The sequence below is a fragment of the Pinus tabuliformis genome, chromosome 4_1 (assembly GCF_031772625.1).
Source record: "Pinus tabuliformis cultivar Carrire ecotype Pingquan chromosome 4_1, CPIR1, whole genome shotgun sequence".
In the NCBI taxonomy this organism is placed as follows: domain Eukaryota; kingdom Viridiplantae; phylum Streptophyta; class Pinopsida; order Pinales; family Pinaceae; genus Pinus; species Pinus tabuliformis.
The window spans coordinates 354279566-354351654 of NC_142303.1; the positions used below are offsets into that span (position 1 = coordinate 354279566).

At 38.5% G+C, this 72089-nt stretch overlaps 1 protein-coding gene across 2 annotated transcripts; it reads left to right on the forward strand.

Annotated features, from left to right (window-relative positions):
* The first annotated feature begins 19225 nt into the window (after positions 1–19225).
* Positions 19226–34106, forward strand: LOC149175740 (ran-binding protein 1 homolog c-like). Of its 2 annotated transcripts, XR_016258020.1 has the most exons (6): positions 19227–19647; positions 26126–26277; positions 26437–26562; positions 33250–33336; positions 33430–33522; positions 33695–34105. XR_016258020.1 is itself a non-coding variant. In XM_089419737.1 (5 exons), the coding sequence occupies exons 1-4, from the start codon at positions 19472–19474 to the stop codon at positions 33495–33497; spliced, it is 522 nt and encodes a 173-aa protein (XP_089275863.1). In that variant the 5' UTR covers positions 19226–19471; the 3' UTR covers positions 33498–33522; positions 33695–34106. The 2 variants fall into 2 exon arrangements, 1 of the variants encoding a protein (XP_089275863.1); XM_089419737.1 differs by lacking the exon at positions 33250–33336 and having other exon boundaries at positions 19226–19647; positions 33695–34106.
* Positions 34107–72089: the final 37983 nt, after the last annotated feature.

Below are 72089 nucleotides of genomic sequence, written 5' to 3' on the forward strand. Positions count from 1 at the left end.
TAAATTAGAGAATTTATTCTTCATAGAACATGAAATTAAGCACCTTTTTGAAGTGCCCCCTAATTATTATAAGTATACAGAGGTAGATGAGACCCTGATCAAGATGCAGAGACATCAAATGCCCACTGATGAGTGGTGGACGAATATGATAAAAACTTTGCTTTAAATCAAGTCTAAATTTTGGTCTAAAAGTTTTTCATAACAACAGGAAAACAGTTGAATGAGGTGGACAGTAGCTATGCACAGCTTGAGCATCACAGATGAGTTGTTCGAATACAGCAGTGCCCTGACGCAGTAGCATAAAGGCAAAGACAATTGAAATCGCCGCAAAGGAGCTCAGATGGCCCATAAACCCAAAAGTCAAGAATCTCTGACAAACAACAAACAGCTGTTGTATGTTTATTTAAGTAGCTTTTAATTTTGTAAGAAATATCTTAGAAAATTGGTAGGAGCAGTTATTGTGCAATAACTCATTGCTAAGATATTTTTGTGATATTTTGTATATATGCACCCCCGCATAGCTTATTGAGGGTGGTTGTTGCTCACTTGTTCAAGAGAACTCGGCTGTATATTCTCTGAAAGATATAATGCAAAGGAGCTGTTGGTTTCCAAAAAATCGGTTTGGCTTGGATGCGATGTGATGAAACTATTGATTGCTGTAGGATTCTTGTGTTATGGCGTGATACAATAAGTGTTTTCTAACTGTATTTGTGTTTCATTTCTTGCATAATCTGTCTGTGATGTATGGTAATTAGTCTTGGTAGAAAAGAAAAAGAATAGTTCAGGATTTGTCCACTAAGAACACCCTTAACTCAATCTTTACTACTAAATATGTTTTCTCCAGGGTTAGCTGCAACTATGGAATTCTTAAATGCTCCTATTTGCTCTAATCATATGATAAGTCTTTATTCAGTAATTCTCACTTGCTGCTGATTAGGATTTGTCCGTTATTACCTGTTGCACTGTGAAAGAACTCTTAATTGCCTTTTACTGGTGTAATTTACACTGTTTTAAATCTTGTCTAAAAATCAAAGTTTGCATCATGAATACCCATCTGGCCCTGCAGTAAACCTCTCTTTATCACAAGTATCGAATGCTATTCCTTTCTGGACTCCACATGCCCAATGGATTGAATTCTCTTTGATACTTGCATGCCCTTCTTTGAACAATAGCCTACAACCAAAATTCAAACAAAACTCTCACCTCATAACTAGCCTAAAATCTTCAAAAAACAAAGTTAAAACTAAAAGAGAGAGCCCTCTCTGATTACAGGTAGGCTAGAACATGTAATCCAAAGCTTGGTTAGTGGTTACCCTGGCCATATTCCCTCAGGAGTCAAAGGGAACAACCTGGGTGTTAACATAAATGGCGACTCCACTGGGAAACTGAATTAAACTCCTAAGCCCCTGTCTAATTCTTAATGTTGTAGATAAAGCCTGGGTGACAGCCAGACAGCCTTAGAAGCTGCCTCTGCTTTGCATTTGCAGGAGTATATAAAAGCTGCCTCAGTCAATCTTTATTCAGTCTTAAGTTCCATACAGTTGTGCTATACTTGATCAATCCTTTTCAAAGATTAATATTTCTTAGAAAATTCTCCCAAAGAAAATCATAGAAGCTGGCTCCTAAGAAAAAAACTCGCTATACAAGATCTAACCCGGATCCAGATCCATCACCTAAGTTCCAAAATCCAAACCTGATTCCAAGAATCCTTAAGAAACAAAAATCAGAAGGGACTTTATCAGATTCAAGTTCTGAAGCAGGATTTCAAACTAATATCCCAACCCCTGCTAAGGTTTCTTTACATCCTCATACCACCGTTCCACACTCTCCTAGTTCTTCATCCACTTCACAAGGTGTCCTTTCAACCCCTCCATCAACTGCACATACCCTTCTCATCCCATTTCCTCCACTCGTCCCATTCGTTCCTGTTATTCCTATTGTCCCACCAAACATGGCCAATAGATATGCTCCACTGCAGTTACCTGCCAATCCAGGGCCTATGCCTCAAGATTATCAAACCAAGATATCATATTTTGATGGTACTGGCTCTTATTCAGCCCTTCAACATACTAAGAAAATGCAGGATTATTTTGAAAATTATGAGATAGATGATGATGGGGTTAGAATGAAATTTTTTGTGCAAAGTCTAACCGGAGATGTAAGATCATGGTTCAGGTCACTCCCAGCAAACTCCATAGCTGACCCCGAAGCCCTGTACCAAACCTTTATCAACAGATGGGAGAAGAAAAAGGATCCACTCCATATTTTATCTGAATACAATGCTATCAAAAGAGGTCCTCAAGAAACTGTCCTGGACTATTGTGCTCGATTCAACAATGTGTACAATGCTATTCCCCAAAATCTGAGACCCCCACCTGATCTGGCCCTATACACCTTTCCTGATGGGTTTGATTCAGATATGGCATACCAATTGAGAGAAAGAGCTCCCCGAACTTTAGCTGAGATGCAAGACATAGCAGTTAGTGTAGAAGCCAACCTGATAGCTAGGAGAAATAGGACCAGAACTGAAAGAAAGACTACTTTCAAAGAAGAGCCTTCAGGCTGGGATCAAAAATTAGATGCAATAATCACTGGTATGCACAGATTAGGTGACAGAGTAGAATTAGTTGAGAGGAAATCATCATGGGAGGCACCACAAAATAATCCTATCAGGAATCCCAAATTTAGAAGAAATCAAAATCCTAATCTTGGCAAGGCTAGCCCTGAACCATAGATTAGACCTTCGTTCCAAGAAAACTATGCCGAAGCATCCACTTCTAATGAGCAGATAGATTATACCCACATTAATTTGATGGGCCTTAACGATGATCAGCAAGATTTTCTGAGTCAAGAAGATCATAAGGATGATGACATTAGTCAGTTCCAAACTAAATCAGGGGAATCATTTGATTTCAAACAAGGCTATGACACAGCTATTTTTGAAGTTCATAAACAATATAAATTGAGAAGTAGAACTATAAACGTGACACAGCCTGAGAAAACAAAAGATAGCCAACTGCCTAAGAAGGTTATTATCATAGAGCCAATAGACAAAACTGATTCAATTACAAATGAAGTAACAGTTGAAGAGGTAACCGAAGCATTTCCCTCAAATCAACAGACATTGGCTACACCGCCTTTACAACACAATCCAAGTAACACTTTTCAAAAGATGAGCAAAAAGGACAAACCCCAAGATCAGATTGAAAGTCAAGAAGAAACCTCTAAAAAGTCAATGGACAAAGAAAGAGTTGTTAATCAGAACACCAAGATCCAATCTGAAAAACCTTTTGACTTAGAAGCTGAAATTGGTAAATTAAAGATAGCCATTCCTCTTTCAGAGCTCGCTAAACATAACATTTACAAACATCAAATCAAGAAGTCCCTTCAACTAACCCACAATAAGGATGATGTCAATGTGTTGGATGATACCCCAGAATTGCTCTTCGGTCCAGAAGTTGATGGAAAGACAGGAGGTACTGGAATCTTACCTTTTTATGTTAGCTTGCATATTCATGATAAGATATTACACAATGCAATGTTTGATTCAGGCGCCTCTCATAACCTTATGCCTAAGTCAGTAATGGAGAGATTGAATCTAGACATCACAAGACCATATAAGGACCTATTTTCATTTGACTCCAACCAAGTTAAGTGTTTAGGCTTGATAAAAGATCTATGTGTTTCCCTTGTCTAGTACCCAAATAAAACAATTTTAATGGATGTTGTAGTCGCTGATATCCCACCTAAATATGGAATGTTGTTATCAAGATCATGGGGAGCTAAACTCCAAGGTTCCCTACAATTGGACATATCATATGCCACCATCTCAGTCTTTGGGCAACCAAAGAGGCTATACAGAGAATCACTCATGAAATACATGGTGAGCAGTGAAGAAAAACCTCAAAAATTCCCTATTTATGTAGTCCATTCTAACATGAATTCCTTCATTCTGTTCAATGATGATATAAGTCCAATATCTGATGACAAATCTGTCTTACTTGAACAAGATCTGCATATGAATGAGCAATCAAGTTCCCAAGAAATCCAGATTGGGCAATCAATTGATGAGACCGTTCTAGAAGACAAATCAGATGAAAAACAAGATCTCCAGCTTATAATTCCAAGTCATAGAGAGGCTGTTAAATCTCGCCTAAATCAAGAAATCCTTTGGTTTCTTGAGTTTAATGGATCAGTCAACAAATTAGGGGCAGGAGCTGGAGTATGGATTCATAACAAGCAAAGCAATCATGCAGAAGGTCGAGCCTATAGGCTTAATTTCAGATGTACTAATAATATGGCAGAGTATGAGGCTCTTTTGCTAGGCCTCAAATTGGTAAAATCCTTACAGGCCACAAAAGTTTCAATCCTGGGAGACTCAGACCTCATTATTCAACAAGTGAAAGGCAATTTTGTCACCAATGACAAAAGACTAAGATCATATAGGTCTGCCGCTATTGAAATACTCAAGGCCTTCACTGAATTTCAAATGACCAAAATATCTAGAACCCACAACCTTCATGCACATAGTTTAGCTACATTTGCCAGTACATGCAAATTGCCTTTTGAACCCAACCATTGTTTTACAGCTGAGATAAAACACAGACCTTCTATTCCAAACAATGTTAAAGATTGGCAAGTATTTGAGGATGACACACAGATAAATAGTTTCTTGACCTTGCAGCATGAATTTTCAGGTTTAAACATTGATGTTGATTCTGTGAAAGACACACAACCACTAAGTGAATAGGACCAAACAACTATATCGCCCAAAACAGCAAATCAAATACTTTGTCCAACAACCTTTGACAAGGTAAATATACAAGAACTCAAACAATTACATTTTGATGAAATAGTTGGTGCAGAGGCTGAAGTCATACAGCTAAAAGACAATTTTCTACCATCACGCCTGACTTCGTTGGAGGACATTTTCGACTCAAATGATGTTCCTAGGAAGCCAAAAATGCAACCCCTTAATGTTGCCATTGAAGAATGCAACATTGGAACTACTGAAAAACCCAAGATAATAAAATTGTCTGCATCTTTACCTCCCGACCAGAAGCCCAAATACATTGACCTCTTTAAAGAGTTCCAAGATGTGTTTGCATGGAGTTATGAGGATTTGAAATCCTATGACACCTCTGTTATCCAACACACCATCCCTCTCAAACCTAATCAAAAGCCATTCAAGCAAAAATTAAGAAGAATCAATCCTATGCTTCTCCCTTCAATTGAGAAAGAGGTACAAAAAATGTTTAAAGCCGGTATCATAACACCAATCAGGTTTTTAGACGGGATTTCAAATTTGGTCCCCACAAGAAAGAAAACTGGTGAGATTAGGCTTTGTGTTGATCTAAGGAATTTGAATCAAGTGTCCCTCAAAGACAATTATCCCTTACCCAAAATGGATCACATTCTCCAAAGAGTGGTGGGGGCTTCAAGAATCTCATTACTTGATGGATTTTCAGGCTTCAATCAGATCCTAGTCCACCCTGATGATCAAGATAAAATAGCATTCACAACCCCATGGGGAACTTTCAAGTATGTCAAAATGCCTTTTGGGTTGAAAAATGCAGGAGCTACATTTCAGAGAGCAATGGATATTGCTTTTGCTAAAGAGATTCGTGATTTCCTGTACTTAGATGACCTCACACCGTTTTCAAAATCTGACCAAGAACATCTGAAACACTTGAGACAAATATTCATAACATGTAGGAAATATGGAATTTCCTTAAATCTGAAGAAGTCTCTATTTGGTTTGGAAGAGGGTAAGCTACTGGGTCATATTATTTCAAAGGATGGCATTAGAATTGATCCAGACAGAATACAGGCCATCTTGCAAATGCCCCATCCAAGAACTATTAAAGAATTACAAGCCTTCTTGGGAAAGATCAACTTTTTAAGGAGATTTATCCCAAACTTAGCAGAATTGATCAGATTACTAAACAACATGCTAAAAAAGGATTCAAAAGTGAAGTGGACAGTAGAAGCAAATCAAGCTTTTGAAGGTATTAAATTGGCCCTTACCCAAACCCCAGTCTTAACAAATCCTCAATTTGACAGAGAATTTATCATTTTCTCTTTTGCTTCCCAGCATACCATTGTTGTTGTCTTATTGCAGAAAGATGATCAAGGGAATGAAAAACCTATTGCTTTCTTTAGTAGAGCCCTTAGAGATGCACCTCTGAAATATCAAATCATGGAAAAGCAAGCTTATGCTTTGGTCAAGGCCATCAAAGACTTTAGGATTTACATCCTATACTCCCATGTTATTGCTTATGTACCAAATGCCATTGTGAAAGACATATTGACTCAAGAAAGTTTAGAGGGCAGAAGAGGAAAATGGATTGCTAACATTTTAGAATTTGACATTGAAATAAGACCTACAAAATTGATAAAAGGGCAAGGTTTGGCTAAATTAATGTCTGAAGCAAAATTCCAAGCCTTGGATATTAACCAACTGGACAATGAACCGGAGCTGGCGACTCCAAAGATCAATGCAGCCTTTGAACAATCCCTGTGGTATTTTGATATCTGTTATGTATTGCAAAACCTGTGTGCTCCCCCAGGATTGTGCAGAACCAAATCTAGGTTTTTAAAAATGAAAGCTTCAAGATTTTGTGTTATAAATGGTAATTTACTATGGAAAAATCATGAAGGAATATTGCTGAATTGTTTGAATATGGATGAGACAAACAATGTTATGAAAGAATTTCATGCAGGTGATTGTGGTGGACATTTGTACTGGAAGTCCAATGTGGATAAGATATTAAGGGCAGGTTACTATTGGCCCACTCTGTTCTCTGATGTTAAAAATTTTACCACTTCATGTCACAAGTGTCAAATGTTTGAAGGAAAAAGAAAGTTACTACCACTTCCCTTAAAGCCTATTGCAACAGAAAGGCCCTTTTAGCAATGGGGCTTGGATTTCATTGGGGAAATTCATCCTTCATCTTCAGGCCAACATAAGTGGATCCTCACAGCCACAGATTATTTTACTAAATGGATTGAGGTTGTCCCATGCAGAAAAGCAAATGATTCTACTATCATACAGTTCCTGGAAACTAATATTCTCTCCAGATTTGGTTGTCCTGACAAGATTATAACAGACAATGCTGCTGCTTTCAGATCCAAGAAGATGGTGAACTTTTTCCACAAATTCCATATTACTTTGGGCCATTCTACTGCATACTACCCTCAAGGCAATGGTTTAGCTGAATCATCTAATAAAATTCTTATCAACATCATTAAGAAGATATTGGAAGAGAATAAGAAAAATTGGCATAAGAAGCTTGTAAATGCCTTATGGGCAGACAGGCTAACAACCAAAAGATCTATTGGGGTCAGCCCATATGAGTTGGCTTATGGAATGGAAGCCAAATTCCCTTCATCATTAGGGGTCCCTGTCATGAAGCTACTTCAAGAAAGTCAAGCCGAACCAAACGACATGCAAAGAAGAATCAACCAGATAATTTGTTTACAGCAAACCAGAGATCAAGTGTATAGTAGAGTTCAAGTCCTACAAGAGAAGCTGAAGAAAGCCTTTGACAGAAGAACCAAGGCTGAAGATTTTTTCGTAGGTGATAAAATGCTTAAGTGGGATTCAAGAAGATTAGACAAGGGAAAGCATGGCAAATTTGACTCCCTTTGGAGGGGACCCTTTGTAATTCAAGCAGTACAAGGAAATAACTCTTATTTCTTGAAGAATTTGGATGACACTGAAGCTGAAGAGGGCCCTGTGAATGGCTGGATGTTAAAGCATTATTTTGACTACTTTCCATGTATATAGGGTGGCCTTGCCCTGTACATTATCAGGTGTATATAGTATTTTCTTTCAGCATATAGATAGTTCAGCTTCACAAGTTTTGTAAATAAACAGGAAAAGGCTTTTTATTTCAGAAGTTCCACAATGGTGAAAGATTCCAGTTTTGAAATCCAAGGAGAAAACTTTCAACTTTTGATATGAAGTCAAGAGCCAAGGCAGTCTGACCAGATGTTCTTGGTCTTTCAAGTAGAAAAACCATCCCCAAGTGGAGCCACTGTTAGCTACCTATACCAATAGGTTTCATTTTTCATGATTGGCAGGGGAAGTGCCAAATATGCTCTACTTTGGTGATGCAAAGATATCATATTTTTGTGGAAAACACATATCTACAGTTGTTTGATACTGTCCTACTTCTGAATGGGTGATCCAACAGTCTAAGTTGGGTCATGCCATATTTCAATTTTTGTTGTAGATTAGAGAAAGAAATCTGTCCAAACTGTTCAATCTTGTCAGATCAGTAGTTATGTAGAGAATGAAGGTTCCCAACTACTTAATCTGGGGCCTTGGAAGTAATAAGGCTAGCCTTAGATAGAAAATCAAAAGGAAATGCAAAAAGAAAAGAAAAGAGCAATTGAGGGTTTGCAAGTCTAAGTGCACCCTCCCTGAAGTAATAAAAAATGCTAGGCAATAGAATGGGTAGGTAGATGGGGTTGCAAAAGCATGATTTCTTTCATATCACTGGCCTAAGCAAAGGAAACACATGGTGGCTAGTGCAGATCTTCCTATTCAGCAATTTTGTAGCAACAAAGTGAAGCATGTCTAACTTCCCATTCATTCCTTGTCAAACTTCTTTCTAACATCCCACTATCACCTTTGTTCATAAGAGAAGTCAAACTCTTTTGTTGATTCTTGTTATATAAAGAGCCACATTTCTTGTGTAAAAATCTTTTCATTTTGATCTACTCTCATAACTAAGTTTCTTCCCTAAAAATCTTAGTGTTTGCTTCCTCTCTTCCATATCTCCCATCCAATACTAACTACTAACTCCATTATTACTTAACTCCCTATGTTCCCCTTTTCCCTATTATAATATCACTATTGTACATAAAAAACCCCAAAAAGTGTATATGCCCCTTCCCCTAGGCAATATAGCCTTACGGTTCCAAAAAGTCAGAGCGCAAAGAAATTAAAGTGCTAAAGGCAAAATAGCGCTAAAGCTAAGTCTCGGGATTAAACCAAGATCCGCTTGGTTTAACAACCCTAACCCCATTTTGCAAATAAATGTCAAAAAACCCATTTTTGCCCACAAAACATTGAAAAAACCCAAAAACCCACCGATGGCTAAAGTCCCGCCCTGGCGCGCATTCCCAGAAAAAATAATTGTTTATTACCCGCTCCCCGCCGTATTGTCCTATCATGTCTACTCCCCGTCAACCGTCGGATTTGGGCCCTCCCATCCGACGGTCCTCAGCAATATCGGGCTGCCTCCGATGGCGGTACTTTAGCGCCCGAAAATGTCAGAATGATGACATAGGGCGCTGGACACGCGTCACAATTTAATTGTATCGGGCGGCCTCCTGCCAAAACCACGCCCGTACCTTAAGTGGTCCGATATTACCGCTTACCGCTTTCTGTTTACCGCCCGCCAAGTCGACCCTACGTCACCTCCACGCCATTGCCGAGTCAGCACCACATCAGCGCCCGACCCGCCATCGCTCCGAGCTGTCTGCCACGTCCCCCGTCCACGTGGACCACTCACAGACCGCCACATCATCATTCCGTACCATGACCCCACCTATGACGTCATGCTGACGTCATCCGAGAAAAGCGCGCCAAAGGCCAAATTTCCTATATTTTCGCCCAAAATCACGTTTTTTCGCATTTTCGTAAAAAAGTCTGTTATGCCTCCTGCATGAAATTTCATGACGTTCTCGCCGCCAGCCTGTAGAAATTGATTCAAAGCCGTGGCCACCCACAATTCGGCTTGAATAAGCCTCCACCCATGGCACCGTGACCAGGTATTTACCAATCCTTCCTGCACCTGGTTCAGTTTGTTCTTCACTGTAAAAAAACGCCCAGAACTGCCATTTTCCCCTGAAACTCAAGCTTCCTTGTCCTGCAAGTGACTCAATTTCTCCCAAGAGTGACCAATTGTGCCCCTTTTACACCAGAACTGCCCTGTTTTCATTGAAAATCCTTTTTACCTCAATTCGCTGCACAAAGCTGCATTTGCCTACATTCCCAAGTGAAATTCTGCTTGAAGAGCACCAAACACATGGAGACACCAGTAGCTCTAAACATTCCACCTTTAAATGCCCCACAAAGAGAGCTAGAATGGTTGCCCCTGGCTGACAGAGACTACCAAATGCACTACAACAAAACCAGCGATTAGCGTCCCTTTTTACTTCTTTTTTTGCATCTAGAGCCCATTTTTGGTGCTATTTGCATCCATTTATCAAATATGGTGCAAAACTTGACACAAAATTTGCATCAAGTTTTGCACCAAATCTTACACCAAGTTTAGCACCAGGTATTGCAATAGGTTTTGCACCACGTTTTGCACCAAATTTTATGCCAAGTTTTGTGTCATCCTTTACACCAGGTTTTGTTCCAGGTTTTGCATCAAGTTTGGCACCTAATTTTGTTTGACATACTTTTGCATCCTCATTTGCATCCACTTTTTGCACCTACACTTGCATCAACTTTTGCATCGACTTTCGCATCCTTTTTTGTATCCTTTTTTAAATCATTTTTTGCATCCATTTTTTCATCCATTTGTGCATCCCTTTTGCGCCAAGTTTTACATCGTGTTTTGTGTCTAGTTTTGCATAAAATTTTGCATCTACTTTTGTTGCATCCACTTTGCCCTCTTGTTTGGCATCCATATTTACATCCTCTTTTGCATCTATTATTGTACCCACTATTGCATCTAATATTTTTGTGCCACAATTAGCGCCTAGTTTGGCACCTCCTTTTGCACCCACTTTTGATTATAATTTTGCATCCTCATTTGCGTCTAGGTTTTCATCAACTACTACATCTATTTTTGCATCCCTTTTTGTATCCAATTTTGGACCGGGATTTGCATCGGGTTTTGTGTCTCGTTTTGCATCTACTTTTGCATCGACTTCTATTGCATCCACTTTTGCACACAATTTTGCATCCACTGTTGCACCCATTTTAAATTTCACTTTTTGCATCCCTTTTTACATCTTCATTTGCATCATACTTTGATTCTTTTTTTGCATCTATCATTACATCCACTTTTGTTATGCCACAATTTGCACCATGTTTTGCACTCACTGTTGTATCCACGTTTGCTTCCAATTTTGCATCCATGTTCATATCCTCTTTTGCATCAAATATTGCATCTATTTTTGCATCCACTTTTATGTCAGGTTTATGCATTGGGTTTTGCATCTCGTTTTTTATCTACTTTTGCATCTACTTACATTATATCCATTTTTTGCATCCAATTTTGTTTTGCCTGTTGCATCAATGTTTGCTTCCACTTTTACATCCATTTTTGCATCTTATTTTGCATATTTTTTTTCTATTGTTACATCCACTTTTGTTGCACCCTATCTTGCGCCTACCATTGCAACCACATTTGCTTCCACGTTTGCATCCCCTATTGCATCCACTTTTGTTTCATCCATTTTTGCATATACTTTTGTTTCCGTTGTTGCATCCACATTTGTTTCACCACAATTTGTGCCAAGTTTTACACCTACCATTGGACCCATGTTTGCTTCCACTTTTGCCTTCATGTTTGCATCCAAGTTTGCATTGACAACTGCATCTACTTTTGCATCCACTTTTGTGTCAGGTTTTTCATGTTGTTGTGCATCTACTTATGTTGTATCCACTTTTCATCCAATTTTACTTCTATTGTTGCCCCCATTTCTATGTTCGCTTTTGCATCCCTTTTCCAACACTCATCATATTTTCTGCATTGATGATATTCCTTATGGCATTGACAATTATGAACAATTGATGACAATGTCAATAATATTGACAATGATGAAAATGAAGATGATGGCGATGACATGAATTGTGATTATGATGATAAAGACGATAGTGGTTACAATGACAATGATGATGATGGCAATGATTATGATGATGACGATGCTAATGACGTTGGCGAATCTTCCCAATTTTAGATGTTTTCATTGTCATAATCATAAGCATTATCTTTGGTGTCATGATCATCATTTTCATCTAGGTCATCATCAAAAACAATAATGGCATGAATGATGATGATGCATGATTACAACAATGTCGATAGAAATTACATTAATGATGATGATGTGGATGATAAAAATGACAATGACGATAATAATGGTGGTGATGATGATGATCATCAATCATCTGTCAAAAATAGAGTTGTTATTTCTCTTACGTATATCAATGTGTCCTAAACAACCCTTTTCTAGCACTGATCACATTTTTTGGGTTGATGATATTTCTTACAACATCTACAATTATGAACAATTGCAAACAATGTCCATAATGATGATGATGATGGCATGAATGGTGATTATGATGATAATGTAATGATGGCAATAACAATGACAAGGATGATGGTGATGATGATGACAATGATTATGATAATGAGAATGACCTTACAATCTTATGGATTCGTGAACAATTACTAGTTTCAATACCATCTTCTGGATACGTATTACTATCATACTTTTTAAATTTTCTGTCTCTCTTGAGGTATCTTACTATAATGGTGTTGTCAACACTAGAAAGATATCTTGTTGTAATGGTGGTTCTAATGTTAGCACTAGCAAAGTTTAGTAGGGAGGATGCTACTACAAGAGGAATTCCTTCTAAGTGACTATGGCATTCAAAATGAGGCTTTATGGGCTGCTTGTTAACACATGTTCTCATGCTCATATAAAATTAATGTGAAAAGTTGCTTTAATTGGTTCCCATGCATAATTGATATTGATAATGGGGTGGTATAAAATTGTAATGGGCATATCCGTTAGTTAGTTATGATGGGTCAACAACATTGAAACCATCCAAGTGACATTTCACCTTGGAACAATCGTCGCTCGTGCGAAAACACGAAGTTTATGTAAATGAAAGTTGTGATTGTAGTGGAATTAAAACCATCGAGAAATATCAAAGAAGACGCTGCCTACCAGTTTTGAAAGACAACCAAGGCATTGAACAACTATTTGCGTTAGGATGTAGTGAGGGAATCGAAGGAAATTTGGCAGCCCTAAGTTGCCATTACTATTGCCAATCACACATTCAATAGTAACCATAAAAGGTAGCCACATATAAACAGAACCTCGAGGTGTTGACAGTCAGAATCTATTGTAATAGCTTTGACGTATATATAGTTTTGTGTTTAGATGAGAATGAAGTGGGCTTCATCCAGGGTTCGGCTCAATCCTCGTCCATTCCATGCAGTGGTGTTTAATTCGCCAAGCAAGAGAATATTACGTGAGTGTTCAGAGTTAAATCAACAGAAATCAAGGACGTGTGATTGTCAAATTATTGCTCCTCCCTTATGATTGAGCGCTTGATGCGATGGTCATTATCCTTGGGTGATACTTTTATTCCCCATTTTCTATTGAAAAAGTAGCGTTTTTCTGTTCGATTATGATAGGATTGGATGAACACCGGTTTGGGTGGATGTAGACCCATGTTTTTTTGTGGTGATCTTCAAATGTCTTGAGGATAAGAAAAAAATCCTTGACCAAGGTCCATGGTTTTGGGGATGAGTTGGTCTTCTAGTGAAGCCATGGTTTCCCAACTTCAATCCTCTCACTATGTTGCCGATGACTACTCTAGTATGGGTAAGATTCCCAGTTTTCCCATTCACTTTACCCATCTAGATCTCTTAGAAAAAGTGGGCAATTTTATTGGAAGATTCGTCAAAGTAGACAGGGAAAGACTTTTGAAAGGCATTTTCACCTATGTTTGCATATGTGTTTAGGTAGATCCCAATGAAGTTTTGCGAGATAAAATTGAGCTCAAGTGGATGGGAATTGTGTATTCCCAACCCCTGGACTATGAAAATACAACTTTTCGATATAGGAATTACCAACAAGATAGACACCTTCAAACTGTCTGTCCCTTTCCAATAGGGGCTTCCTCCTTACAGTCATCTAAGAACTCTAGCTGCAGTTGGAGGGATCTTAAGGAAAGAGAGGGATCCAAAATGTAACACCCCTCCCTTGTGTGTCAAACTTTGCAAACCTAAGCTGAGAAAAGCTAGGTATGATGTGTAATATAAAAAGTAAATACATTATTAATAAATTAATCACTTGGAAAAGTGAGACACCAAGAGATGAGATTCTTGCCAAATCACATTGGTGAATGGGAAAGGATAATTCTTTCATGGTAAAGCTTCTCGATTTAATTCTAGATAAGTTGGATGGATTGGAGATAAATATCCATTGAGAAAAACATAAAAGTTGTGCAGGAGAGAAAGGCAATCTTCTATGAGGAAAATCCTCATGGGAGAGAAAGGTGAGCTTTTATGAGGTAAGCCTACGCAAATGGATAAAAAGATCCATAAAAGCGAGACACCGCTAATGGAAACCATATCATGAAAGAAGGTATTAAATACCCATTGCATAGATCAATTGGAGGCGGTTGATCCATGGTAAGAACCTCGACTCGGTGGTGAACTGAAGAGTCATTTCTAGGTTGGGTAGCGGTGCTCTGTTTTCCAAGTATCGTTCTCTCTTTTGATCTAGTTTGACTCACTTGCGTGGATTGTTCTGTATGTTGGTTTCTTACCCTCTATGTTATAAATTCCTTAGCATATGAGAGAATTTGCTTGAGTTTTAAATGCACTGCATGTGGCATTAATGAGATGATTTTATGGATGCACATAAATGAAATTCTAATTACAGTCATAGTATGTGGATCTTATGTAGAATTGGTGTTAACCTGTCTTTTGTTAAGATAGTGAATAGTCGTGCTTGAGCCGCTATGCAAATTTGTTAACTATAGAAATGAGGTGGATTCAATCCACTTATGTGTGGTCATAAATAGTATTTCAATTGCCTTACATGTTCAACAACTGCCTTCAAATGTTGTACGACTACCTCGAAGTACCAAATAAAACAATCATGAGATGTTGGAAATATTTATCATGGATATACTACCATAGGAGTACTATCACATGGAGTCTTATGCCCAAACATTCCCTAGTCTCAACCTGTCCTTATATGTGCATGTTTAGGAGCTCTTGTCCCAGCTCGTCGGCAGGGTCTGTATTCGCCAATAAAGAGTAGAACGAGGTAAGGGCGAACTAGCTATCTCCTGAACCATTCCCTCGACCAACCAATTGTTAGGCTCACAACCCGGCTAGGCAAGGTCAAGTTTAGGAACAACCTAGCTAGGCGAAGTGAGAGAGTACCGTAGTTAAGCGTTGTAGGGTCAAAGAGAGAAGGTGAAGGGTTGGATGCCTCACCGATCAATGCGCTAAAGTAGGGGTTGGGTGCTTTGTCAAGCCCCCCCCCGCTTCTTATTCACCAGTGCCGTGTCGAGAGCAAGGAACATTCTGGCAAATTCAATATTAAGCATCAATCTGCGATGAAACAGGGGATTCCTCTATAATCGGCTATGGGCTTATCTAGAAGGGCACCTCCTGGCCTTATGACTGGCATCTACACCTCCTTCCTTCCATATGCTAAGGTCAATGGTGAAGTGGGTCTAATCTCTTGCTATGGAACTTCATGCATGGACAAGGAATCAATATCTACCTACTATGCCAAGGGGACTATTAGAAGGGTACTAAATAGGACTAAAGACTATTGGCTATTGGAATGGCTAAGTTATACTAGATCTAGATCTTTATCTCGGTAGAGAAGAGAGTAAAGAAGTGAAACGTAGAGATGTGAGTATCATATGTCTAGACGAGTATAATATGTATAGAGCTCGAAGAGAATGAAATTCTCTGAGAGCTAGCCATGGCTCAAAGAGCCTCTTTTTAGTTGTTGAATTTAATGTCGACTGCTTTCTCCTTTCCCTTATTTCCTCTCTCTTATTCTTTTTTCTTTTCTCCTTTCTCTTATTCCCCTGTCCTTTCCCCCCTCTCCCTACCCATACCCCACCCTCGCCCGGACGACCCTCAAGCGTGCCTTCCCCTATCCTCGCCCTATGATCGCTTACCGCTTATCTTTTTTCTTGAACTCGTACCTTTGATGGCTCCTCCGGAGAGCATTCCGTTCTCCTGCGATGCCGCCCCTTCCCTCTTTCAGAGTAAGATAGACTTCTTTCTTCAAACAAGTAACAGTTGTTCGAAAAAAAAGAACAACCAACAACACCCAAAGTACTCATACCGACTTTCTCTCCTACCGAATCGAAGCAAACCGTAGGTAACCGACTTTCTTTCTCTCGATACGGCAACCGAAGCGAAGCGTAGGTAACTGACTTTCTTTCTCTCCTACCGAAGGTAACTACCAAAGGTAGGCATTCATCTACCGAAGGGAGGACGACAGGTAACTGAATTTCTTTCTCTCGATACGACAACACAACTACCAAAGGTAGGCATTCTTTCCGGCATCTTTCCAACTCTTGCTCTTACCTCTCTTTCCAAAGGAAGGAAGGGGGGTGTGGGGGGAAGGAAGGATCAGCTTCCTTCCCACCGCCAATGAAGGAAGGGGGTTGTAAGGAAAATATTATTAGTGCCAAATGAAAATTTATGTTAGGGACGCTTTCACATAGTTAGTTTTGTAATTATTATAAACATCACATACATAACAACCACAAATAAAAAAAGTATGTAATATATAAGAACAAAACTAATGAAGTTGTTAGTACTAAAATGAGGCATATACTATCACATGTAATCTTAGATATACTTAGTGTGAAACACCATGACATCAATGTCTGAGCAATTTGTAAATGTGCAACAAGGGCTCAATAGGGGGCTAATATTTATTTGATAGTCACGTTCTTGGCTTTGTTGCTTCATTTGAAGGAAGGAGGACACTATTGAATTATTTCAATTACATGGTTCACACCTTCCAAGTATTAGTTAACTTGCCTAAAAAGGTTCCTAACACAAGTGATCAATGCAAATATCACCCATAGGCTACTTTTGTTCGCAAAACTTAACTCTCCCACTTTATTTTTGTAAAGACCCACTAATTCAAGTGTAGCCATGGTAGTTGATGCACAACCTCATGTGCACCAAAAAACATCCCATAACCAACCTCCTCGAACCAAGCTTACCCTTCCACTCCTAACACCAAATTGTGCAACACTTATCATAGGGTCCAAGGGGTATTGTCCTTGGTGGCCTCTCATCACTATTGATAACTAGGGTTGAAATGTCACACCCCATGCTTGTGAAACATCTACATCATTTGGCACATTGAATTCCATCCATGCGCACCAAGTTCTAATATGCATGCATGCTTATCCTATATCTGCTTATATTTAGGAATGCCAACCATGACATAACCATTACAATATCTTTCTTCTTATTCTTCTTCTTCTTATTACTATAGAAAAAAAGGACCCTTTTGTTATTCACGAGGAAGAAAAAAAGCACAAACATTGACAAAAAGATTGTAACTTCTGTCATTACAATGGGTTGCCAGAAGACAAGGCATCACGACCCAGAAGAAGAGAAAAAGAAGTTGTTGTAAAACCAGGGTTTTACAATTTTTTTTTCTTCTGCAAATTATAAGACTAACTAGAAATGACAATAGCATGCAACCAAAAATTGTAGAAAGTGTATTATACAACCACGAAGAGGGCCCTACTATGAGAAAAAGGAAGACAGTGACTAAAAATGACATTAGCCTGTAACCAAAAATTCCCGAAAGTGTATTATACAACCATGAAGAGGCCCCTATCAAGAGAAAAAGAAAGACATTGTATTTGAGGCTAATTGAAAGCTGAATGTAGACTCACTTGAAATTTATAGTAAGCTAGTTGATAACTAATAGAAAATTTGACTTAAAGCTGATCCATATTAGTATATGGGCATCGAATGAGAACTTTGAACTGGGTTGCCAACTAATTCATCATAATATATGTAACCTGTCTCCAGACAAATAATTCTTCTTTAGAGAGAATCTACAGTTGTATTTAGCTCCCTATGGATGTGATGGAAATTGATTTCCTAGAAGTGGTTCTTTAACTCCACAATTTTGCTTTTCCAGGAGGATAAACTTATAACTTCCAACTATGCTTTACTGTCATTTTTTTTTGGCTCCGTTACAATATTTGTATGTCAACAACATGGCACACTACAACCAAGAAGATGAACAATTACATCATTAAGAGTTACAAAACCATCTTGCCATTGAATAACCAACATTAATTAAACAACCATTTAACAACATAATAGCAATTACACTATCTATATATATATATATATATATATATATATATATATATATATATATATATATATATATATATATATATATATATATATATATCACATTACACGTATAAATACCGCATTTCAATAGAAGTTAGATGAATTGCGCTAGTCCCAAAGTTTTGCTTTGACTTGAAATTAAACTCTTCTTCACTTTGTGATTTTTGTGTTATCCACTAGCATAGACCCATCTTAAATATAGATATAATATGAGCGGAGAGGGATCCAATTTCTTCATTGGCAATTATTTTTTATGAGCAAACATTATTTAAATGTTTTGTATTTTTTTTTTTTTTTTTTTTTTTTTTTTAATTTATTTTGGCCGACACTAGCAAAATTTCAACTTTGATGATGGACAAACATCGCTGTAACCATACTAGGCTGTAGAGTGAGCTTGGCATATTCATATTATTTTCATCCTCAACATTGAGGATTGTGTAAAGCTCAGTGGAAGATGCCCCTTGGAATGATGGACAAACATGGCTGTAACCATACTAGGCTGTAGAGTGAGCTTGGCATATTCATATTATTTTCATCCTCAACATCGAGGATTGTGTAAAGCTCAGTGGAAGATGCCCCTTAGAATAGTTTTGATGCCCCCAAAATGACTTCCATTCTCAACCCCTCCCCATGACATTTGAACTTAAGACCTCATAACAACTAAACCCCATACAAACCAACTACCCTACAACTTATCATGGATCAACCACAACAATACTTATTATAATAATTTAAAACCAATATTTCTAATTACTTTTCCATATTTATCTCATTTACAAACCCCTCAACCCCATCCCATTATTATTACAATAAACACAATAATATATCACCGAGGAAAGAGTTCAAAATTGCGAAAACAAAAAACACACAACAACCTCTGGTGCCAACATGACAACATGAATGAAGTAGGCCTCTCATGTTGGAGATGATTTAGGGGTTATTCCATGGCCTTCTCTCCCTTTGAAACCCCCCAACCATCCCTGTAATAATTTATTATATTATCTTTAACGATGCTACTTTTACTCTCAATCTTTAACAGCTACCGGCCTTCCCTCTTCAAAACCCTTATATAGAGTGTTTTCTCTCCATCGACCTCAAAAACCCTTATATAGAGTGTTTTCTCTCCGTCGACCTCAAAAACCCTTATATAGATTGTTTTCTCTCCGTCGACCTCATTGCCCTTTGCCTTCGAAGCATTTTTGCACAGTTAAATCCTTTGTCCAAAATCCTCGGGGTTTCGCATTCGTGTCTGATATTGGGCAAGTTTCTGGCATATTTTGGATCCATCGATTTCATTCGAGCCCTCCCTCTGTGCACTATCTGGTATTGGGATGGCTGGAACTCAGAAGGATCCTGTTCTTACACGGGCAGTAGATGACGATTCGAGAGAGAATGAGGATGATGCCGGAAAGGAAGAGGACACTGGAGCTCAGGTTGCACCCATTGTTAAGCTTGAGGAGGTTACTGTCACCACGGGCGAAGAAGAGGAGGATGTCCTTCTTGACATGTAAATTTCTTAATCCATGGCTATTTCATGATTTTGTTTTCTCAGTTGAAAGTTGTTTTCATGGCCTCTTCGGTGGCCCTTTTCCTGTGCACATAAATGGGACCTTGACTATAAGGAAGATGCATTTGGGCAGTTATTTACTTCTAATTTTTCTCCTTTTTAGTAAGATCTGTTTTTATCAGGTTCTCGATGTTTTGTTCGCCTGTCGATGATGATCGGATTTGTCATTTCAATGGGGTGCTGAAGAAACTCTATGGTAGATGCATTTAGCGGGCTATGGTTTGTTTTATCGGGTAATTAGGGTTTTGCTTTTCTGTGTATTTTGTGAGTTTCTTGTTGTTTTGATGTCCCATTGATATTTTGATCAGCATTTTTTGATCTCATTATGGTCTGTAATAATTGTTTTCCTATGTTGATAGGCTGCCGATGAAGATTTTTTCGGGGATGCATTTGATGGTTTATTTGTTATCATTAGGGGTTTTGTATTTTGACGAGTCTTTTTATATTTTGTTGAACTATAGGCCATCCTTTTTTCAATTTCTTTGAAGAATCTATGATGGTTTCTCTGTTATTCTGGTTTAGTGGGGGGTGTGATGGTCATTTGTTATTGTTAAGCATACGGGGTTTCGTATTTTTTGGTTTTTGGATTAGCCATTGAATACTGAATTGGGCCTATTTGATAATCTGTCTTTTGGTTATTGGCATTAGGGTGATTTGTCTTTTTATGTTGTGAGGTGGTATGATTCAGGCATATGTCTGTTTAATTTACATCCTGTCAGGCTTTTATTTTCTTGGTTGATGAATCCTTTGTATTATGCTTTGTACTACGTCGGGATCTTTTGTGCAAGTATTATTTAGTCATTCACAAGGACATGGTAGACTGTGGAAGTGTTTTGAGATTTAAAGCTTTATTTAAATTTGGTGAGAATGGTCATCGCAACAATTACACATGGAAGGGGAAATGTTCACATTCCTACAGTTCACCGCATGCAGTTATCTAAATCAGACAAGGGAGAGTCATTGCTATAAACGAACCAATTGTTTGGTTAATCTAAAAGATGGCAATTGCAAAAGTATAGAGCATAGCAGAGAGACTAAATCTTGATGGTTTTGATCCCATTTCCTTTGCATTTTTTATGCAATTTGTGGTAGATGAGCTTGGTGAGGAAGGTGTGTTATGAAGTTGTTCTAATAGGAAGTCAGTTTCGGTATTTAATGTGTTTGAGAGTACAATGTATGTGTCATAAGTTCAGTTGTTGCCTGCATAACCAGCAGTTCCAGGTTGGTCTGCATTGTGTTTTGTTGAAGTGATTGACAGTGTCAAGTTGTGGAGCATGTTATTAGATCCATGGATTGGAACTTACTAGCTAAGCTACTCTGATCAAAATCATTGTTAGGTAACATTTGATCTCAAAGGCAAACATCATCCATTCGATTACGCTATTATTCAGATATCAAAAGCTAATTAAATACATCTTATAAATGGAGAGCTTAAGATAACAATAACATAGTTAATGTCTTGACATTTGATTGAGTGTAACTAAAACAATATCTTTGAGTTTATATCAACATGACTGTTTTTGAGAGTACAACTAAAAGTGACACAACTTGAACATAAAAAACTCTCATTTATGACACATACAGGTACCATTTAGCCAGGAATTGTTTCACTTTAGTCCAAGCAATGTAACTAGGATGCAATGCTTATTGGGGAACCAATTTCTAGTTTGATTTCTTTGTTTGCAAACATGCAGAAGGCTAGCACATTTAGTTACCTGGATGCAAAGGCATATAAACAGTATCTCTTGTCTGTTCTCATAGTTCCTGTTCTACTCCTCCATTACAGCGGTATTTTGTACAATCATATAGGTTTTACATGCCCACCACTTTCATTTAAATGAAGATATTTGTTATTACTTATTAGTAATTCCCATAGCATCATTTAATTTTTATTATCTCATCACCGACTATTGGAAATAGGTTTAAACTTTACTATATTTTATCCATATCAAAATGACGTATTCTCAAAATTCTGTCAGTGATGGAAAAGGGATACAAGCCACCCGTGATGTTCTTCTGATCCTCTTTTTAAACATGTTTTATATTCTATTTTTTATTGTATGTTACTGGAAATAGGCTCCAAATTCTACCATTACAAAAATTTAATTAGGAAAGTGGAGGTCAACAAGAAGAACAAGCGGTCTCTATAATGTCTTCATGGTTTGCATATGTGCCAATAAGGTCTGGTCGAAGCCATCCAAAGATCTCAGAACTTTGTTTATATTTCTTTTGGAGTTTTGGTTGCCTATTCACAGATTGGTATTTTGTGCAAGAAGTTGTTTTACCTGCGTGCATGTTGGAGGGTCGATCCTTTATCTAAGAGAGGGTGGGTAAGCCATTTGAAGTTTTGTATCTCAATTTTCTTGCTAGTCGATATGCAAGTTCTTTAACTTTCCTTTTAAGCTATTTACAAATTGAGGCATTTGGTTTTCTGGGAAAGAATGAGGTTGTTTTGACTATTCCCAAGCATAAAGACTGAAATTGTGGGGATAGGGGATCCCTAATTTTACTGTAAATTTGTCCTTTTGTTATTCATGTTGCCAGGAGACAGGGGAGTTCCTAACATTGCTGCAGAACTGCGGAGTATAGTTGGAAACTTGCACATACGAGCACATTTTTTCCATGCTGTAGAATTTAATGTTTATAGATGCAATGGAGGTCTAGACAAATGAGTCTCTACTTATGGAATTATTTATTTTTCACTTTACAAACATTGGAATGGAGTTGCAAGACAATGAGTCATATCTTTTTGCCAACTTGGCTAAGGTATTAAACAAAACAATGCCATGTAGATGGTTTGAGACGGAGAAGCAAAGACAAGGTTTCTTACAAAATATCTATTTCCATTATCTGTGGTTGAGCAATAAATTTCTGTTGCTGAGACAAGCAATCATGACAGCAGACAACTTAGAAACAATGGAATGAAAAGACTTCAAAGATGGTGTACAGTTACCCAGTAATGTAGACAAACCAATTCACAGTTGCTCGATAGTTTAAATTATACTCTAGTTCATGTCCATGCAATTCTATAATGCCTGCATTCTCATCAAGGCACACAGAGATTAGACTAATGGTTCTTATAGATGTAACCAACTGTAACTCAGAAAAGTGGTTATATTTCATTTGAAGAGTTCCCTAGGACACTAGGCCAGCCAATACTGAATAGAGTGGTCTAAGTGGGTGGTGCACATCCTCCAAGCTACACTGGAATGTGGCTACTTAAAATGACAAGCCAACTTTTTGGACCCTGGGGTCTGGATCTCATTATTTCAAAATAATAATGATGTTTGACCACAACTCAATTGGGTACAGATATGTAAAGTGTGAGGGATGTTGGAGTCAAAGCCAGATTTGGAATGAACTTCAGAAGGATCTCTAAGAAGAGTTATTTTCATGTGTAAATGTTAAAATAATCACATGGTGGGAAAGGCAAGGTAATATTACAGAGATAATTTTGCATGAATCCTTCTTTGGGTGATTCATGTTTGTGGAAACCATCCAGTCAAAATACAGGTTAGCTTGAAATACATTCCAAAGAGGACAAGCCCTAAACTGTTTTGGACTGATTTCCCTTCTCCTGATCCCCGCAAGTACAAGTTCATATAGACAGAGAAGGCAAAGCATTAGCATTCGGTGTAGATCATACTTGGACTTTATAGGTAATTGGTGAATCATACTTTGAACCTCAAGTAAGGCAATAGAGTATGGCCATCAACAAAATTCCCATGGAGAGGAAATTCAAATGGTCAAACACTTAATGTCCATCGCTATTGTTCATGTGGCCAGAACTCACTTGGTCCTGGCTCAGTAATATGCTGTTCCATCCTCTCATCACATCTATCATCATTCATAGAATGTGATAAACAGTGAAATAGCAAAGGCTGTAGATGTCCTCCAGGGCCTGATATGCTTGAGAGTCGAGAGCTCCTACGTTGTGTCACTTGGAATATAAGAAACAATGATTAGTAGAGGCAGAGACAACACAGCATATGATCACCAATTCTAAAGTCAAGACTAAGGCCCAATCCTTCTTCTTGTAGAGTAGATAATAAGTGCAACTATGCAAATGATTCTGTTCTGTGAGTAAAGGTATAATATGAAAATACCTTATTTTAGCAGTGTGGACCTGTTACTCATGATTTCCTTGGGACAAAATGGTGTCTTAAAGATACATTTGGGTAAGAGTTGCTAGGCATTTGTTTTCACTGAATGGTTATGCATCACTTGATGTCATTACAACTTCATTGTAGTATTTCCTCATTAATACTGTAATCATCACCATGCTTGACATATAAAAGGCTACTAGCTGCCTACCTACTACAAGGTTATCGATCTGAACACTAGGATGGGGTCTCAACATGGAGATGGGAGACAAGATGATGCTAATTAACTCCTTAGGATTTCTTATGATAGTATGAAATCAGTATGCCTTGATGGAGCTAGCAGACTTGGCTAACAGACTTGGTATGAGTCATGGAGACGATTTAGATTGCAAACATTTAGATATACTGAGACAGTCTTTACAAGAAATGTTATCAGCAATGTCCAATACATGGAAGGATTCTTTACCTCATGGATATTGTGGGCTACTTTGAGACAGCAAATGCATCCTCAGATTTGGCTGCTGTAGATACATGCAGGTCTGCACTCTTGGAAGAATTTTCGGGCATGGTACAATGTATTAAAGCCAATGATTTCAGGGTCATTGAGGTAGAAAATTATAACAGTGAGGTTGCTTGGTCTGATCCACTGTGGGTGATTGAAGTGACAGATGCAAAGGAGGAGTCCTAATTCTGCCTTTGTTAGCATCCTTCATGGTAATGAACAGAACAGAGGTTACATTGTAAAGTTTGAGTCACAGGTGACTATGTATATATATTGGGGTCTTATTTGTCAAAAGGAGGGTGGGCAGCTGACAGAGTCTTTCTGTAGGTGACTATATTCAAGGGTATTATTGATGAGATTGAGAAAGCCCATAGTGATGTGTTTAATATCCTTCTCCTGTTGTTAGATGATGAAAGGCTAAGACATCAAATATCAGGTACCAATACATTTTGTTGACACTTCTAAACACACAAGATTCTAATTAGGTAGTTTATGAATTACTGAAAAGACAAGTGATGAAGGTTGCATGACAGACTTTTCGTATCAAGACGAGGAGTATATAATACGTCAGTATCGCATCGGATTAATCATATAGTTCAGCTACAGCTGAAGCGTGTACAAGATAGCCTAAAACAAAAAAAAAAAATCAATTTTAAACTCACTCAGGATGCCTTTACCTTGCTTGGAAACTTGGCTTTGATCCCAACTTTGGTGCAAGGCCAGTGGGGAGGGTGATACAGCAGATGGTTGAGAATGAACTTGTGTTAGGTTTCCTTAGAGGAGAAACATTTATAGCCCATGCATCTGAATATGCCAACTCTGGCACCAAGTACACAGAGGGTCTCGCCATATGTGGAGGTATTTCCTGTAATATGTCACTTGTGAATGATTGCAGCTTGATCTGGGTGCTCCCTTATATGGTTGAGTACAAAATTTCAGATGAAGGTGCAGTTATGAAAAAACAGCTCAAAGGGATAAGGAAATTGATGATAAACACTTAAACATATATGTGCGCGTGTGTGTGACATGCTAGAGTGAAATGTTAATTGGACAGGTTGACCTTACATGGTATGGGGTTAATGCTGTCATAAGGAGGGCTGACCTGTGAAGTTTATTGGAGCTGGCAGTGGGCTGATTTTGCAGGGCTACATACCCACACATGTAGGATATGGGGTATTTTGTGTAGGATACATGCTGTCCTTACATTTAGGGGGGTTACTTGCACATTGAAACAGACCCTTCAGGATGATGCTTTGCAGTGTTGAAAATATCGGTATCTGCAAAATATTGGCGAGGGTCCCGAAAACATCTCTTTGGCAATATTGGCGAAAATGTTGGCAGACATAAAAAATGCATAAAATATTCATTTTTTTTTTCAGGTTTTTAAACATATAAAGCAATAACAACATGAAATAAACACATTGGCACATAAATATGAAGAAAGTAATATTTTGGTCTTCTGTCAACTGTTTTCGTTGACTTTCTATGATGTTTTGAACAGGCTGTTGATCATTTCTGGACTTTATGGGGATGTATGGGATGAGCATTCTTTTGTTATTAAATAGTTGATGATTTGTATTCTTACATGTTTGATGTTATTATTGATCTTTTTTGTGGGATCCTTTTCGGTAATGTTAAGGAATATCTCCTATGTTTTTAATAGGTCATTGGTAATTTATCTTTGAATGCATTTGATATGGTGGGATATTGCGGACGTTACTTCTAATGGATGTCATGGGCTCTTAAAATGATCCTAATGCAGTTTCATTGTTTATTAATATTCCCATTCTTTTTTATATGTTTGACCCTGCAGGAAGGCGAAGCTGTACAGGTTTGACAAGGATGGGAATCAATGGAAGGAGTGTGGTGTAGGAACAGTAAAGTTTCTTAAGCACAAGGATACTACAAAGGTTCGGATGGTCATGAGGCAATCCAAGACATTGAAAATATGTGCAAACCATTTAAGTATGTAAATTTGTTTGTTTTTTTTTTTTTTTTTGTAATTTCCCCCCTGAGATTGTAATAGCTTATCTTACGTCCAAGTTTTAAGAGGCTTTCTGTGTCGATAATTTGTGTTGATCCTTATTATCTGGATTATGTTTTTTTTTTTTTTTTGCCTTGCAGTTCATTCCCCAATGTCACTTCAGGAGCACGCAGGTAGTGATAAAACTTGGGTCTGGCATGCAACTGATTTCTCAGATGGGGAACTGAAGGAAGAACTCTTCTGCATTCGTCTTGGCTCTATAGACAGTGAGCACTGTTCTTAGACTCTTCTAATCCTTGTTATGATCTTTTCTTTCTGTCTTGTATTTTTCTTTGATAAAATCAATGTTTGAGTACCTATATTCTTGGATCATTTCTTTGAAGGGTTGATTTTGCATATGTTCTTAGGATGCTTTTGTGCAGATTATAGTGGGTTGGTAAGGGATCCCCCTCCCCAAACACCCTATCAGCATAGTTAAGACTTGAGTTTAGGGTGGCTTTAATTATCTCTGGTAATAGCAAATGATACGGAGGATTGTGCATAACCCACCCCCTTTTTGATTCCAATAAGCAGAGGTGGTCACTATGGTAATCTGATTTCAATTTGTAGTTAGAAAATGGGGTCACAACTTTCCATATTTTTTGTTTTGTTTTGTCTTTTTACATCAAACAATAGTATATTTATTAGAACCATAGTCAACTAAACAAACAGGAAACAATTTATTTGACAAGTGGAAGAAGTGATAGGCTTAGAGCAATTGAATTGTAGGCCATGCTTCTTGACAAATTGATGAACAAATGTCTCCTTACTTGAGATTTAGGTTGGCACCATGGCACCATCCTGTCCATCATTATACACTAATCTTGTCATTATCTTCTTCACTGTGAATGACTGGCCTGTTCCCTGCAAATAGATCTGGGCATAGAGGAGCCAATCCAAGAACAGTAATCTCTAGCACAAGACAATATTAATGATCTAAATACCTAATCCTGAAGCTTGAGTTTGATTTTTCTCTACTGGTTCTGAATCTCTGATTGAGAATCTCCCACTCGTCATTATCAAACCTTCTCCTTCATCATTGGCATCAGCTGCACTACTGAGGTACTTTGGTTGGTTGTCATTGGACTTGAGAGCTTGAAGTTTCAAATGATTATAGTAACAGACAGCCAGAAAAGCCAGTCCACACCCACTCAAGTTTATGACTGTAACCTTTTCATTTATTACAGACAAAGATTATGTTATGAGCAGCCAGTCCTTGACAAGACCAGCAACATTCATAGTCAAGGGTGAAGTCTTTCCTATCAGAAGAAACACTGCAAGATTAAGAGCCAAGGCACAAGCAAAAATGTCATGTAATCCAAATCAAAGGAAGAGACCCTAATTATCAGAAATGGGTATTCTACTAAGGCCCAGGGGGTGCTGAGAAAAACAAGGCAACAAGGAGCAACAAAGATGTGATGGGATTCAACTTAATCCCTTTTGATGTTCGTGGAATTTGTATGAGAACCAATTGGGTAGTCTCACATGCAACTGCACTTAACTGGAGAATCACCTCCCATGCATTCATCTTGGCCTCCCCATAAGCTGAAATAGTAATTCCAATGGATATGGCCAACATATTGGCCTCGGGCTCACCTTTATAAGCTTCTTTCTTCAGGGAAACCACAATCAAATACACAACAATGGGAATTAGAGCTTTCAGCATTTGAAATAATGATACTGAGAGGAAAACATAGGCAGAATTTGAAAACCAGAGACCCAAAGAATACACTTATCAATACTATGGGTTCAACGAGCTTGAAGACTCTTACAATAGCAACAGCCAGTGTTGAGTAGAAGCCCATGTGAATCATGGTGGGACTGATCACACTAAAGTTGTCAAGCAATGGTAACTCCAATGGATATGGCTAACATATTGGCCATGGCCTCGCCTTTAGAAGATTCTTTCTTCAGGGGGACTGCAATCGAATGCATATCAAATGGGCACAAGAGCTTTCAACATTTGAAATATCGATACTTTGAGAGACATGCACCAAGGGCTGCATCGTTTAGGATTTGTACTCAGTTTAGGTGTCATATTCAAGGGGAAGTTGTTATGCTTTCCACCACTTCATAGATTGTTAGAGTGATGAAACAAAAGAGGCTCCCTCTTGAGGCTAGATTATGTCATTCATATCAGCTGTGTTGTTGATGTCCTAGCTCAGCCAGGTCTTGCCAAAACTCTGTTGAGGTTCAAAATTTATTATAAACTGAAATGTCTTCACAAGAATTGACCTCATAAAATGCCATAATCACAAGATATGCCATACATGGCTGTGATTATGGCTCGCAAGACCCTTAGACTTTGAGCAATGAGGCTCGCAACATCACTTATGATTATGCACTCTACAATTCTGTGACCAGCTGAATGTCAAGCAATTGAACCGCGATTTAAATCCTATTTTGTCAGCAATAAGTACTATACTTTGTCTTTATTTAGTGTAGAGAACCAAGCACTTATTCTGCTCATCTATAGAAGGGACAATGGTTGTTTGCCTCTGAGGTATAAGGAAATCCTATCAGGAATACCCTAGGTGCCCTTCCTTCGGTACATCTGGTAGTTAGCTAAAAGTGGTTTTTCATGACTCCAGTTCTATTTTCAGTGGGCGGCTTGGCACCATTTTTAGAAAGGAGGTGCAAAGGAGCTGCCTAACTTAATTTGGGTGATTTTAAAATTCCTCTTTGTTAAATTTGGAAAACTTGAAGTTTGGGAAATGTTTATTTTGTATTTTTGACAAAGTTGACCCCGTTGATTAGTTTGCAACTTTACATGTGAGATGGAACTTTATTATTGAACAAGAAAGCTGATTTGGAATTCTTATTTGTTGAGACAAATTAGTTAGTAATGGAATTCTAGCTGATTGCATGAGTTTTTGTTTACTTATGAAGAGATCAAGCCACTTATTGCAATGGTTTAGTGGAAGCCATATTTATGGTTGTTATCGGGCAATTTTGCAGCATTTTCCTCACTTCAGCCACTCAACAACAGTTAGATTTTGCATGAATAGGCCACCCACCTTTGGGAATTTGGGGAGCTATAAGAGAACACTGAATGGCATTATTTTCTAGAGTTTTCTCAGTGAGCAGTCAACGTTCTCTTCCATCCTTCCTTTCTCTCATTGCTGCCTACATCTCTGTGCAGTGCATACTATTGCAATCATTCTCATATTTTATCTCCATGATGCAAACAATCTTTTGACTAATACACTAATGGAGTTTGACCATGCAGTTTCTTTACAGCTCTCCAAATTCGATGGTTGAACAGTGTTGTATGTTGCAGTAGTGTGAATGACCTAAGTGCCTGTACTTTGAAGATTTTTTATCACTTAAAAGTGCACAACCATCTTTTCTTCTTTCATATTTGGTGGTCGTGGACTGGGATTTTGCATATTATTTGATCTTATAAGTTTCTTGTGTCCTTGGATGCTTACACATATATCAATGAAAACTACTTTCTGTGCTGATCACTCATATTGACCAAGCATATGCTTCCAAGTGTTGAAAGTGCATGAACACGAGGGACACCCTCCTGACCGGAGAAATGACAGTCCAAACAGAGGAGTAATTAGCTGTGACATTAGGCTAATTAGTAATTTCTCATAGCTGTTTCTTAGTTTTACACAAATCAGATCAGAGAGAGAACAGTTCCCAATACATAGTATTAAAAATTATAAGATGAAGTTTGAATTTAACAAAGTCAAAGGATGAACCGAAGTCTTGGATAGCTAACGCAGATCTGACACCTTCATGAGACAGAAATCAGAATGCATGGACAGAGACTACTAGGAGCTTTCCAGAATATTTCCAATCTAGCTCATGCATGGACGAGCACAAATTCTCTTCAACAAGAGAATGTGCAAGTTAATTAATCTTCAGTAAGTTGACTACATGTGGATGAGATATAGTGAATTATCTACAAGTTGAAAGGTTCTTTAGCAAATGTATGCTAAAAACATGTGGATCTGGATTAGCTTAATCTCCAAGCTAGGTTACAACTGAATGTACATCTTGGGGAGTAAACATGCAAGGGTCACTTGATTGTCAACAGCCATATACAAGGAATTCATATCACCCACCTGAGAATCAGGAAAACTGAAAATCACTGATATGTCGATGTTGCATAAGGAGAACACATATTGCCCTATTTCCAGCTAGAGGCCCCATTATAGTCAAGGTTTACATTTTCAAGACTACAGGGATTGCAAGTTTCATTCACAATAAAATTTGTCCCATTTTCTTACCAGAATATGCATCGAGAAGAGAGGCTGAACCGGTGCCCCTTATTCCATGCCTAATCATCAAGCCCAAAATAACACATGCTTTTCTTGGTGGAAAACATCACTTGTGGATGACAATTTAGCAGAAGCATGAAAAACCATGTGAATGGGATTATCGTGCACCCAGATAACTAAAAAACAAATAAGTCTATCAAGGATTGTGCAGACGGAACTTGGAAGTAGTCGGAAAAATCCTTGTTAGGACTCGAAAGGCCCCAAACATCTAAAAAGGTTGTGAAGGCTTTAGGGAACAAAGCATGATGCTACAATTCCAACACCAAAAGTCAATAAAACGTTTTTTTCTCTTTTACAATGTCATGAAGATCGTAACCTCGAATACTAGAAGAGGTAAGCCAGAAAATAAGGGTAGAGCTCTATAAAAAGAAGCTAATATTTGACAAGCCTGACATTGTGTTTGTCTAATAAACAAAGTTGTCAAGTGAAGCAATTGAAATGGTATATTTGAAAAAACACAAAAGATAGAAGAAAACAATGGGCAGAGTATATGGCCTTCTGATATGGTGGGATCAATACAAATTTTGTACAAGTATTTGTAGGGAGATTATGGGTAAGCTAAGACTTCTCCTCGAGCATTGGAACTTGTAATTTTATGTAACCAATGTCTATGGAACTAATTTAGCTGTTTCAAAACCTATCTATTGGAAACTCTTGTAATAAGAAATGAAGAACTATTGCAATCACCCTGTAGAGGCTTTAATAACACCTGGTATTCTGGTTAGTGATTTTATTGGACCTCATGTGCATATCCTACATGCACAGGATGGACTATTCATATGTTACAGGGTATTATTCTTATTATTTAGGGTGCACATCTTCAGGTGCTCAAGAACGATTACTAGAACAGTCAGTTAATTCTGCAATTTAAAGGATGAAAAAGGAGGTTATAGGAGTCTAGTTTTGGTTCTCATCCACCATGTCACACTAGTCTACCTGGGCATGGTTCTCATGGTTTAATAGTGACTTGAGGAGTCATAATACCACAGATCACTAAACACGAACAGCTAAGGTAGCCCAAGGACAATAGCCATCTTTACACATTAATTAACAGGTTTACATTAATTATCCTAGGGGGTTTTAATACTTCCAAATGCTTAAAAAACAGTTAGCAGAGCATTCACATTACACATTCCAGCAATCTTTTCTATAAACCAACCAAATGCAGTCAGGAGAGCCCTCCTTTTAAACTATACAACCTTATTGTTAGTATGATCAACCTTATTTTAATATATAGTGTGACAAACCGTATGTGAGAGGCAGGTGGAAAACTTTTCTCGCAATTGACTAAGCGACGTCCTGCGAGCCAGACTTGAGACGGAAACCCTCGTCAGAAGTATATGCTTGGCTCTTTTCCAAACAAATAAAGAGTCAATGAGGTTTTGTGTAATCACTTCTGGTATCGTATTGGGTTATTGTTAGAAGCGATAATTGGATTCGGATTCTCATCGAGTGAGTTGTTCTGCTTTCTCAATTTGAGAGGGTTTGTTTGGAGGGAAAAACGAAAGAGGACATACAAGAATAGTGAGGGGAAAGATGTAGAGGAAGAGGATTGAGAACATCGCTAGCAGGCAGGTTACATTTTCCAAACGTAGGTGGATTGCTGAAGAAAGCTTACGAGCTCTCGGTGCTCTGCAGGAAAGTTGAACTTGTGATTTTCTCCCCAACAGGAAAGCTCTATGAACTGTTTTTTAGTGCAAATCCTACTATTTTGATTCTAATAATCATGGCTATGCAAACCTCATGAGATTCTTACTAATAACCCCGGTGGTGCAAGCCCTAGTAAGCTCGATGTTGAAAAACTTAGTGTAAAACCTCCAAATCGCTGGTTTTGTTGTAGTGCTTATTGGAGAGTATATAAAAAATTTCACACCTTTTTATGAGATATGGGAGGAAAACATGTTAAAGATTTTTAATAAATATAAAATTTCCAAAATGATGCTAGTTACGTGTGATTCTTTTTTCATTGTTTGTGATTATGAAAAATGAAACTCAATGTTTTTTCATTAGTGCACACATATTTCATTATATAATTGCATATAGAAAAATCATTCCAGAGCCGATAACAATAAAAGTGAAGAATTTATGGTCCAACGTTATATTTAAGGGAGATGTTTAAGGATGACGTTTGAATTTTGTTTTTCATTTTAAGACATTTGGAGCAAATATTAGGAAGGACTTTGAGAAAGGATTGTCCTTGATTTTCGAAAATGGAGTTGTTCCTTTCCAGCCATATGCCCCAAGTGACCATCAAAGGGAGAGCTCATATGTTTTTTGGATGTTTTCTTTATAGCCATTTTTTTACACATATCCATAGAGTCCCCATGCCATTGATGTGAATTACTTGTTTGGTGTCTTTTAACCAAAATTTTTAACCAAACAAGAAAAATTAAAAAAATACCTCAAGATCAAAGACTGAAACAAAGACCTATTGACATACCTTTTAAAGTATGGAAAGAACTTGTAAAATCATATGAGAAGTTGGATGCACAAAGAAAAGCCAGCAATGAGAGCATTCAGGTATTGAATTTTTCATTAAACATTATTTAGAATGTATTAATACTTATAAGTATCTTAGACATGTATTTGTGTGAAAATAAATTGAATTGGTTTATGTTTAAGGACAAGGCATCCAAGGCGAGGTTAACCAAGACAAAAGTCACTCATCGTAGTGGCCAGAAAGGTTTAAAAGCACTGATAACAACCTTTGTAAGTATATTAAACATGTGATATTTTTTTAATAAATTTTGTACTAGAAGAAAGTCATTGTTATCTAATTTCTCCCTATTTACTGATTGATAGGAACTAAAATATGGAAGACCTCCAAATCATTTGGAAAAGGAGGTGCTGCAGCAAAAGAGATGGGTTGAATTTGTTGTTTGGATGGACTCTATGGTATGTAATCTTAGTTGGATTTCCAATATACTTTTAAACCATATTTTCATTTTATTTTTTAGTACTATTAGATATTATATCTTACCTCATTTTATGGTTAACATTGTATAACAAAAACATGCGTTGTGTTATGTAATTAATACTAACATGTAATATTGATTTTTTTTGTCAGAATGCTATAGGTAATGATTTCCAAGACGATGATCCAAATTATGTTCAACATATATGAGGAGATGACGAGGATGAGGATGAGGATGATGGTGGTGAAGGAGGAGATGATGATGATAGTTGCGGTGTTGGTGATGATGTGGATCAGAGTAATGAGGATGGTCAAGATGATCATGAGGATGATCTTGGTGGTGGTAGCTAGGCATGCACATGCATTGTTTTTTATGAAGAAATTATTGTGTAGAATGACATTGTTATGTTTAGATGGGTGTTGTGAATTTACCCTATATCAATGAGACATTTCGATTTTGTAATCATACGATGAGTTTGATTTATGTATGTTGTTAATTTATCGTAGAATAACGATATTCATGAAATATTTTGATTTGTTAATCATATTTGAATTTTATTTGTTTTGATTAAAAATAATACTGATTTTATTAGTATTATGTTGCTATTTTATACATGTTTTGAAAGTTGTTAATGACACATTGTTATTTTTTTGGATGGATGTTGTCAATTTCTCTTAAATTTCTTTACAAATGATTTTGAATTGTGATATCTGCTTTAATGATATTTAGAAACTATCATATATTTCACTATGAATCTATAAAGGGGGTCATATATGTAAAGAAAAATATACTCTATATAAGAAGTCAAATGCGGATGTAACCATGGATGCAAAATTGAAAGTAAAATTGGATGTTAAACTAGGAATTAATACAAAATGCAAACAATTGACATACAAAGTGTTTTAAATTAGAAGTGAAAAATTGTGCAATAGTTGACACAAAGAAGGGAACAAAACATGGCATACAAAAGGATATCAAATTGGGCAAAAACAAGGACACATAAATGGGCACCAAATTAGATGCAAAAAAAGACAACAACTAGATGTAAAATAAGATGCAAAGTTGAGCGTTAAAAAGAAGCAAAAAACGTTACAAATTAATATGCCAAATGATGATGCAAATAATGGTGTAAATTTGGGATGCAAACTTGGGTGCAAAAAAGGAAAAAAAAAAGATGTAAGAAAAGACATAAAACAAGATGCAAAATGGGGCTGAAAAAAGGTGAAACCAAGGATGCCATATTGGATGTAAAAAATGATTCCTAATCACATGCAAATTTAGGCTCGAACTCAGACACAAAATTATATGCAAATGTGGACACAAAATGAGGCAAAAAAGATGCAAATTTGGATGGTGAAAACAATGTAAAACTAGACACCCAAAAAATGCAAAATTGGATGAAAAAGTCGGTGTAAATAATGGTGCAACATTGGACACAAGTAGACACAAAAAAATGGTGCAAAAAGGGGCATAAAATAGCTTAAAATTGGGTGCAAAACTTGGTGCAAAAACAAATACAAAAGTAGACGTAAAAAATGACTCTAAATTGAATGTACCATTAGACACAAAATAAGATGCAAAGGTGGACACAACACATGACTCAACATAAGATGCAAATATAAATGCAAATTTGGATGCTCAAAATGATGTAACATTAGATGCAAGAGATGGTGTTAAAAATGATGCAAAATTGGATGAAACAAATGACGCAAAATATGGTGCAAAATGAGATGGGAAAAATGGAGACAAATCAAACGTAAATGTGGATGTAAAAATTGGTCCAAAAAAAGATGCAAAAATGGGCACAAAAATGGATGCAAAATTTGGTGCTAAATCAAATTCAACACATGGTGCAAAGATAGGCACCAAAGCTGGTGCAAAAATAGAAGCAAAAACTAGTGTAAGACTAGATACAAAACTTGGCGTAAGACTAGATGCAAAAACTGACACAAAATGGATGCATAAAAAGACGTTAAATTGGATTCAAAATACAGTGTAAACTTGATGCAAATGATGGTGCAAAAATGGAAGCAAAGAATGACACAAAATAGGAAGCAAAAGAGAATGAAAAATAGATGCAAAAAATGACACAAAACTAGAAGCAAAACCTGTCATAAAATAAGATGCAAATCTTGGTTCAAAATTTGACGCAAAAAATGATGCATAGTTTGGTGTAAAAAATGATGCAAAATCTAGCGTGAAAAAGGATGCAAAATCAGGTGCAAAAAAGGACGCTTTAAAAATTGTACAATAGTGCCAGATTTAGCGCCAGGTTGCTCATCACAATTACAAAAAAAATGCACTAAAATCTGGCGCTAAATCTGGCGCAAATCACTGGTTTTGTTGTAGTGATGGCAGAGGGAATCCCAGATTACAGCAGATACCATATTCATGTAATCAATGAGCTGAAAGCCAAACATCTCAATGGAACTGATATTCTAGGGATTTGGGACTCTAATTTGCCCATTTTCAATCTTCCGCAAGTCAATATCCTCCCAGATTTAATCCATCGATGCAGTGCCAGCTACGATCCATGTCAGAGAGCTGTCCTCAGTCCCTTAGGCACAGTCTTGTTCCATGTCACCCCTGAGGCTATAAATCAAATGCTGCACTTTCATACTACAAAGCCATTGACTCCTCTATCCATAATGGACTTGATAAACCAAGGAGGCAAGCTGTCCAGTGCCCAAATCATAAAGATTAATCAACTATTCATTCAATCAGGCTCTCAAACTGTGAGGACTCCTCCTATTGGAAATGTATATCTCAATGAGTTGGGCAGGATTCTTGTGGATATGATCAGTTATGTCCTGGGTTACAGGTCAACTGAGGATGTTGATGAAACCATTCTGGCTATGATGTCTGTCTTCTCCCCTGGAAAGCCTCCTTCGGTTCACTATGATTATGCTACATACATTGCCAACAAAATTCACGAGCAATTGATGAATTTAGAGAGGGAAAGGATATTTAGATACACTTCTTACATCTATCACTTGTTCCTATTTTATCAGCCTGATAGCTTCCCTATTACTCTCAAGAAGTTTGATGCCCAGGGGAACCAAAGGTCTGTGGTATTTTGGTCTTCAATCTTTCATCACATATCTTTTTCACCATATAGCTACTATGAATTCATAGGCCTTTTCATCCATCCAGCCATGTCCTTGCTATTGAGTTCTCCTCCTCCAAGATTGACAGATGAAATGCAAAGAATCCTCCAGCTCTCAAAGGCCTATAGCATTGGGGATTGGTACTTTTACCAACACCATACAGTGATCAGGATATATGGTTGTGAGTTAGCCCCATACAGGCTACCAAGATATGTCCCTATGAGACTTTTTGCTTTAGAATATTTCAGACAATTTGGAAATGCAGACATGATCCATTTCCACAGCAAAAATAAAAAGGCACAACTCAAAGTCAAAAACCAGCTAGGCCCATTTATTTATAACAAAAGAGAAGAGTCATGGAAAGAAGCAGATAAGATCCTAAAGTGCCTCGGGTTGAAAACCAGTTTCCTCTGGTTACCCTATGATCCCAATCACTTCATTAGTCTTAGATGGGTCAAATATAAGTTGGCTAGCTATGATCATCTCAGGTTACCACATATTGAAAAGTATGCAAATCAATTAGAATGGAAAGAGGGCACCCTAGAAGAGGCAAGTTCTAAAGAGGAAATAGCACAAACAGCAGCAAAGAAACTTGAAAAGGAAGCTAACTTGGAATATTGTCGACAGGCTTCTTCTTTTTATCATACTCAACTTGGAGCAGCTGCCTCATCTTCTATAGTTCCCCAGCAAGCAGCTGAAACCAGTACTCAAGTAGCTAGCACACATAAGGGGAAAGAAATGGAGCAGGATCAGACACTCCCAATAGCAGAACAATATAAAGAACAGACAGAACAGGAAGAAGAAATGGCTGAGGCCCCTGTATCCACAGAGCCACAGGTTCAAGAAAATGTGCCTCCAAGGTAGGAAATAGCAGTGGAGACCTCTGTGCTCCAAACCCCAATGAATGAAGAGAGAGACAGCAAGAGGGACAGACAGCAAGAAACTCCCCTTACTACATCAGCAAGTCAACAAGGGGAGAAAAGGTAAAGACTAAACCCTTTTTCTGAAGAAGAGATGCCTATTGGACCATCCATGGGTATGGGCCCCCCTAGTATGGAAGCATCAGCCAGTTCCTTCCAGCAGGAACAAGAGAGACCACTTGGAGGAGAGGTCAGCTCCTCAAGCCAGCAAAGAAGGGTAGAGTCTGGAATCAAGAAGCAATTTATGGATATAAAAGCTAGGAATGAGCCAGTCAGACTCCAACTTTACAATCATTTGCTCAAGATGGGTCCCACCAACCAACAGAGGCTCATGTCAGCATATGACATTGCAGAAGGGAAGATGACTATGAGCCATTTCATGCCTGCCTTGCTGCAGCCACAGTCAGCTACAGATTACATCAGAACCAACCTAGAAGTGTTTGCAAAAGACATCCACCCAATGGACCAAATAGAGCTACATAAGCAAATGGGTGAGATGGTCTACTCTACTCTTGTAGATAAAACACTTCTAGCACACAAACTGCAAAATTCTCTCCATAATACTACTGCCCAACTAGAATTGGAGAAAGCTTCTTCTCAAGCCAAAGACAACAGGATTAAGTCTTTGGAAGATATCATCATAGAGCTTGGGCATGACCCAAGTGATCCCAAAGCTGTGCAGGCACTAATGAAGAAAAAGGATGAAGATATGTCAGCTTTGAGGAAGATGGTCAAACTTCCAGCAACCCTTCACCCCCAAATAGAAGATGTTGCTCAACAGAGAAAGGATCAAGATGTAGCTGCCATGCTGTTGACTTTACACAAACAATTGGTAGAAACAGAAGGACGATTGGTAGCAACAGAGGGTGCATTAGAGGCAACCCTGAAACAAAAATAAGGAGAGCAGATACCTCAGCCCTCTCAGCCAGTAATAAATCTTGAGGAGCCTCCTCAAATTATAAGTCCTCCCCTGGTACAGACAACAGAGGCAAGTGCCTCAATTGCTGGGTCTCAAGCCACAAAAAAGGAAGCAGCAGAGCAAGTCCCAGGCCTCGGTATGTGAGATATGATGAAGGAGCTGCAAGCTCTTGAAACCCAAATGATTGAACTGAAGGATGCCAAAGAAAAGATGGCCCAGCTGGACAAGAAATATGACAAATCTAAGCAGCAAGTGGCAGAAAAGACCAGGGAAGTTAGGACACTAGAAAGAAGGATAAAAGAGCTTGAAAAGGAGCTCACCATGAGCAAGGTAATAACTGAGGTCAAGAAGATCCTATAGGCTAAGATTGGCCAGTCAATCACAGATCAGTGGCAATACATAGAGACAATTCATGAGCAAATGGATCTGCTGAACAGGGCTCATGCTGAAAGCCAAAGGGCCAGAGCCTCTCTGGGAAGTATGCCTGATATTGCTACCAGGATGATCAATGTCCTGAATAATAGAATTGGCCTTCAATTGGCAACAATGGGTATCAGGGATAAGACTGATACAATTTTGTTAATCAAAAGGGTGCACACCCTCAGAAGCTATGTGCAAACATTAGAAAGAAAGTGCCAAGATATTCAAGTAGAGATCAATGCTTTTGCCACCAAAATCACAGCATTGCATGGCAGAGGGCTTCCCAGCCTAGTGACTAGTGCAGGAAGACTGTTGTCCCATGAACAGTATGCTAAAAGGGTCAACAATTATGTAGCTAATCAGTTGACAGCTACAGCAAGCAGTCCAGAAGCAGTTGGCCCACCATCAGGGCAAGAGATTTATGATAAATTAGAGAATTTATTCTTCATAGAACATGAAATTAAGCACCTTTTTGAAGTGCCCCCTAATTATTATAAGTATACAGAGGCAGATGAGACCCTGATCAAGATGCAGAGACATCAAATGCCCACTGATGAGTGGTGGATGAATATGATAAAAACTTTGCTTTAAATCAAGTCTAAATTTTGGTCTAAAAGTTTTTCACAACAACAGGAAAACAGTTGAATGAGGTGGACAGTAGCTATGCACAGCTTGAGCATCACAGATGAGCTGTCCGAATACAGTAGTGCCCTGATGCGGTAGCATAAAGGCAAAGACAATTGAAATCGCCGCAAAGGAGCTCAGATGGCCCATAAACCCAAAAGTCAAGAATCTCTGACAAACAGCAAACATCTGTTGTATGTTTATTTAAGTAGCTTTTAATTTTGTAAGAAATATCTTAGAAAGTTGGTAGGAGCAGTTATTGTGCAATAACTCATTGCTGAGATATTTTTGTGATATTTTGTATATATGCACCCCCGCATAGCTTATTGGGGGTGGTTGTTGCTCACTTGTTCAAGAGAACTCGGCTGTATATTCTCTGAAAGATATAATGCAAAGGAGCTGTTGGTTTCCAAAAAATCGGTTTGGCTTGGATGCGATGTGATGAAACTATTGACTGTTGCCGGATTCTTGTGTTATGGCGTGACACAATAAGTGTTTTCTAACTATATTTGTGTTTCATTTCTTGCATAATCTGTCTATGATGTATGGTAATTAGTCTTGGTAGAAAAGAAAAAGAATAGTTCAGGATTTGTCCACTAAGAACACCCTTAACTCAATCTTTACTACTAAATATGTTTTCTCCAGGGTTAGCTACAACTATGGAATTCTTAAATGCTCCTATTTTCTCTAATCATATGATAAGTATTTATTCAATAATTCTCACTTGCTGCTGATTGGGATTTGTCCGTTATTCCCTGTTGCACTGTGAAAGAACTCTTAATTGCCTTTTACTGGTGTAATTTACACTGTTTCTTGTCTAAAAATCAAAGTTTGTATCATGAATACCCATCTGGCCCTGCATTAAACCTCTCTTTATCACAGGTATCGAATGCTATTCCTTTCTGGACTCCACATGCCCAATGGATTGAATTCTCTTTGATACTTGCATGCCCTTCTTTGAACAATAACCTACAACCAAAATTCAAACAAAACTCTCACCTCATAACTAGCCTAAAATCTTCAAAAAACAAAGTTAAAACTAAAAGAGAGAGCCCTCTCTGATTATAGGTAGGCTAGAACCTATAATCCAAAGCTTGGTTAGCGGTTACCCCGGCCATATTCCCTCAGGAGTCAAAGGGAACAACCTGGGTGTTAACACCAGCAACTCTAGAAACAAGAAAAACTCCCAACTGACCTCTCTGTTGCGCTAGAAACATCCTCTGATGTTGAAGCTCCATCTGCCACTGACAAGTGCTCCCTCTGTGACCTCTGAGCTGCTGCAACACTCCATGTATCTCGCACCATTGCACACCTCTCTGTGCCATCCTACACTAGTGCAATACTCTTGTGCCTCTCGCATTGTTGTAGCCTACTAGCTTTGAGCTATCTTGGGATTCCTGCATTGTAGCTCTCTCTGCCGCTCCATACGCATTTGCCTCTACCCACTAAGCCAGTCTTGCTACTCCTTGTCAGGGCTCCCATAGCAAGGTCTAATCAAATAGGTTGGGTACCTCAATGATCCTGCCCCTATTCCAGCCTTCTTGGGAGTGTCACTCCACATCGCCCCACCTCCGACTTAGAGGTGTGGATGCATGTGATCCCTCTGCCCACTTGGCTTGAAATTTCCCCCTACTGGAGGTCTCTGCATGAGTATATGTCTCTACTCGATCTCCTCTTGGCTTCTCTAGTTGTGGCTTCTCCACAACCTCCTGAAGTTGCTTCACCAATTGTGGCTCCTCCACAATTGTTTGAGACTTCTTCTAGCGATGCATGTTGAGAGATAATGTACTCTCCCTATCAACCACCAAGTCTCCATTAATAGCCTTGCTCCTCAAGGCATTGCATGCATCTTGAACCTCAAGAGAATACAGGTTCTTGACTCATGAATCAATCTGATTCACCTGTCTCGTGGTGATGTGTCTAAGGAAAAACTTTCCCTTACTGAAGACTACATCATAGCCTTTGTCTTCCATCATTGCAATCAACACCAAATTTTTCCTCAGTCCTTGTACATACTTGACATCAGTCAAGGTAATGTGAGCTCCATGCTCCCTCTGAAAAACAAATGTGCCTACTCCTGAGACACTATACTTTTCATCATTACCCATCGCTATGAGTATATGGAGATCTTTCTCCTCCAAGGTACTGAACAAACTCTTGTCGCCAGTCATGTGGAAAGAAGCTCCACTGTCAAGAAACCAACCACATCCCACCATGGATGAAACCACGCATGCGAAGAGTGTGAAATCCAACTCTAACTGTGAGGCCAGTGCCTCACCTTCTAATCCTTCCAAGGATCCCTTATTGGATTTCTTCAGTGGAAAATTTGTAGCAAATGGCCCACCTCATGACAATGAAAGCATCACACTTTCGATTTGTCAAACTTCTTCCAAACATAGGAAGAACTCGATTTGGGATGAGAATCCTTCTCCTTCCCCTTCTTCACCTTACTCGCTAAGGAACAATTTTCTTCATCCTCCTTGGATGAAGAACCATCTCTGGTGCTTCTTCTTATCTCCTCCTACATTAGATCTGACCAAATTCGTTCCTTATCTGGCATTTTTTCTCTTCCATTAGCCGAGTCTTGGTAGCTATGCCAACTCTTAGGAAGACCGAGCAGTGCAAGACTCACCATGTCATCATCATCAGTCGTGATCCCTACACTTCCAAACTCATCCCTGCAGGTGGTGAGCTTGTTCAGATAATAGAGATCATGTCGCCCTTTTCACACTTCATTTTCTGAAGCTTGTCTTTCAGTGCCAACTTCCTTTGATCGGTGCTATTCTAATATAGATCTTTCAATGTTTTCAACATCGAAAATGGTGGCTCCTTTCCATGGAGACTTGAAACTAAGTGATCTCAAATTCGCTCCATAAATATTCTCCTTGCTCTAGCCACACATTTCTTCCATTCTGCCAATTAAGTAGCATTAGCCGGCTTGGGGACTTCTTGGTCAATGAATTCCTTTAGACTGTTATCCTCTAATACTACTTCCATGTGATCCTTCCAAGCTATATAATTCGAGCTGCCATCAAGGGCATACTTGAGTCTTAAACCGCTGAACGCCTTTGGTGAAATTGAGATGTGATAAGAACTCAATTTGTATATTTAGTAACCAAAAACTTCAAACTTCTCCCTTCTGTATATTGATCTTCGCCTTGATCACCTTTTCTTTGATACCATGTAGAAGTTATCACTATAGATCAATAGATTATGCAATATACTAATTCAAAACACAAGATCTACTTCTACAATAAACTTTGTGCAAGCTTAATCGAATTGAGCAAGATCAATGAGAACAAATATAACTGAGAAATGAGAAATCAATCACATATAACATAGAAGAATAACCCGGGGAAAGCCTCAGCCTAAACCCCACTCTTTGTACTATCATACAAGTGGAAATATGTTCAGATTACAAAAATAATTAGCTCACAAGCTATCCTGCTCTCTCTGCAATCAAACAATACTGCTCATAGATAGTTAAAGGCTTGTCACAAACCTTCTCCTCTGCCCTCCAAGCCTCCTATTTCCTTGCGCAATTTTTCCTGGGATCCAGTGCTTCCACTTGTGTGAATTCCCACCTCACACTGCTCACTTGGCTCAAAAATAATTGCACAAACCTGAAAGATATAATTCCTTCTACATGGATGAGTTTCCTATATAGGAAAAATCCTCCAATTGATAGTACATTGTCCCTTCCTCTGATCTCAATTGCATCTCTGACTGAACTAGCATGCATGAGTTATTTATGAGAGAATATTTAGTTAGCTAAAGTGCAGCAGTTACATGCATGCATGCATTAACTAACTGAACTCACAATTAATTCCACAAACTGTTGGAACTAATCTAACTGGACTTAACTCAGATAACTGAGCTAACTAATTACAACTCAAAGTACAACTCATCATGTTGTCCTTTAATCAAGGGATAACTTCCTCAATCAATGGAGAAACTATTGCATGTCTTCACATAGACTTCATGTTTGATTTCCTACAACTAATTAACTCAAAATGAATTAATTAATTATTTTATAGACAACTGCTAAGATCAAATTCGAATTTTATGTCTCAAGTTTAGTTCAGGGACTAATTAAAATTGGAATCTATCCCGAAATGCTATTTATAGAAATGCTATTTTTAGAACTTTTTCATTCCTTGTTGCTATGTCCAACACTGGTACCCAAACTGCTATTTAAAGTAGTGCTATTTTTATCATTTCTTGTTGCTATTTTCAACATCAGGATCCGACACACTAAAAACCCTCTTACTTAGAACAATTAGGGATGAGTGGATTGATATCCTTATTCTCATGAGTAGAGGTGATGTATATCAATTCTCATTTGAGGAAATTTGTGAAACATGCAAACACATATCAAGAGGAAAAGCAAGAGTAGGTAAATCAACATCAAGATCGGTAAGTCAAACTAAACTTGGAAATTTGTTTGATAATTTTAAAACAGAAATTCTTAGCAATCTAACAAAATAAGTAGAAATGTTAAGAATGCAAGATGAATGAAAAGAAAATGTTGATATTTGTGTTGCAAAATCACATGATGTTAAACATTTTCCATCATTACCAAGGCTGAAGGAAATTTACCAAGCGGACAATGGAGCAAGTCAATTTCCAATGCAACAATGTTATGTAGCTCCAAGAGGACCATGGCAACCTATTTAGCCTGATATGATGCAAGAGCCTAATTCACAATTTCAAGCTTATGTACATCCACCTCAAAGTAATTGAAACACACCATTTCCTTGGTAACATTGGCCATCTCAACCCCAAAACCAATCTTGGCAACAAGCTTGGCAAGGAACTTATGGGATCCATCCACAATCTCCTCAATGTTTTCCTCAATATCCTCCATACCCAACTCCATGTTATCCCTACCATTGACCTCCACCACAACCACAACCCCATCCACATCCATATCAAATATACACTCCCACTCAACTACCTATACCACCATTTCCAAACCTACACATTGAAGTAGCTCAACCCACTTACAATGTTGAGGTACAACACTTCCAGACATCTCCTCTTGAGCTCAATGGTATTCACCATAGCCCAGGAAGATTACTACAAAAATGTGTTTCTCTTGATGCCATTAAGGGACAACATGTAGAGAAAGAAGATTTGAAAGAGAAGATCAAATAATCATGGGCTGCACTTGATGAAGAGCAAACAATAAAATCAGAGATTGAAAAAGATCCCTCATGGTTATCATCAAGTCCTCCATGTGTTCAAGAGAACAGTCAGTAAAAAGAGGAAGACTTAAATGTCATGGAAGAAGAAGACATCCAAGATGATCCAAATCAGCAAGTGGACCAGGGGCATCACAACTATATTGAAATATGGTTCCAGATAGTCATTAAGTTGCAATAATACCCTCTTCTTCAAATGTGCTTGATATCATCAAAGTCAAATCATTTGATCTTTTAAATCCAGGTACATGTCAAAGCATACATTTCAAGCCTCCACATCTTTTTGTCTGTCATATTGATGTGCACATGGCTCTATTGGAAGTATTCTTATACTTGAAAGTGATTTTCTTTTTCAAGTAGGGTAGCGTAGAAGAAAAAAAATGATGAAAAAAAGAGAAAAAAATAAAAATCTCAGGTGAAAACCTCCTTGGAGGTGCCTGAAATTGGCTCATTGATTGAAAACCTCCATGAGGCGGTCAATGGGTTGGGAAAATGGAAAATATCCTTGGTGAAAATCTCATTTGAGGCGCCTAGGCAGACCTACTAGTTGAAAACCTCCTTGAGGCAGCTAGTAGGCCTAGAAGAAGAAAAAAATAAAAAATAAAAGCAAATATTTTTCTCATGTATCTCTTTGATGAATACATGTACTCTCTAACATCTACAAGTAACAAGAACAAGTTGGGACCAAAAGAAAAATTGGCCAAGCCTAGTCAAAAGAAGTCAAATTTTGACTTTCTCCTCCTTTGCTCAAATACTCCAACAAGGCCAAGGCCATGCCAATCCATCAACCTCATCTATTTCCACCATCCACCCATCATTCTCAAGCTTATACCATTCAGAATGCTTGTTGTCTTAAAAAACTACAGGATGCTCTGTTTTACTACAGGATACAAAAATACATAGAGCATAAATTTGTTTTTGCCATAGCTTTAAAAACTTGCATCCATTTTCCAAGTTGTTTGAGGGGGAGATGCATATGGATGATGGTAACATGCTCAAGTAATTTCAGAAAAATCCGATTCACAGTTTTCAAGAAATCAGCCTCCATCACCTACAACCATTTTTGAATTTTCTCAATATCCATGCATCCATTTAAAATGTTGTTTCATGGGGATATGCATACGGATGATGGTAACATGCATAAACAATTTCAGAAAATTCTAGTGCATGGTTTCCAAGAAATCGGCCTCCATCACCTTCAACCATGTTTAGTTTTTCTCGAGATCCATGCATCCATTGACCAAATTGTTTTATGGGAAGGTGCATAATGATGATGGCAACATGTTCAGAAAGTTTTAAGTCAATCCATTCTACTGTTTGGGAGATATGGAAAGAACAAGTCGATGTCTTGAAAACCTATAGGATTCCTTGAGATCCTACAGGATACAGAATAGCACCTACAGGATTGGCAGTGAGCAGTTTTAAAAGGGAAAAAAAAGGTCGGCTTCATCAAGCAGTGTTAAGGAGGTAGGCTCTACATTTCCCCACATTTTTCCAAGTGAAAGGAACATAAAAAACCCTTCTAGTTTGTTGAAAGTGATTGCAACATAAGGGAATTGTATACACAAAATTTTTAAATTTGGTATCAGACCTACACAAACCACTATCCATTAGAGAAAAATGATAGGGGGAACCCATCAACATAGTGAGGATTCATCAGGACCCTCCTGTACTAGAGATATTAACAAGGCACAATTGGATGGATTTCTTTAAAAAATTGAGGGCATATGATGATGAAGTAGCTAGAGATTTGCAGTCAGCTTCCGCATGGAGATCCAGAGGTCAAAGAAGATCCTCCAAAGATTAGCAGCAGCATTAGGATCATTAGCATCACCATCCAACACCTGCACATCAACATCAACTTAGCAACAACATGCATGTCTTTCCAACAACCATTAGGTAGGTACAGGTATGCAATATACTTGACCTATTCTCTTGAGAATATTATAGTTAGAAATTTGTTGTCAATGCATGAGAGATGAGGTATTATAAGCTAAGGATGGGTCAGCAGTCTCAGCCGCCTTCAACTAGCTAATTTCAGCTCACTCCTTCACTCATGCAACATTGAAAAGTCAAATTATGAAGGGTGATGATTTCAAGGAATGAGGACAGCAGTTAAATGAAGAAACTTTTGCAAAGGCCAAGTCACCTCAACACTCCAAGCCCTCCATCCACTTCATATTCACTATCTATTCATCATTCATCAATCCCATTTCATTCTTGAAAGAAAAAAAAAACAACAAATAGAGCATCCTCTCCATTTTCACAAACCTACACTACTCCCTTTGAGCCCTAGCATCATCATCCAATCCCTCATCATTTCTCATCACTCCCATACAGTTAGAATACCCTGAAAGAGGAGGAATGACTACTACAGGAAGGCAGAATGTTGCTACAAGAAGGAAGAAATGAATAAATTATGCTAAACCCCAAGATGGCAGAGCTTTTTCAGAGAACTCCAAGGCCATTAGGTAGTCATCTAGGCCACAAGAGAGAAGAAGAAGGAAACAAAAGGAAATGAGGCATTCACCATCAAAACAAAACTCAAATTGCAGTGATGAAAGATGTTTTCCAAGAGGACTCCAATCTCTTTTTAGCTTTTGTCCAAGGCCTAAAAATGGGAAAAAGGCATGGGAGTCAAGTTGAGGGTCTGCCCTAACCTCAGAATATCATTTATGCTCAAAACTGGTATCCTATAGTTTTAACAAGGTTTCTTGTAGTTTTGACAGGAACTACTACAGGATGTCATATTTCTCATCTAAATGCATTTTGAAGTTGTTAGACGCATCCAAATGGTGGAACAAGGTAACAGAAGGTTGATAAGGGTGTGGAAGACCTTGCCAAACTAAAAAATATTCAAGAACCCATCTTGAATGATCCAGGTCTAGGTGTGATAAAAGACCCTTCCAAGACCTTTTACTTTTGTGATGTGTTAAATTGCATTTTGAAAAGAACATGAATGAATACATCTACATGTTGCAAAGAAGAGGAACATGACAATCATTAGCAACATAAAAACTCAAGACGTTGATAATGTTAGCCTCCTGTTGCAACAGGTGTTCATCTTTCATGATCGACATTTTTACATGCCAAATATGTCATACTTTGCATACTGCAATGCTCCATATTTCCAAAAGAGGCCAAAGGATAGGCCATGAAAGTGTGCTAGTCTAAATGCCACTGTTGTATTCCAATTTTGATGAGTTATTCCATTTTTGAAGAATTTTCTGTTAAGGGAAGGCCAAATAGTTTAATCTTGGATTCCCTAAGGTTTCAATTGCTTGTTTTAGAATATAGAGAATGAAGATCTGTCCAAACAGCTTAACCTTGGCAGATTTGTAGATAGGTAGAGAAACAAGGGTGCTCAACAGCTTAATCTGAGCTCCTGGATGTAATAGGTGTGGATTTAGATAGGAGGACAGCAAAAAGAAAAGATGAAAAGCTGGGTTTGCTAGTTCAAGTGCACCCAAACGAAAAGAAGAGAAAATGCTAGGTGAGTAGGCCGGGTAGGTAGTTTTGTGGTTGCAGAATCAAGCTATGTGATCCATTTCATGTTTTCAAGTGTTATATCCATTCAGATCACAGTTATGATGCAGTTATTCATTTAGAGGAGCTCAAGCAAGGCATGTCTAACTCCCCATTCTTCTTATTCCCCAAATCATTCACTAACCTCCCCAAAGAGATCAAGATCTATTTGATATCTCTTAAATTCATCATTTTTCATTATATTTGCCTAAGTAAAGGTCTACTTTGCTTAGGAGTACTATTATTTCACTCTTTGAGTCATTCTCCCCTTAAAATAGCCTAAGATCTCCAAACTTAGCGCTTTCTTGTCATTTTCATATTAACTTCTAACATTATTATGTAAATCCCTATCTATTTCCCCTTCCCCGTATTAAAAAGCACTAAATAGCTCCCCTATGTACATACCCGCCACCCCTTGCACTATAGCCCTGTAACATCAGTTTGGGGAAATGTTGAGTCCATTTGGGGCTTAGCATTAGCCTTTCCATGTCTTAACCAGGAGTTAGCTTAACCTCTGGTTAAACTAATAACCATTCCCTTCCCCTCTCTTACCCATAAACCTTACTGTTTTACCCTGTGCACTTACATTCTTGGGTTTTGTTTAAATATTTTGATTAAACTTTACCCCCGGCGCACTAAACATGAATAAAACCCACAAACCCAAAGTCTAAAACCCCCGCAGCATTGTATAAATATTCAAATATTCCAGCGGGCCCCATGCACAAACCCACCGCCAGCTCCGCACTCTATCAGCCCTCCGATCCTCCCTCCCAGATCCGACGGCTCTCAGTGGTTTCGAAGCCGCCCCGTCACTCGACAGTTAACGTCCGATGGCACGGCGGTTTTGTCGTCGTACAGAAGGACACGTGTCCACCTTTTATTGCATTGGGTGGGCTCTGACAATTACCGCTCTCGTACAGAAGGCAGTCCGATGAAACCACAAACTGCCTTCTGTCTCTCCTCCCCTGACGACAGCACCAGGTTAGCGCCACGTCACCTCTACATCGCCCCCCCACTATTACGTGTCACTGCCACCACATCACCCTGCCACATCATCATGCCGTACCGAGACCAACCGCTGACGTCATGCTGACGTCATCACCGAAAAAGGCCCGAAAGGCGAAAATCGCAGCAAAGGATGCCCGGAAGAAAAACTGAGGCAGTTGCTAAGAAAAATTGGTCAAAATGGAGGGCCTATCATGGCTCGGCTACCTGCAAAACCCAAAAGTTTGCAATTTGACAGGATTTCTTCATTTATATTCATATTCAAATCAGCTAGCACTGATATCATTCCAGAGGCCACGAAAAGCATTTGCAACAGCCATTTTTTCCTTGAAAGGGCAGAAAAGGGGAGATTTGACAGTTTCAAACACATGAAGGGAGAGAAAACGGCCCGATTCAATTGTGAAAGAATATCAGAGGAAAGATGAAGCCCTGATTAAATCAAAGAGTATCAGTGAAGCAACAAAGATTATCAGATCGGCAATACCAAAGTAGGTGACCATTAAAGGCCCCCAAGCAAAGTCAAAGAAAGCGGTGAAGCCATTTAAGGCTCTCAAATCATAGTTAATGCACATCAAAGCCACTCAAGAGCAGGGGATCAAAACCCATAGCATAGTTATGGCTAAATTAACATCACAGAGCCATAAGGACACCATATTAACTCATTTTGATACAGCTGCCTCCAGCACAGCTCAAAGATATTTTCTTGCATTAATTTCAGGACAAGATTAGGTTAAAAAACTCATTTCCCTCAGACCTATTTAAGGTCTATTGTAATAGATATTTTTGGATATTTTTCTCTATATAAACCACCCTAATTCACTGTTTAGAGGGTTGGTTGTTTTTATCGCTCCTCTAGAGACTCGCACTGTATACTTGATGTTTTCCTTAATCAAAGACTGTTGAAAAGCTTGGAGGAAGGATTGTTTGTTGTTTGTTTAATGGTTGAAGAGTGAATACGGAATTCTTGTGCTGCAACATGACTCAATAAGTGTTTCGTACCTCTGTTTTCCATTGATATATGCTCATATCATATATATGTCACTATCTAAAATAGCAGTTAAAATGAATAGCTTAGACTTTGTTTAACTGCACTCTATGCTCAATTTATGTTGTTTCTTTATGTTTTCATCTGAATTGGTAATGAATATGAATTCCCTTTGGTTCATATTTCCCCTAATTCACTCATGTTTGACAGTTATCTAGGGATTCTTTACTGCTCCTAGATAGAACTCATTCACCTTCCCTCTGTTAAGCTGAATGAGAAATTCTTAGTTGCCTCTCATTCCTTAGCCTTCAATTCATCCCCGTTTACTTTGAATGTTGTTTCATACGTAGCTATCTTGCTCCATATTTTTGTTGCGACCAAGAAAATAGCACCAGCAGTCCTACTCCTTGACTCCATGCCCAATGGTTTTAAACTCTCATACTATACCTGCCTCTCTACTTGAAAGCATCATCCTTCCCACCAAAACTTAAACAAAACCCCTTGAACTCAATAACTAGCCTAAAATCATCATCAACAAAGCTAAATCATTAAGAGAGAGCCCTCTCTGATTGTAGGTGGGCTAGAACCTGCAGTCCAAAGATTGGTTTGTGGTTACCTCGGTCGTATCCCTTTAAGGAGCTTTAGGGACAACCTAAGTGTTAACATAATGGCAACTCCGCTGGGGACAATCCTCAGATAATTTCACAAATCAAGTTGAAAAGCTCTGCTGAGAAAGAACCAGACCTTATAAAAGTTTCTTTCTAACCCATATATTCTTAGAAAAATCCCCAAAAAACAAGCTAGAAGCTGGCTCCCAAAAAGAATTCACATTATACAAGGTCAAATCCAGACCCAAATCCCCCAGCTGCTTTTGAAAATCCAAATTTAATCCCAAGAAAACTCAAGAAACTAGAGCAAATAGAGGATTTTGTTGATTCTAGTCCTGAAACAGTTCAGCCAAGCTGTGTTCCAACCCCTGTCAAAGTTTTATTTCGTTCAACCCCTACTTCCCCTTGCTCATCATCCACCTCTCAAAGCACTCCTTCCACACCTCCATTCACTGCACATACTACCACTACCACCACGGTTGTTACAGCTATTCTAGCTATTCCTGTTGTTCCACTTATCCCTATGAACATGGCCAATAGATATGCTCTGTTACAGTTGCCTGTAAATCCTGGGGCTATGCCTTAGGATTATCAAACTAAAATCACATATTTTTATGGAACTGGTTCTTGCACATCCCTTCAGCATACCAAGAAAATGCAAGACTATTTTGAGAACTATGAGATAGATGATGATAGCGTGAGAATGAAGATTTTTGTCCAAAGTTTGACAGGTGATGTCAGGACTTGGTTTAGAGCACTCCCAACCAATTCCATAGCAGACCCAGAAGCCTTATACCAGTCATTTATCAACAGATGGGAGAAAAAGAAAGACCCCTTGCACATATTATCTGAATATGACACCATCAAAAGAGGCCCTCAAGAGTCTGTCTTGGACTATTGTGCAAGATTTAATAATGTTTATAATGCAATACCACAGAACTTAAGACCTCCACCTGATCTTGCTTTGTATAAATTCCCTGATGGTTTTGATACTGACATGGCTTATCAGTTAAGGGAAAGAGCCCCTCAAACCCTTGTAGACATGCAAAATGTTGCTGTTAGCGTAGAGGCAAATCTAATTGCCAAAAGAAACAGAGCTAGAACCGAGAGAAGAACCACCTTTAAAGAGGAACCCTCAGCCTTAGATCAAAAGTTGGATGCTATTATCAGTGGCATGCACAGGCTGGGAGACAGAGTAGAGAGTGTTGAGAGGAAATCATCATGGGAAGGACAACAGCCTAATACCATAAGGAACCCAAATTTCAGGAAAACTCAGAACACAAATGCTGGTAGGTCTAGCCCAGACCATGATATAAGGCCTCCTTTTCATGAAAATTATGCTGAAGCATCTACATCTAGTGAGCCCACAGAGGACACTCACATGAACTTAGTGGATTTGAAGGGTGAGCAACAAATTTTCCTAACCCAACAAGACCAAGATGACCATGAGATAAATCAATTTCGGACTAAGTCTGGTGAGTCTTTTGACTTTAAACAAGGTTATGATTCAGCTGTTTATGAGGTCCACAAACAGTATAAGCTGAGGACAAGAACCATAGATGTGCCCGAAAAGGTTAAACCAAATGATACCAAGCAGCCGAAGAAGATCAAAGAAAAGGTTGCCCTCATAGAAACTGCTGATAAAACAGTCCCAAATCCAAAAGAAATGACCATAGAGGATATCACAGATGTTCAGCCCTCTAAAAATCAGCCTTTTGTATCTTTTCCTTCAAAGGAAATTGTAAATAACACTCCTAAAAGCCTTCCCAAAACAGAAATACCGCAAGGTATCACTCACCATAACTCTGATAATCAAGAGGAAAACGCAGAAAATACACTTGAAAAGGGGAAATCTGCTACTGCCAACACAAAGACTCCATTGGAGAAACCATTTAACTTAGAAGCAGAGATTGGTAAACTGAAGATATCCATCCCTTTATCTGAACTTGCCAAACATGACATCTACAGACAGCAGATCAAAAGATCGCTGCAAATCCCAGAGAACAAGGATGATGTGAATGTTCTTGATGATCAGCCTGAACTGTTGTTCGGTCCAGAAGTTAATGGAAAATCAACATATGGATCTGTTCTACCCTTTTATGTTAGTTTGCACATACATGACAAAGTCTTGCACAATGCTATGTTTGACTCAGGTGCCTCACACAATCTTATGCCCAAAGCTGTAATGGAGAAGCTAAACCTTGATGTCACTAGGCCATACAAAGATCTATTCTCCTTTGACTCAAGTCAAGTCAAGTGTTTAGGCCTCATCAAAGACTTGTGTGTCTCCTTAGTCCAATATCCCAACAAGACAATCCTCATGGATGTGGTGGTTGCTGACATTCCACCAAAGTATGGCATGCTCTTATCAAGATCATGGGGAGAAAAACTCCAAGGATCTCTCCAATTAGACCTCTCTTATGCCACTATATCTGTCTTTGGGCAACCAAAGAGACTATATAGAGAAACACTAATGAAATATGTGGTAAGTAGTGAGGACAAGCCCCAAAACTTTCCTATTTACTCAATCCATTCTGATATGGATTCTTTTATTTTGTTTAATGATGAAACAAGTCCTCCAACTGATGATAAGCCTTTGGCTTTAGAACAAGAAACATGCATGAATGAGGAATCGGTTGCCCATACCCATGAAACTGTTAAAACAGTTAGTGCAACCAGCATACAAGAAGAACCACATGAAGCACAAAACCTAGGCCCACCCAATCCTAAAATGACTGAAACTCTTAATACTGGCCACAAGCAAGAAATCACATGGTATTTAGAGTTTGATGGCTCTGTTAACAAGTTAGGAGCAGGGGCAGGTGTATGGATTCACAATACACATAACAATCATGCAGAAGGCCATGCCTATAGATTGAATTTCAAATGCACCAATAACATGGCAGAGTATGAGGCTCTCCTTTTAGGCCTTAAACTGCTCAAAGCTCTAGGAGCTGCAAAAGTGTCCATTCTAGGTGACTCTAATTTAATCATACAACAAATGAAAGGCAACTTTGTTACCAATGACAATAGAATGAGGGCCTATAGGACTGCTGCCACTAATATACTCAATGCATTCACTGAATCCAAGCTTGCCAAGATCTCAAGAAATCATAACATTCATGCACACAGCCTAGCCACTTTTGCTAGTACATGCAAGCTTCCCTTTGAGCCAAATCACCATTTCACTGCTGAGATAAAACATAGGCTTGCTGTCCCAAATAAAGTTAAAGATTGGTAAGTGTTTGAAAGCGATGAACAAATTAACAATTTCCTCACTCTTGAGCATGAGTTTTCAAATATAAACATTGACATGGATGCTATGACGAATGAACAACAGCAAACAAATGAAAATCAACAAGCTGTAACAGCTATAATAGCCAAACAAATGCTAAACCAAACTGTTTTTGACAATGCAAACATGGAAGAGCTTAAACAGATGCATTTGGAGGAAATAGCCAAAACAGAGGCCGAGATCATTGATCTAAAGGACAACTTTCTCCCTGCTGGCCTCACTCCATTAGAAGATATGTTTGATGCAAATGATGTTCCCAAAAATCCAAAAATGCAGCCCTTAAACGCTGCTATAGAAGAACACAACATTGGGACAGCAGAGAAGCCCAAAATGATCAAACTATCTCAACCTTTACCACCCGATCAAAAGCCCAAATATGTTGATTTGTTCAAAGAATTCCAAGATGTGTTTGCTTGGAGTTATGAGGACTTGAAGTCCTATGACATCTCAGTGATCCAACACACCATTCCCTTAAAACCAAACCAAAATCCCTTCAAACAAAAACTGAGGAGAATCAATCCTATGCTTCTTCCCTTGATTGAGAAGGAAGTAAAGAGAATGTTTGAAGCAGGTATCATAGCACCCATCAGATTTTCTGAATGGGTATCCAATCTTGTTCCCACAAGAAAGAAGACAGGTGAGATTAGGCTATGTGTAGACCTAAGAAATTTAAACCAAGTCTCCCTAAAAGACCACTACCCATTGCCCAAAATGGATCACATTCTACAAAGAGTAGTGGGGTCATCTAGAATCTCTTTGCTAGATGGCTTTTCAGGTTTCAATCAAATACTGGTTCACCCAGATGACCAAGACAAGATAGCCTTTACCACACCGTGGGGAACATTTAAGTATGTAAAGATGCCTTTCAGACTTAAAAACGCTGGTGCTACCTTTCAAAGGGCAATGGATATTTCATTTGCCAAGGAAATACATGATTTCCTAGTTGTCTACCTCGATGACTTGACCCCTTTCTCCAAATCTGATCAAGAGCACCTAAAACATTTGAGGCAAATATTCATGACATGTAGGAAATATGGCATTTCCTTGAACCCCAACAAGTCTCTCTTTGGCCTTGAAGAAGGCAAACTTCTTGGCCATATCATATCAAAGGACGGGATTAGAATAGATCTGGAAAGGATCCAAGCCATCCTCCAAATCCCATATCCAAGGAACATAAAAGAATTGCAAGCGTTCCTTGGAAAGATCAATTTCCTAAGGAGATTTATCCCAAATCTAGCTGGACTGATAAGATTGTTAAGCAACATGTTAAAAAAGGATGCCAAGGTAAAATGGTCTCTTGAAACCAAACAAGCCTTTGAGAGTATCAAATCTGCCTTAACCCAAGCTCAAGTCCTCACAAGTCCTCAATTTGATAGGGACTTCATCATATTCTCATTTGCACCTAATCAGACCATAGTTGTTGTCCTTTTGCAAAAGGATGATCAAGGAGCTGAAAAGCCAATTGCCTTTTTCAGCCAAGCCTTAAGAGATGCCCCTTTGAAGTACCAAATCATGGAGAAGCAGGCCTATGCCCTTGTTAAAGCAATCAAAGATTTCCGAGTTTACATTTTATATTCACATGTGATTTCCTATGTCCCAAATGCTGTTGTAAAAGACATATTAACCCAAGAGGGGTTAGAAGGCAAAAGAGGCAAGTGGATTGCTAACATCCTTGAGTATGACATAGAAATAAAACCAACCAAGCTGATAAAGGGACAAGGTTTAGCCAAACTAATGTCCGAAACAAACTTTCAAGCCTTAGACATTAACCAACTGGACAATGAACAGGAGCTGGCGACTCCACAGATCAGTGAAACCTTTTTGCAATCCCCATGGTATGCTGATATATGCTTTGTATTGTTAAACCTGTTTGCTCCCCCAGGATTGTCTAGAACCAAGAAAAGATTTTTGAAAATGAAGGCTTTAAAGTTTTGTGTCTTAGATGGTGCATTATTTTGGAAAAATCATGAAGGCATATTGCTTAGTTGTTTAACTATGAATGAAACTAACAATGTCATGAAAGAATTCCATGCAGGGGACTGTGGAGGACATCTATATTGGAAGTCCACTGCTGATAAAATTTTAAGGGCTGGTTTCTATTGGCCCTCTCTGTTTGCAGATGTAAAGAAGTTTGCTATCTCATGTCACAAATGCCAAATCTTTGAGGGCAAAAGAAAGCTGCTGCCCTTGCCCCTTAAGCCCATCTCAACTGAGAAACCTTTTCAACAATGGGGTCTTGACTTCATTGGAGAAATCCATCCCTCTTCCTCAGGCCAACACAAGTGGATTTTAACAGCCACCAACTATTTCACCAAGTGGATTGAGGCCACCCCATGTAGACAGGCCAATGACTCCATCATTATCCAATTCCTTGAGACCAACATCCTTTCTAGATTTGGCTACCCTGAGAAGATCATTACTGACAATGCCGCTGCCTTCAAATCCAAAAAGATGATCAATTTTTGCCATAAATTTCACATCACCTTGGGCCATTCCACAGCCTATTACCCTCAAGGTAATGGCTTGGCCGAGTCATCTAACAAGAGCCTGATTAGTATTATCAAGAAGATCTTAGAAGAAAACAAGAAGAACTGGCATAGAAAGCTCACAAATGCCCTATGGGCAAACATACTTTCAACAAAGAGATCCATTGGGATGAGCCCTTATGAGCTGGTGTATGGCATGGAGGCCAGGTTTCCATCTTCTTTGGGCATTTCCATTATGAAGCTGTTACAAGAGGTTCAGGCAGAACCAAATGATATTCAACGAAGAATAAATCAGACCATTCATCTTCAGCAAACAAGAGAGCAGGTCTATAACAGAGCTCAAATTTTGCAAGAGAAGCTCAAAAAGATGTTTGATAAGAGAGCTAAGGCTGAGGATTTCTGTGTTGGCAACAAAGTTCTAAGGTGGGACTCACAAAGAGAAGACAAGGGCAAACATGCAAAATTTGATTTTCTATGGAAAGGTCCATTTGTTATCAGCACTGTGCAGGGAAATAACACTTATTTCCTCAAATCTGTAGAGGGCGGCACAGCTGAAGAAGGCCCTGTTAATGGCCGAATGTTAAAGCACTATCATGATCCCTGTTGTTAAACACAACGCAGCTGTATTATATTTGTACATAAATACTTGTATTTTCAGCACTTTGTTTTGCTTTTATAGCAGGCCGAATAATGGAACAGCGCAACAAAGTTCTTTAAAGGCAGAACCAAAGCAAGTCCTCCATTCAGATCTCTGTCATTGCATTAATCTCAGCAAAAGAGCAGGCAGTTTTTCAGTCAATAGTATCAAAAGAAAGGAGGATTTTCAGTTTACATCAGCACCCTTTTCAAGACAGAATCAAGGGAAGTTCTCCAGTTTTGTTCCCCTATGTTGTGTTTATATCAAAGGAAGAGGTGCATATAATGATAGAGCACGCAGAAGAAAGCAGGCGGTGCTGCTATTGTATAAAAATTCAGTTTATGAGAATGTTGTGTTCAGGTTTTAAAAGTTTCAAATCATTTAGTAGCCAGCACAGGGGAAGTTTCAGTCTACAACAACAATAGAAGATCAAGGCAGTCTGACCTGCTGTTCTTGGCTTTTCACAAGGAAAAGCCATCCCCAAGTGGAGCCATTGTTAGCCTCTTGTTGCAACAGGTGTTCATCTTTCATGATCGACATTTTTACATGCCAAATATGTCATATTTTGCATGTTGCAATGCTCCATATTTCCAAAAGAGGCCAAAGGATAGGCCATGAAAGTGTGCTAGTCTAAATGCCACTGTTGTATTCCAATTTTGATGAGTTATTCCATTTTTGAAGAATTTTCTGTTAAGGGAAGGCCAAGCATTTTAATCTTGGATTCCCTAAGGTTTCAATTGCTTGTTTTAGAATATAGAGAATGAAGATCTATCCAAACAGCTTAACCTTGGCAGATTTGTAGATAGGTAGAGAAACAAGGGTGCTCAACAGCTTAATCTGAGCCCCTGGATGCAATAGGTGTGGATTTAGATAGGAGGACAGCAAAAAGAAAAGATGAAAATCTGGGTTTGCTAGTTCAAGTGCACCCAAACCAAAAGAAGAGAAAATTCTAGGTGAGTAGGCCGGGTAGGTAGTTTTGTTGTTGCAAAATCAAGCTATGTGATCCATTTCATGTTTTCAAGTGTTATATCCATTCAGATCACAGTTATGATGCAGTTTTTCATTTAGAGAAACTCAAGCAAGACATGTCTAACTCCCCCTTCTTCTTATTCCCCAAATCATTCACTAACCTCCTCAAAGAGCTCAAGATCTGTTTGATATCTCTTAAATTCATCATTTTTCATTATATTTGCCTAAGTAAAGGTCTACTTTGCTTAGGAGTACTATTATTTCACTCTTTGAGTCATTCTCCCCTTCAAATAGCCTAAGATCTCCAAACTTAGCGCTTTCTTGTCATTTTCATATTAACTTCTAACATTATTATGTAAATCCCTATCTATTTCCCCTTCCCCGTATTAAAAAGCACTAAATAGCTCCCCTATGTACATACCCCCATCCCCTGGCACTATAGCCCTGTAACATCAGTTTTTGGAAATGGTGAGTCCATTTGGGGCTTAGCATTAGCCTTTTCGTGTCTTAACCAGGAGTTAGCTTAACCATTCCCTTCCCCTCTCTTACCCATAAACCTTACTATTTTACCCTGCGCACTTACATTCTTGGGTTTTGTTTAAATATTTTGATTAAACTCTACCCCCGGCGCACCAACCACGTATAAAACCCACAAACCCAAAGTCTAAAACCCCCGCAGCATTGTATAAATATTTGAATATTCCAGCGGGCCCTACACACAAACCTGCCGCCAGCTCCGTGCTCCGTCAGCCCTCCGATCCGCCCTCCCAGATCCGACGGCTCTCAGTGGTTTCGGAGCCGCCCCATCACTTGACAGTTAACGTCCGATGGCACGGCGGTTTTGCCGTCGTACAGAAGGACGCATGTCCGCCTTTTATTGCATCGGGCGAGCTCTGACAATTACCGCTCTCGTACAGAAGGTGGTCCGATGAAACCACAAACTGCCTTCTGTCTCTCCTCCCCTGACAACAACACTAGGTCAGCACCAAGTCACCTCTGTTTCGCCCCCCCACTGTTACGTGTCACTGCCACCACATCACCCTGCCATGTCATCATGCCGTACTGGGACCCACCGCTGACGTCATGCTGACATCATCACCGAAAAAGGCGCGAAAGGCGAAAATCGCAGCAAAGGATGCCCGGAATGAAAAACTGAGGCAGTTTTCGATGCGCGATTAGTGCTTAGCGCTAATCGCGCATCGCTAAGAAAAATTGGTCAAAATGGAGGGCCTCTCATGGCTCGGCTACCTGCAAAACCCAAAAATTCGCAATTTGACAGGATTTCTTCATTTATATTCATATTCAAATCGGCCAGTGCCGATATCATTCCAGAGGCCATGAAAAGCATTTGCAGCAGCCATTTTTGCCTTGAAAGGGCAAAAAAGGGGCGATTTGATAGTTTCAAACACATCAAGGGAGAGAAAACAGCCTGATTCAATTGTGAAAGAGTATCAGAGGAAAGATGAAGCCCTAATTAAATCAAAGAGTATCAGTGAAGCAGGAAAGAGTATCAAATCGGCAATACCAAAGCAGGTGAACATTAAAGGCCCCCAAGCAAAGTCAAAGAAAGCGGTGAAGCCATTTAAGGTTCTCAAATCACAGTTAATGCACATCAAAGCCACTCAAGAGCAGGGGATCAAAACCCAAAGCACAGTTATGGCTAAATGAACAACACAGAGCCATAAGGACACCATATTAACTCATTTTGATACAGCTGCCTCCAGCGCAGCTCAAAGATATTTTCTTGCATTAATTTTAGGACAATATTAGGTTAAAAAACTCGTTTCCCTCATACTTGTTTAAAGTCTACTATAATAGATATTTTTGGATATTTTTCTCTATATAAACCACCCTAATTCACTGTTTAGAGGGTTGGTTGGTTGTATCGCTCCTCTAGAGACTCGCACTGTATACTTGATGTTTTCCTTAATCAAAGACTGCTGAAAAGCTTGGAGGAAGGACTATTTGCTGTTTGTTTAATGGTTGAAGAGTGAATACGGAATTCTTGTGCTGCAACATGACTCAATAAGTGTTTCCTACCTCTGTTTTCCATTGATATATGCTCATATCATATATATGTCACTATCTAAAATAGCAGGAAAAATGAATAGCTTAGACTTTGTTTAACTGCACTCTATGCTCAATTTCTGCTGTTTCTTTATGTTTTCATCTGAATTGGTAATGAATATGAATTCCCTTTGGCTCATATTTCCCCTAATTCACTCATGTTTGACAGTTATCTAGGGATTCTTTACTGCTCCTAGATAGAACTCATTCACCTTCCCTCTGTTAAGCTGAATGAGAAATTCTTAATTGCCTCTCATTCCGTAGCCTTCAATTCATCCCCATTTAGCTTGAATGTTGTTTCATACATAGCTATCTTGCTCCATATTTCTGTTTCGACCAAGAAAACAGCACTAGCAGTCCTACTCCTTGACTCCATGCCCAATGGTTTTAAACTCTCATACTATACCTGCCTCTCTACTTGAAAGCATCATCCTTCCCACCAAAACTTAAACAAAACCCCTTGAACTCAATAGCTAGCCTAAGATCATCATCAACAAAGCTAAATCATTAAGAGAGAGCCCTCTCTGATTGCAGGTGGGCTAGAACCTGCAGTCCAAAGATTGGTTTGTGGTTACCTCGGCCGTATCCCTTTAAGGAGCTTTAGGGACAACCTGAGTGTTAACAGATAATGGAGTTCGTCCAGGAGGGACTACGTCTCCAGGCCCCGGTGTCAAGATGGTGTAGGCCATTGCATTAAGTGATGTCAATAGTGATGATGTACATAGAGGTGATGTCGCTATCATACAAGGAAAATTCCCTCACGCAGGAGTGGCTCTAAGAGATATTCCGCTACATGAACTCTCATTCAAAATACTCCTTTCAGTATGACACAAACTCATGCATGATGAGCATCCCATCAACATGGCATAAAAGGGATCTCAATGCAAACATACATGATGACAACATGAGTATCCCATCAACATACAACAAAGAAATCTCAAAACACAACATGACAAATCATGACAACAAGTACATAATGCATATGATTCCACGTCACATCAAGCAAGAATCATGAAAACGAGTAAGAAACAAGATCCAACATCAAGCATCAATAGGGATCTGTGCAGCACAATGCATAGAAAAATAAGTACATGAACGCACTGCATATACCTCACAAACAAGGGCCATCTGAAGAAGCGGATGTCAAACTGCTGAAGTTGTTCGAACCATCATGTTGGAAATGGCAACAAGAAATGCTAAAAATAGAAGTGCTAAAAATAGCACTGCTATAAATAGCATTTTGGGTACCAGTGCTGGATTGGGCAACAGGGAATGAAAAATGGAAGTGCTAAAAATAACATTCTATTTTTAGCAGTTCAGGATGGATTCCAATTTTAGTCAGTCCCTGGACTAAAAATAGGAAGTAAAATTCGAAATTGATATTAACAACAGTTTGTAAATTAATTAATTAATTCATCTTGAGTTAATTAGTTAAGGAAAATAAAACTTGAAGTCTATGTGAGAACGTGCAACATTTTATCTACTAATTGAGGAATTTATCCATCAATTAAAGAGATAACGATGAGTTGTAATTAGTTGGCTCAGTTAACTGAGTCAAGTCCAGTTAGATTAATTTAACAGTTTGTTAAATTAATGAGAGTTCAGTTAGTTAATGCTTGAATGCATGTACCTATTGTATTTCAGATAACTGAGTATTCACTCATGGATAACTCATGCATGTCAGCTCATACAGAGACCCAGTTGAGATCAGAGAAGGAACAGTGTACTATCAGTTGGATGAATATTTTTCCTATAAAGGAAACTCATCCATGGATGAGGATTTATCTCCTTCAAGACTGCGTAGTTGGATCAGAGGTTAGTGAGTGTGTGAAGAGGCCAATTCACACAAGTGGTTGTACTGGACACCATTCAGAATTGCACAAAGAAATAGGAGGCTTGGAGGGCAGACCAGAGGTTGGATAGAGGCCTTTCACTGTCTATGAGTAGTAGAGGTATTGCAGAGAGAGCAGGATAGCTTTTGAGCTGATTCTTTTTGTAATACTGGTTATATTTCCACTTGTATGATAATACAGAGATGGGGTTTTAGGCTGGTGCTTTCCCCTGGTTATATCTTCTGTGTTATGTGTGATTGATTTCTCCATATCAGTTATATGTGTTCTTATTGATGTTGCTCATGTTCGATTAAGCTTTCGCTAAATTGGTTGTAGAAGTAGATCAAGTATTTTGCTTTAGTCTATTGCATTATCAGGTGATCTAGAGTGGGAATTTCTACACATCGATCTCACGGCATCAATCGCATGACTGCTCGCACATGGATGTTGACACTTGCATTCCACTTAGAAAATTGGTTGAAGAATAGAATGAGAGAATGAGAAATCTGAATGCACCATCAGATTTGTGATGTCGAATAGTGCAAAGTCAACTGTCCAATTTTTGAATTCTAAGAAGTTGAGAATCTGGGGCTCAAGGAATCTTTTAGATTCCCCCTAGATTCCTCAAAGACTTTGCCCCATGGGTGGACTGGAAATCTGCAACTCCAAAGGCGAATCTGACTTTGCCATTGTGATCCTTCCGGAAAACCATGAAAAACGATTGTAAACTTGACTATATTCCGACATGGACAAAAATTACCTCCTCAGGAAAATTGCAAGGATCATGGTTTCACTCCCTATTTTTGCAGCAATCATGGTTCCACCCTCATATTGAAAATGGCTGAAAAATGCAGAACTCTGATGCAGAAATAGACAGTGCCATTACGTTCGTGGCGTCAAGAAATGTTGAAACCATATAAAATTTGTCAAAATCTGACAAAGTGAAATTTCGCCCCTCCTGCAAAATGCTGCCTCGAACTGCATGCACTGCCTTCCTTCCCTAGTGCATTGATGAACTAAGTTTAAATAAAAATTGGCCGGCGGACTTCTCAATAAGTTCATTTTTGGTATTAGTTAAGGTTTTGGTTAGTATGGAGGAGGTCGGGCGGTCAAACCCCACCTCCTTTGTTTACATAACAAATCTTTTCGTTTTAAGCTAAAATGTTTTTTTTAATTTAAGGTTTGGTTGGGTCAGGCCTGCCTTGGGTGGCCCACCCATCGTACCCAACTCCACCATGGTGGTTGCAATAAATGGTGGTTGGGTGAATGGGTTGGGTCCACACCCCAAGGGCTGGCTGACCCAACTCCTTTGCATTAATATGGGTCCCGTGGTTTCATGGGATGAGGGTTGTGGGGTGGCGAGGTCATGGCCGCCCACCCCGTTATGTGTTGTGGTTCCGTGGGAGGGGTCGGTGGTTATGGCCCACCCATCCACCATATATTAACTTGTTTCATCTGCGGAGGAGGGTTGGGGTGGCGTGGTTGGTGGCCGCTGCCCCCCTTTTTTATATAATTTTTGTTTAAATAAAACAAATTATGTGATTTTGAAAATTCGGTTTTGGACCAAAGGAGTCTTTTTAACGAGGCCACGATTTTTCCCAGAATCCAGCTGGAGTTGGTTGGAATCTGGTGGCCAGGTTCTATCCAAATTGTGGCCTCCTTAAGCCTGCCCAGTCAGCAAAAAGTCAACCCAACTTTGACTTCTTCTATCTTCCTCATCTAGACTCGGATTGATGAACCGTTCACACCACTGCGATCAGGATGACAAGATCTACGCTCTGGTCCTAGTTCAAGCATAATCTAAACATTTTTATTTTTGAGCTTTCCTTTGTCCTCTTTGTCCTGTGTGTGTCTCTGGAGCCACCTGGATCAATCCTCCCCACTGAGGCGCTTTTGGTCCTCCAAAAGCATGAAAAATAATCTGCAACTTCTTTGTAACTTGTCTGCATCACAAGCGTCCTGAAAGGTATTTCTTCCATATCCTTCACCTTTTTTCTTCGGAGCCTTAAGCGATGAGCCAACACCTGCAACCTATGCAACTTGTAGTACATTGTTTTCCAAATTACATGCTTGTCTTAACTGACCAACTAACGACCCAAGTGTCCCACACTTGCCACAAGTTTATAACACATACTCAGTGGTCAAGTTTACAACAAGATGGGTGCAATACCCCAGCTATGAAAACAAGGCCAAAATATCATTGTTGCTTCAACAAGTGATGGAAAACACATCATCACTGCAACACATGATTTACAAAGATAAGGCCAAACACTATTTGTTTTGACAAGTGATGGAAACAAGACATCACTTTCACAGTTTAACATGCAACTCAAAATAAGACTAGACATCATTGTTGTTGAATAAGTGATGGAAAACATATCATCACTTTTACATTTTAAAATTCAACAAATGATTTACAAAATCACGACTGTGACAAGCTAAAATATATAGAAACCATTTTTCACTTATCAATGTGAATGAGTCGCCTCCTTATGGTGGTTTTGCTTGTCGAACAATCGTTTCACCTGGTTCATGCACCGACACTTTGTCATTAAGGCACTGTTCTGGATGGAGCCTCCAACAAGTGTCTCTTTGATGGCCACTTCTGTCACAATGATTGCAATAGGTTTTCTTCCTCTAGATCTGCTTAACATGTTTCTTTACCTACTGTTGAAGGGTTTTTTCACGCCTCATCCTTTTGTGTGTTGTCATTCTTTTCCAACACTGAGAAAATGTATGGTTATGTAATCCACAAAAGGTACATGTCTTTCGATGCCATGTTTTACGTTCATCGTTAACAACATGATCATAATCGAAATGAAAATTTGAATGTCGAGATTGGTTATACCTTTCCTTGCCATCTCTGGCGTAAGTATGGTGATGAAAGCTTGCCTTATCTCTTTCCCTACAATGGAAACTGCCATGGGATGATGGGGATGGGCTCCCATCATTCTCTTTCCTCGACGATTTTGATGATGTCTCTGAAGCATATGACACCTTTGATCATTCTCTTTTGGTGTATCTCGAGCCTGCAAATTGAGGTCTTTGCACAACCTCCAAAGGTTGAGTTATGCCTTGGTTATTAACACCAAGTTATTTTTCCTCCTCGTGCCTCGTCCTTATAAGGAGCCTCATGTTTGTCCCTGTAATTGGGATCTCCACATCTCCAACAGAAATCATACTATGTGATGACAAAATCAAAAGGAAATCAACATCTTTTACCTCCTTTGTTGATTTGGAAAGAACTGATGAGGGCTGCTCATCATCTGTTGTTGGTGGTTTGCTAGTTGTCTCGGTGCATTCCCCAACTTCTTTTCTAACATACCCAAGTCTTGTTCGATGGGGCAATTCTTCTACTTTGATGGGGTTGACAATGCCTTGGCCATTGACCCCCAAACCTTTTCCTTCATACCCCATTTTCTTCAATAGTTTGGAGCCAATTCTTGTGGTATGATTTTCAAAAACAACGAAATCATCATCAGGAAACATACATGAAGATGGGGAACTACATTTTACCTCACATGTGTCATGCTGCAGCTTTTCCAAGGCCTCATCCTTTTATTTCAGTTGTCATAGCAGACTTTGTTTCTCCTCTTTCTCTTCATGTAGCCGCATCTTCAATTCAACATTCTCTGTTTAAAGATTCTGGTTGTTATGCTTTAGTTCTTCCAGGGCCTCTTCTGTGGCTCGCAACTGAAGTTGCAACCACTCCTTTTCCTCTATCTCTTTCTGTAGAGTTCCATACATTACTTCCACTCTTTTGGAATTTTGAGCATGATCTCGTACATCGATTTTCATCCTCTGTCGCTGCATGTTCCATTGTTCACACTTGTAATTCACATACACGCAAAGACCGCTCTGCTACCACTTGATCTAGGTCCGAGTGTGACAAAGGACCCTTCCAAGACCTTTTACTTTCGTGATGTTTTAAATTGCATTTTTAAAAGAACATGAATGAATACATCTACATGTTGTAAAGAAGAGGAACATGACAATCATCAACAACATAAAAACTCAAAACGTTGATAACGGAGTTCGTCCAAGAGGGACTACATCTCTGGGCCCCGGTGTCAAGATGGTGTAGGCCGTTGCATTAAGTGTTGTCAATAGTGATGATGTACATAGAGGTGATGTCGCTATCATACAAGGAAAATGCACTCATGCAGGAGTGGCTCTAAGAGATGCTTCGCTACAGGAACTCTTAGTCAAAAGACTCCTATCAATATGACACAAACTCATACATGATGAACATCCCGCTAACATGGCATAAAAGGGATCTCAATGCAAACATACATGACGACAACATGAGTATCCCATCAACATACAACAAAGGGATCTCAAAACACAACATGACGAAGCATGACAATAAGTACATCATGCATATGATTCCACGTCACATCAAGCAGGAATCATGAAAACGAGTAAGAAACAAGATCCCACATCAAGCATCAACAGGGATCTGTGCAACACAATGCATAGAAAAAGAAGTACATGAAAACACTTCATATACCTCACAACCAAGGGCCATTGAAGAAGCGAATGTCAAACTATTGAAGCTGTTCGGACCATCAATCTCACGGCATCAATAACATGACTACTCGCACATGGATGTTGACACCTGCATTCCACTTAGAAAAGTGACAGAAGAATAGAATGAGAGAATGAGAAATGTGAACACACCATCAGATTTGTGACGTCGAATAGTGCAAAGTCGACTATCCAATTTTTGAATTCTGAGAAGTTGAGAATCTGGGGCTCAAGGAATCTTTCAGCTTCCCCCTAGATTCTTCAAAGATTTTGCTCCATGGGTGGACTGGAAATCTACAACTCCAAAGGTGAATTTGACTTCACCATTACGATCCCTGTGGAAAACCATGAAAATCGACTATAAACTTCAGTATATTCCGACATGGAGAAAAATTACCTCCTTAGGAAAATTGCAAGGATCATGGTTCTGCTCCCTGTTTTTACAGCAATCATGGTTCCACTCTCATAATAAAAAAGGTTGAATAATGCAGAACTATGATGGAGAAACAGACAGCGCGATTAGATTCGTGGCATCGAGAAATGCTGAAACCATATAATATTTGTCAAAATCTGACAAAGTGAAATTTCACCCCTCTTGCAAAATTCTACCTCGAACTACGTGCAAAGCCTTCCTTACCCAGCACACTGATGAACTGAGTATAAATAAAAATTGGCCGGCAGAATTCTCAATAAGTTCATTGGTGGAATTGGTTAAGGTTCCAGTTAGTATGGAGGAGGTCAGGTGGTCAAACCCCGCCTCCTCCTTTTTTTACATAAGAAATCTTTTTGTTTTAAACTAAAATGATTTTTTTTAATTTAAGGTTTGGTTGGGTCAGGCCTGCCTTGGGCGGCCCACCCACCATACCCATCTCAACCATGGTGGTTGTAATAAATGGTGGCTGCGTGAATGGGTTGGGTTCGCGCCCCAAGGGAAGGCCCACCCAACTCCTTTGCATTAATATGGGTCTCGTCGTTCCGTGGGATGAGGGTTGTGAGGTGGTGGGGTCATGGCCACCCACCCCATTATGTGGTATTGTTATGTGGGAGGAGTCAGGGGTCATGGCCTGCCCCTCCACCATATATTAAATTTTTTTATGTGCGAAGGAGGGTTGGGGTGGCGGGGTTGGTGGCTCAGCACCCACCTTTTTTAATATAATTTTTGTTTAAATAAAGTAAAATTTGCGATTTTGAAAATTCGGTTTTGGACCAAAGGAATATTTTTAACAAGGCCACGATTTCGCTCGAAATCTGGCCGCAGTTGGTTGGGTTCTGTCCAAATTGTGGCCTCCTTAAGCCTGCCCAGTCAGTAAAAAGTCAACCCAATGTTGAGTACTTCTATCTTCCTCGTCCAGACTCGGATTGACAAACCGTTCACACAAATGCGATCAGGACAACGAGATCTATGTTCTAGTCCTAGTTTAAGAAAAATCTAAACATTTTGATTTTTGAGCTTTCCTGAGTCCTCTTTGTCCTGTGTGTGTCTCTGGAGCCACCTGGATCATTGAATAAGGGGAGGAAGGCAAGTTAATGTCTCAAAAAACAGTGATTTTTCTTTGCACAAATATGTTTTTGGGCTTGTCCTTGCAGAACTTACAGCCAAGATTCTTAATGCACAATAGAGAGGCCAATAGTGCCATGAATGAGGCACAATGAGGTCACTAAGTTGCTCAGAGGATGAGCAACACTTTCAGGACGGGGCTATTTTTGAGCGATAAAAGGTGTCTTTTTAACTCCTAATTATCTTCACATTAATTGTCAACCCAGGGATGATTTTCTATTTCAAGAATGTACTTAGTCTGAGGCGGTCATTTACTCAAGAGTAATGTTTTGTAGTATAGTGCTTAAAATCCAAAAGTAAATGAATGCTTGAAATAAAATCTAATTGGAATAGCAAGAAACTGAAATGTTCTGAACTAAATCATTCACTCAAACAATCATCAGTTGAGGACTCAATAATGTTAACTCTCTCCCCTGTAAACTGATGCAAATGAAATCAATCATAGGCAAAATCTCCAATCTGAGAACTTAGACAGCAGTAGTCAGTGTCCTTTACAGTTGTAGATCCTTCAATCCACACTAAAGCAATTAACTGGAAATGATAAATCAAAAATGCTACTAACAGAAATGGAATAAACACACTCATTGTAATAACATTTAAAAGGAGAAATCAAATCCTTGCAGAAAAGAAATGAACAACAAAGCTTATTTAGTAGGAATGAACAACAAAGCTATTTCAATAGAAATGAACCGCAATATGTAGTGAACATCAAAGTCTAAATATGAATAGCGCAGCTTTATATTTGAAATGAACAGCATAATAATATAAGTTGAAAAGGATAATATTCTCTGTTATGATGGAAAGGAATGACCACTCAATTCAATCACAGCTTATGCAATAAAACAATTTCATAAAATATTATAACAGCATGTTGTAAAAACATGAAACTATAAAGCAATACGATTCAAAAAAATAATAATTAAATCAAACCATCACATGACTGTAACTGTAAATATATATTACAGAGAAGCAACTTAATCCACCAGACACTGGGCCCTTAGTCGCCAACGAATGCTGCTAGGTTACTTCAGATAAGGCGAATGAACAACAACCCTTTTACTTATTAATCATCAAGCTGTGAAATCATTACAACAACGAAAGCCTTGAGAATTACAATGGTAATGCAACAACCCCCCTTTCCTCCTATCCTACCCTATCTCTAATAATCCCTAACTTAATCTCTCATAATATATTCCATCATGAATAATCAATTATCCTAAATCTCTAATTCTGAATCCCCTTCTCTGATCTCTATTTTTATTTAAATAGAGAGAGAGCAGAGAGTAGTTACAACAGAGATTATTACAATATGATTTCTATTACAAAATTGGATTGTTTTCAACAAATTGATAAGCAAGATCATATCTTAAATATCCTTCCATCAATAATTCAACAGGAACAGGTCAAATTTGGCATTGCTGCTGAGATAATTTGGAAAATGGCCACACAATGAATCTGAGAAAAACGTCTTCAGAGAACCTTCTATTTCTCTTAGTACAGGCCGAATTTGGGAAAACTGCTCAGCACAATACTAATTTGGTATGTTCTGAACAAAACTCATATTTCAGATTCTCTAGATTCTTCTCCATTTGCCCAAAACGTTCAATGCAAAATCGTCACTTCTTATTCCAACAAATTTCTGAGTTGGCACATTTAATGACGAGCTGAAGTTTAAATCTTCAATCTGGAAAATATATTGGAGGCTAAAAATGGTGAGTAATGTTACAACCAATTTATTAATAAACCATCATTGGTAAAATCATGCATAATCATCAATTTATTAAAAATAAAGGAGAATAAATAATATTTATCCATAAGAGCATAAATAATTATAAAATAGAATTATATGATAAATCATGATAAATGACATGATAAAGAAGAGTAGAAATGGATGAAATAGGCGTTCAAAAGTTATAATAATAATGACATATTAACGGCCCAACACACCCCCAAACTGAAGATATTGCATGTCCTCATGCAACAAAAACTGAATATTTTGCATGTCCTCATGCAATCCAAAGACTTTGTGTTAACCAAGCAATAAATAATTGTTCATCCTAGCTCATGAAATGGATAGAACAAATGAATTCTTCCTCAATTAATGAATATTCAATTTTAGCAATCGTGATGAAGGCATAACAATTTTTACATTGACGTTCAAGTTATGTGTATATGAAGTTGCAGCAAAATATGATATAAGTGACAGAAAACTTCATTAACCATTTTCTCAAAACTACAAACCAGATTTTGCTAAAATTTTGCAAGTAGATTTCTACTATATTAATGTATCTATGATCCAAAAATCAGATCGTTTTTATGCATGGATAATGAGATATAAGAAAAATGGTTGTAGGTGAGAGTGCATGATTTCCGAAATTTTATGAACTACTTTAACTTGAAATTATCTGGGTTTGTATATTTTAATGATACGTCTGTGTTTTCCAAAAATCACAAGAATTGAGTTCATAGTTTTAAAGATATATGCAAATCAATTTCTACACTGAAATTGTATGCCTTAAATGATAAAGAAATTAGAAAACCTCCATCATGTGTAGCAGTGCCTCCCCCAAACTAAAGAATTAGCATGCCCTAATGTAATGCTAGAAAACAACTTCAGGTGGTTGCTACCATCTGTTGAATTCTATGCTTGGTGTAAAACAAACGTGGAATAAGGGAGGTGTTGAGAATGAATAAGAATATAAATAAATGATAAATAATATCAATGCCATGGTCATAATAAAGAAATGAATGAAAGCAACACTCCCCCAAACTGAAAGATGATATGTCTCTCAAAAATGGGAAGTGGTAAAGATGTGGAATAAATGATGATAAATAATGCTCAATGGATTTTCATGAAATTCTCCTAAATTCATAATAAATCAGAAAATGGATTTAAGGGATCTGTGGTTTGTATCTTTTGATTCAGTTTTCGGAGAATCCACAGTATGAACATTTTTATGCCAACGTTTCAAATCCTAACTGGGATCCATCATCAGGGCTTATGAATGATGATGGATCCTAGTTGGGATTTGAAACGTTGGCATAAAAATGTTCATACTGTGGATTCTCCAAAAACTGAATCAAAAAAATCAGAAAATTATGTTGTTTTACCTCAAGTTTTACCTCAAAAAACTATAGAATGACATGTATGGACTGGAATTTGTTGAAGCTGATGTAGGTTGAGTGGATACTGAAAGTGATGCAAAAGGTGGAAGCCATGCAAGCACATCATGTCTAAAGAATTGTTCGCGTTCGCAAGTTGCTCAAGCCTCTTCTATTAGTTGCAATAGTGTGGTCATGTTGCGATTAGAGTTCCCCCCCATACTTGTTGTTGTCCTGTAAACAAATCACTATTTTGGATACAATGTTCTTGAATCCACAGTGTTAGTTTTGAATAACAACAAATAAGATGCATGCAAAAATTTCAATCATAAAAACTTTTGTATATATGCAATACTAATATTTTGTCAAATCAACAAGTTATGGCAGATTGCAGTAATCAGATCGCATGCTATCCCATAATGCATAAATTCTCCCCTCCAATTGGAAAAGGGATTCCATGACCATAAAGCCTATGAAAGGTGTTATGCTGATGACAAGGCAAGAGAATGAACAATACAGCAGTAAATGAAGCAAAGTACACATATCGATGATAAGACGGCGAGAGTTATGGTTATAATGAGAGCAGAATGTATAAAGATAGTTATGAATAAGAGATAGGATGCTTTGGATTGATGATAAGTTATGTGAAAAATAAAAATGACATCTATATGTCAAAAAGATGCTTTGTTGATGGTATTCTAGCTGAAAATGATGTGATTGATCTGAAAACAATTTCTCATGTAAAGGTTCAAAATAG

Excerpts from the sequence above, each read along its gene's own strand:
- LOC149175740 (XM_089419737.1), top strand. The coding sequence starts at position 19,472 with ATGGCTGGAACTCAGAAGGATCCTGTTCTTACACGGGCAGTAGATGAC. Across the intron at positions 19,648-26,125 it reads GAGGATGTCCTTCTTGACAT|GAAGGCGAAGCTGTACAGGT; the intron begins GTAAATTTCTTA and ends TTGACCCTGCAG. Across the intron at positions 26,563-33,429 it reads TCGTCTTGGCTCTATAGACA|GAACTAAAATATGGAAGACC; the intron begins GTGAGCACTGTT and ends ACTGATTGATAG.